This window comes from Corella eumyota, chromosome 6 (assembly GCF_963082875.1).
Source record: "Corella eumyota chromosome 6, kaCorEumy4.1, whole genome shotgun sequence".
NCBI lineage: Eukaryota > Metazoa > Chordata > Ascidiacea > Phlebobranchia > Corellidae > Corella > Corella eumyota.
Window position 1 is genome coordinate 13,582,778 of NC_137495.1, and position 67,009 is coordinate 13,649,786.

At 28.1% G+C, this 67,009-nt stretch overlaps 4 protein-coding genes across 4 annotated transcripts; all 4 read left to right on the forward strand.

Annotated features, from left to right (window-relative positions):
• The first annotated feature begins 8,608 nt into the window (after window positions 1-8,608).
• LOC145755898 (3 beta-hydroxysteroid dehydrogenase type 7-like) lies at window positions 8,609-11,870 on the forward strand. The gene is made up of 6 exons (XM_082572132.1): window positions 8,609-8,690; window positions 10,460-10,578; window positions 10,761-10,920; window positions 11,046-11,237; window positions 11,300-11,488; window positions 11,721-11,870. Exons 4-6 carry the CDS (start codon window positions 11,058-11,060, stop codon window positions 11,868-11,870), a joined length of 519 nt encoding a protein of 172 aa, XP_082428258.1. The 5' UTR covers window positions 8,609-8,690; window positions 10,460-10,578; window positions 10,761-10,920; window positions 11,046-11,057.
• Window positions 11,871-26,011: 14,141 nt separating this feature from the next.
• LOC145755382 (NACHT, LRR and PYD domains-containing protein 3-like) lies at window positions 26,012-39,082 on the forward strand. The gene is made up of 7 exons (XM_082571606.1): window positions 26,012-26,774; window positions 27,478-27,636; window positions 31,255-31,413; window positions 35,492-35,650; window positions 36,559-36,725; window positions 38,728-38,780; window positions 38,923-39,082. The coding sequence occupies exons 1-6, from the start codon at window positions 26,130-26,132 to the stop codon at window positions 38,735-38,737; spliced, it is 1,299 nt and encodes a 432-aa protein (XP_082427732.1). The 5' UTR covers window positions 26,012-26,129; the 3' UTR covers window positions 38,738-38,780; window positions 38,923-39,082.
• A 1,292-nt stretch (window positions 39,083-40,374) lies between these two features.
• On the forward strand, window positions 40,375-43,283 carry LOC145754663 (thioredoxin-like protein 4A). The gene is made up of 3 exons (XM_082570764.1): window positions 40,375-40,503; window positions 40,940-41,067; window positions 42,866-43,283. The coding sequence occupies exons 1-3, from the start codon at window positions 40,375-40,377 to the stop codon at window positions 43,017-43,019; spliced, it is 411 nt and encodes a 136-aa protein (XP_082426890.1). The 3' UTR covers window positions 43,020-43,283.
• A 223-nt stretch (window positions 43,284-43,506) lies between these two features.
• LOC145755899 (3 beta-hydroxysteroid dehydrogenase type 7-like) lies at window positions 43,507-52,407 on the forward strand. Its single transcript, XM_082572133.1, has 5 exons — window positions 43,507-43,605; window positions 44,099-44,287; window positions 44,521-44,733; window positions 44,973-45,116; window positions 52,186-52,407. Exons 1-5 carry the CDS (start codon window positions 43,507-43,509, stop codon window positions 52,405-52,407), a joined length of 867 nt encoding a protein of 288 aa, XP_082428259.1.
• Window positions 52,408-67,009: the final 14,602 nt, after the last annotated feature.

Genomic DNA, 67,009 nt, shown 5'->3' on the forward strand with positions numbered 1-67,009 from the left:
AACATTAAACTTTTAGTATTTAGTATGCCTACTTAAAGCAGGCAGCTTTATATTACTATAAAGGTAGGTTACAAAACTATTGGGGTTAAATTAACAAGAGGGGGTAAATGTATAAAATTACATCCTTGATTTTTTTTTTGTATTGATTAACACAGTCGATAGCAACAAACATTTTAGGTTTACGTAACAAGTCTTATTATTTACAATTATAACAAAGAAAACAGAAATCGATGTTAACTTTAAATTGTTTTCACATAAAAAAACTCTCATAAAATATTGATCCAAACAAAGCTTAAAATAATTTGTTTTATAAACTAAAAAATTGGGTTAAAATACTATTTACCCCTATATTATTGCTGGGGATTTTATTATTACCCCTAAATATTTTTGTACTCACTGGGTTAACTGCAAATTATTGTTATATAAATATCTGGGCTTAAATTATTTAAAGTTATTAAAACTAAATTTTAAATTTATTTAAACTAGCTTTAAATAAGAATTAAAATGTTGATAATTATTATTTTAATTCAAAATGCTCATAATTTCTATTTTATAAAGAATACATTTTTTAAAACTTTTTCTTAGGTAATTAAATTAAAGTAATCTTTAAATTAGGTAAAATATAAATTTTGTTTTAGATAAAGTTGGACTTATCACATAATGAAATTAGTGATGAAGTTGCAACATTACTGGGTGAGGTTATTGACAAGTTTGAGGAACTTAATATTAGTGAGTGTAACATCACAGAAGTTGGTGGATTGGCCATTGCTAGAGGTTGTTCAAAACTAACACATCCTGTAAGTATATTTCTTTATTGCTTGGTATTTTTAAATTTATTATTTAAACAAGCACTAGATTTAAATAACATTTAATAATAAAATTACTTTATGTAATAACAAAACTTTTTTATTTAGTTTATAGAAATATAAACACAAATTTATTTTTAATTTTATAACAAGAAGTAAAAAAGGTCACAATGCCCATTAACTTTAACAATGGGTCATTGTTAAGTTATAATATATTGTATTATATTTAAATAAAATTATTTTTTGTATTTCCTCAGGATCAAATTATTTAAAAATTAAAAGTTTTAAAGAAATATTTAAAACAAAATTTTACTTTGTTAAAATTTTACTTTGTTTTTGTTAAAACTTAAAATGAACAAAAATAATTAAATTTAACAATTAATACATTTTTTTATTGACATTAAACCAATTCAATTTTAAACATTTAAATATTTTGGCTGATTTATTAAAAAACGATTTATAAATTAACAGTAAAATTTTAATAAAAAAATAAGTGTGGAGTTATTAAAGTCGAGTTAACATAATCCTCGATTAACTTTTTATTTTTTTTGTGTTATTAAAGTCAAGTTAAACTCGGATTAACTAATCCTAGTTTAACTTGCGATATTTGATTAAAAACTCGTCTAAACCGGTTTGAAATCGCTATAGCGAATCAAAACAGCGAACAACAATTTTTGTTGATTTTCAGTGTAACCAAGGACGTTTTCTTCACTTTTTTGCACGAGATTCAAGTTTTTGTAAATAATAAGGCTAAACGTGAATTTGAAGGGTTTTAGTAATAATTTAACATTTGACTTTCTTTATTGAGTTAGACTTAGTTAAGATTAGTTACTGTTAGTTAAGAAAAAACAGGCCCTTAGCCTATTCAGGCTTAATACTACTATTATAAAAAAATAAATGCTATAGAAACTTTTAACACAAATTGTTCTTAAATATTGTCAATAGGAACAAACGATTATTAAGTAATTTTTTATTAAAATGGATACTTTGGAAATTGTTGAAATAACAAATACAAATTACGAAATTCGCAAAAACGATTAAAAGATATCACGAATCCCCTGGAAAAATATACAGAAAGAGAAATAGTCCAGCGTTACAGATTTAATAAAAATAGCATTTTACAGCTTTATAACATTATTGAAAAAGATTTAAGTTTAAAAATTAGAAGCCATGGTGTTTCAGCATTGTTGCAACTTTTGGTAATTCTTAGGTTTTATGCAACAGGGAATTTGCAATGCAGTGATGGAGACTTAGTTGGGGTACATAGATGCACGGTGTGCCTTATCGTACATCGGATTTCTAAGGGATTTTCAATTCCACTTCGAACACGTCTGGACAATTCAATAATTATAATAGTTGCGATTATGTGTCTTCATAATTTTGCACTAAAAACAAGGCAAGAAGAAACTGGCACCTTATGACGCTAAAATCCCAGTTATTGAAACACATGGAGGAGCTAGTCATTCATTGGCTGGGTGAGCTGTGCGAGACCAAATAATAAATAACTATTTTCAATAATATTTAAATTTAAGAAGAAAGTTTTATGCTAATATAGTTAGACTGCATAAAAATTTTTGTTTATGTGTTTTATAAAATCTTTTTGTAGCTAGGAATAAAATAAATAAAAAAAATTAGAACTCTTAACTACGATCAAAGCGAAGGAGAACTGTTGAAATTGGTAAAATCTTATCCAGTTATAACTTCAAAATTAACAAATTCTTCTACCACAACTGCAAAAAAAGCTTGGGTTGATTTAACAAAAAAACTTAATTTAATCGGTATATGATGCAATAGAACACCAGAAAATTTACAAAATTTATACAAAAATATTTAAAAAAAAGCCAAATCAGCTAATATAGAACAAAAAAGAGAAATTAGAAGAACAGGAGGTGGCCCACCACCTAATCCCATTAGCCCTTTTACACAGAAAGTCATTTGTGAGTAACAATTATATTTTTATGATAAACCAAATAACACACAACGATAAATTTACTGCAAACCTGCAAAACTTTGTTTTAAATAATAGCTTTAATTCCCAATGAAATCAATTCACTGCATAACAGTTTAGATGATGATGATGCCTTGCTGATTCTTTATCTTACTGGTAGCACCCCAGTCATGATCAAATTGTTACTGAATGTTCTTCAAATGGAGAAATTTTTATAGAATGTAAAGAATTACCAGGTTAAATTTTATGTTGTGAATATTATTACCAAAAAGAGTTCTAGTTTAAAAAAGGAGTTACAAATATGTAATTTTATGTTGTAAAAAAAAAAAAAATTATGTTGTAAAAAAAGTAATACCAGTCTATTCATAGATGTTGTAGTACAAGATTCACTTAAGGAAAAACAAAAAAATAGTGTCAATCAAGTACTAAGTAAGTCAATGCAAAAAAATAAATATTGTTGTCACCTTTAAGTTTAGTAATTTTTGTAATGAAGTTATTTAAATAATTTAAAAAAAAGGTCTTTAAAAAGAAAAAGCAATTCTGGTGACGTAAGGGAGGCAAAAATCTTACTACTTAGGCAGGAAATAGAAAATAAAAAAGAAATTCATATACTAACCAAAAAGTTACTAATAAAGAACCAAGAAATAAATATAAAAGAACACGATTTAAAAATGAAAGAACTTGAAATCAAAATAGAGCAAACAAAAAATTTAAAAAATTACAGAGCAGTAAAGCATGTTTAAACAACTTTTATGAAATTTAATAGTTTGCATATTTATTTATTGTATTATTTATGTTTTTAAATTTTGTTACTCAAAAAAATAGTTATCAATAAAATTTAAATAAAAGGGTTTTACCACTTTGCATGAATATAATACCAAAGCTTTTCTAGATTGAAAATATAATATCCTGTCCAAAATAGGTATTTACTAAGAGCAAAATGCTTAAAACCATCATCGCGCATTTCCTTGTTTAGCCAAGCCAGGGTGGACGGTTTTTAACTTCAACGACATAAAAGTATTCTCCAAACTTCGTGACCTGCCCATTGTTAGGGATTGACAGGATGTTTGTAATTTCTAATTTCAATAGCTTCAATAAAGGTTGAATATATTGCCAAATTTATTTGGCAAAGCCCATATAAAATTTAGGTTGTAACTGACTATACACATTTTATATGCATTTAACAGGAGACAAAAGTAGATAAAATACCTTACAATGATATGTCTGGTACATCACTGACGATTTACGGACTGACTAAAGCCATTACAACCAGTACTAACTTACTAAATATACAACTTTGCTTTGCTGTTGTATTGTTTTCAATAAGCTACCTATGAATTACTATTGACTCTGTCCAAACGATCACAACAACTTTCAGGCCAATCTAGTTTTACTATTAGACTATTGCTGTAATTTTTTTTTGATAAAGTAGCTAATTAATTTTAAGTTAATCTGAGTTTAAACTACTTTAAATCGCCGGTTAACTTTTTAGCAATTTAACTCGAGTTTATTTTGCGATTACCGTTAACTCGACTTTAATTACTCCACCCTAAGTGTGATAATAAGTAAATTTTAATTAAAGTTTAAATATTTCAGATAAATAACAAGTTAGTAAAAATTAAATATTTGGCATTTTGTGTTACTTCAAAATTTTATTTATTATTATTTTTATAAAGTGTTTTGTTAAACAGTTTTTATCTCAGTTATTTTAATTCAAGTAATCTTCAAATTTAGTAAAATATAAATTTTGTTTTAGATAAAGTTGAACTTAACAGAGAACAAAATTGGGGATGAAGCTGTAACATTACTGGGTGAGGTTATTGACAAGTTTGAGGAACTTAATATTAGTTGGTGTCGCATCACAGAAGTTGGTGGATTGGCCATTGCTAGAGCTTGTTCAAAACTAACAAATACTGTAAATATATTACTACTTTATTGCTTGGTATTTTTAAATTTATTTATTTAAACAAACACAAGATTTAAATAACATTTATTATTAAAATTACTTTATGTAATAACAAAACTTTTTTATTTAGTTTATAGAAATATAAACACAAATTTATTTTTAATTTTGTTACTAAGAAGTAAAAAAGGTCACAATGCCCATTAACTTTAACAATGGGTCATTGTTGAGTTACAACTTATTGTATCATATTTAAATAAAATTATTTTTTGTATTTCCTCAAGATCAAATTATTTTAATATTAAAACTTTTAAAGAAATATTAACAGCAAAATTTTACTTTATTAACTTTTGGAGAATTTTAAACTTAAAATAAACAAAAATAATTAAATTTAACAATTAATACATTATTTTTAGTGACATTAAACAAATTCAGTTTTAAACATTTAAATATTTTGGCTCATTTATTAAAAAACGATTTATTAATTAACAGTAAAATTTTATTAAAACAATAAGTGTGATAATAAGTAAATTGCAATTAAAGTTTAAATATTCCAAATAAATAACAAGTTAGTAAAAATTAAATATTGGTCATTTTTGTGTTACTTTAAAAGTTATTATTATTATTTTTATAAAGTATTTTGTTATACAGTTTTTATCTCAGTTATTTTAATTAAAGTAATCTTCAAATTAAGTAAAATATAAATTTTGTTTTAGATAAAGTTGGACTTATCAGGGAACGAAATTGGTGATGGAACTGCAACATTACTGGGTGAGGTTATTGACAAGTTTGAGGAACTTAATATTAGTTGGTGTCGCATCACAGAAGTTGGTGGATTGGCCATTGCTAGAGCTTGTTCAAAACTAACACATCTTGTAAGTATATTACTTTATTGCTTGGTATTTAAAGATTAATTATTTAAACAAGCACTAGATTTAAATAACATTTAATATTAAAATTTCTTTATGTAACAACAAACCTTTTTTATTTAGTTTATAAAAATATAAACACAAATTTATTTTCAATTTTATAACAAGAAGTAAAAACGGTCACAATGCCCATTAACTTTAACAATGGGTCATTGTTAAGTTACAATCTATTAATATTTTTTTTAAATTAGGTTTTGTATTTTTCGTATTTTGAAATAATTAAAAATCAATAAAATGTTTTTTTATTAAATTTCTGGTATGATTTAAGAAAATTGATAAATTTATTTTATTACTATTATTTTTAATTTATGTTAATTAGTAGTTTAATTTATTTATTCAAACTTAAAGTTTAACTTCACTTACTAAAATTAACTACAACAATTAAATTTATTGATTCAATAATTATCGGACTAATAGTTGTTTTAAATTAATTATTTGAATTAGAGTAATTTTTGAATTAAGTAAAATATAAATTTTGTTTACAATAAAGTTAAACATTTAATATTAAAATTGATTTGTTTAAACAAAACTTTAATTTTTATTAAATTTATAATTTTCTAAAGGAAGTTAACCGATCACAATGCCCATTAACTTTAACAATGCTCCATTGTTAAGTTACAATCTACTGTATTAATAGTTACTAAAATAAGTTTTAGTGTTTTTCCAGAATCAAATTATTTGAGAATTAAAAGTTACAAGTAACCTAACTACAAGAACAATTTAAATCTTTAGAAAATGTTTAAATTTAACAATTATTATTTTTTATAGTTAACTTTAACAAATTTAATTTTCAACATTTAAAATATTTCATTAAAGTTATCAAAAAGCAAATTATAATTTAACAATAAAACTTTATTTAAACTATTGGTGTGCTAATGATAAATTTTAATTAAAGTTTAAATGTTTCAGATGCAAAAGTTGATTATTAGCAACAACGATCTTGGAGATGAGTGTGCTGTTGCTTTCTTATCATGCCTTAACAACTTTCAATACTTATATGTATGGCAATGTGGTTTTACTGAGGATGGGAAAAAACTATTGAGGAAAGCAAGCAAAAAAGTTCCAAATATGGAACTGTAAGTTTTGTTTACTATAAAACATTATTTAAACACATTTACTGTACGACAAAAAATGTTTAAGACGTACATTTACATTTCGAAAAGAATAATTTTAAATTATAACAGAAATACAAACTCCTAAAGAACGATATTTTAAACCCCTTAAGCACTATATTTTAAACTCCTAAAACATGATATTTTTAACCCCTAAAACACGATATTTCAATTCGTAAAACAAGGTATTTAAAACTCCTAAAACACAATATTTTAATCGCAAAAAACACGATTATTTAAACCCTTAAAACACGATAATTTAAACCCCTAAAACAAGTTATTTTAAACAGATTCCACTTTACATTTTTAAACAAATTTTGATTGTTATGTTATAATTTTCTTCCATTAAAGCTTTTGTTTGTTTTTGTTTAGTGGTATAGTTCCCTTTTACTTTTGATGCAAGCAACGAATAATGTAAGTTTTTACTTGAGAATTATTAGTTATTTTATATGGTTAAGGTACTCGGTAAAGTTATATTTAAAAATGTTGATAATTTAACTTAATACTTAGATGTGGTTCATTTACACCCATTTATATTTAACTAGGTTGTGGTTCTGAAATCATGAAAAACTTTGTTCACTTTGGTTAAAAAGAAATAACTTTTTTGAATATTTAAAAACAAATAACCAAAAAAAAAATTATAAATATTTTTATGTTTTTGTGCTTACTTCACCATTTTTACATTCGATTTTGTGGCAATATTTTTAGTTTCAAGAATAATTTAGTTTTTTGAACTGTTTAGTTTGATGTTTGGAGACTTTATTTTTAATGTTAATTAAGGCATTTTTATTAGGAAAGTAAGCACGTGCTTTACTATTATGTATTTTTGTGTTGATTTAAGTAAGGTTTCATATGTGTTAATTTTGTTTCTTGAACTGTTTAATTATGGTAAATATCATCATTGGTCAAATATTAAACGGTCAACTTAATTTGCAACTATATGAGTTGGAAATCTCTCCTAATATAAAACTTTTGCATAAATGACAAAATTATATTATATTTTACATGTATCTTATTAACCTAAAAAAACATTTTAACTTCTTTATTGCTTTATATGTGCTACAATAGAGGCATGGCTTTAAACTTTTTCTTGTCATGTATTCAACCAGTTAAAATAAATTTTAAAGATGTATGTCAATTAGTGCAAATAATATTTTTATGAAATTTTGAATCTTTTCTATTATTTGGACCCAGGACATTATTTGACTTGTCACCACTGTTGTTTGTTAATTATTGTGTAGTTATTGTAGATGTGCTTTTAAGTGCTTGTATGTTATGTAAATATTAATTCTTCACCGCTTGCCAAACAATTTGTAAATGCGATTAAAATTCCTAGTTATTCAACAATATTGTGTTTTAATTGTAACATTACTTATAGGATTATGTTTAAATATCCAGCAATGTTAAATATTATTTCAAGTACTTTACTGGAACAATTGCAATCTTAACAATTCTTCCTTTCCCACAAAAAGCCTATACTTGGACAAATAACTTTTTAGTAAATTTAAGAAAAGTTGCCTATAAACAACTTGTCTCCTAGTAAGTGTATAGGGTCATCTTTAAAACAAAAAATTTACTGTTTTTTTAACAATCTTTTAAATTACCTTTACAAGCCTACAGCTACACACTTTCTTATTTATAATATTGATTTCTTCAAATCATTTAAGGATAAACTTTTACGCATTAACGGATGTTTTAACAAATTCAATAAACACAAAACAGCGTAAACTTTTGCTCGTACAAAATTTTCGATTTTTAGTTTTGCGAAAATTTTCACGAAATTGCACAAAATAATAAAACCAGTTTAAAAAGTTGTATTTAAATTACATATTTGGTAGTGGTTGGTGTGATTAAAAGGTAACAATGTCGTACATGCTTCCCCATTTTACAAACGGCTGGCAAGTCGATCAATCGATCTTAAACGAGCAAGAAAAAGTTGTCGTGATTCGGTTCGGTCACGATTGGGACCCGGCCTGCATGAAAATGGACGAGGTATTTAATGATTTTTAATATAAATAAGTTCAATAGTGTTTAAGTTGGTAACGGGGTCGAATTTTAATATTTTCACGTATTAAGAAACGATATTTTAGAAAAAATTTTAGGTAAACTAGGCATAAGTTTAATATTTTTTGCTGAAAATAGATTTGTGTTATTTTATTAGACTTTTTAAAAATATGTTTTCAACGTTTAAAGGAAGTTTAATTAAAATTAATTTATTAAAGAGAATTAAGTTTCTATAGAATAATATTCTGTGTAGTGTTAAGGTGCCATAATTTTAAAAAAAGAAAATGTTTTATTGATAAAATTAAGTTTTTTTTGATCATTCTGCGAAATATATAATTTCGACGTTTATACCACACAAATATTTTACTGTAATATCCTATTTTTTAATAATTTAACAATTTTTACTGTTTAGACCTTGTATAGTATAACTGACAAAGTGAAGAACTTTGCTGTTGTTTACTTGGTTGCAGTTATAATTCATATAACATCCCAAACTGGCAAAGTAAACTCAAGACTGGGATAGGGTAACTGTTGTTACTCTATGTTTAACTCATGAAGTCAACATTTATACATTAAGGAATAAATTAATACATGAAAAAATGTTCATTCAAGTTAAAATAAGTATTAAAACTAGATTTATTTGATAAATAAAATATGGTTGGAAATTATTTGATTATTTTTAAAATTAATATTTATTGTAAATAAATTTATAGACAAACATTACCTATTTAAAAAGATTAACTGAACTAATTAATCAAATATTACGTATACCTTTTTTAATTATTACACTAAAAAATTAAAAATTTTTCTTTGTTCTGTGCTTAAATAACAATCTTTAGTGTTTATGGAATAAACAAGCATTTAAATATGATAAATAAACGTAAATTATTTTTCTTATATGGTTTTTAACTACTTATATTATAAAATAAATACATCATACCAAATTTTTAATGCTTAATATCAAACTTTAATTTTTAATGAACAAACCAGCATTTAAATATAACAAACAAACTAGAATTATTTTTTAATTCATTTTCGAAATATAAATATTATAAGATATAACCGACCAAACTTTAAAAACCTAATAACAATCTTTAAATTTAAATAAACAAACACCCATTAATTAGTAATTAGTGACAAAAATTAGAATTTTAATTCATTTTTGAGTTACCAATAAAATGATATACATTTAACAAAAATTTAAAAAATTAACAACAACCTTTGAGTTTTAATAAACAAACACTTATTAATTGATAATTAGTAATAAAAATTAAAATATTAATTCATTTTTAAGTTAGTAATATCATGATATACAATTGACCAAGATTTAAAAAATTAACAACAACCTTTAAATTTTAATAAACAAACACCTATTAGTTGGTAATTACTAATAAAAATTAAAATATTAATTCATTTTTGAGTTAGTAATATCATAATATACAATTGACCAAGAATAAAAAAAATTAATAACAACCTTTAAATTTTAATAAACAAACACCTATTAATTAGTAATTAGTGATAATTAAATTTCGTAATTAGGAGGTTTGCGATTCGTTGGGATAATAACAAACATACTAAAAATTTAGACATTTTAGTTTTGAAGAACAAAAGTTATCGTCTTTCAAAATTCTGACTACAAAGAATAAAAACAATAATAAATACATTGACAATAACAATATGTTTCGAAATCTAAGATTTCGAACCATAATTAGGTTTAAAATATTAACAAATTATAAACTGAATAAAAATGTTTTCAGAAACAAGCACATAATGATCGATTTTGGTACGGGAAACAACAACAAGATTAACTTGCCGATGGAGGATAAACAAGAAATGATCGACATTCCAGAGACAATATTTAGGGGGCAACAACGAGGTTTGTTTTCAGTTTAAAAAAATAAAGTTTATTCAAACCACATAAACTTTAATAATTTAATTTTATGTGTGGTATTAAGTATTTATTTATATTCGGTATTTTCTATCAAAATTATTTTTTTTATATAAATTAGAAAAATTTTTTAATTTTTTTTTTAAATCTCATTTTATTAATTTTCTCAGATGCCACATGAAAGTTTAATGGATTAAGTATGATGTCACAGATCAGAGAAGTCTCAAGTCCTTTGTCAAAAGTTATGGAAAATTACAAGATTTAGTCCTTTGTCGATTACAAGGAATTAGTCCTTTGTCAAAAGTTATGGAAAATAAATGTTGGAGATAGGTATTGTGATGTCATAAGTAACGTCGTTGTTATATTAGTATTCGACAACATAGTTTATTTATTCTAGAACTTAAATGGTGTAGATTACTACTGGTCATTATTTAAATTATTATGACGTCATATAGGAAATAGGAACAATGATCATGCTAAAGGCATGTTGTGCAAAAAATGGACCAAATCGAATCATGGAACCACTAGTGGGCGGTAGTGAAGACATTATTTACTGTTACTCTTCTGTGATGTCATACGGAAGGACAAAGACGGACGCGGAGGAGCTCGTACTGGAGTGGAATAGAAAAAATATGAAAAATGGAGAGGTGATGTCATTATGATTGTCTGCTTTTGTTCTTTTTATTAATGACGGCATAATATTTTGTAGAAACTGGTCACGTGTGCACTTAGAGGTTCTGGTGTTTATGGCGAGAATGACAACGTCACCAAATCGATTCTTTTGCGCCATCTTACGACTAAAGTGATCAAGTCTCCGATTCCACCAGAGGCGCTACAAACTCGAATGTACGTTGGAAATGTGGCTTGGTGTCACATGATTGCAGCCACAAAAATGCAGGTAAACAAAACTTAGTTGTTTACTGCTTTATTATTGGGTTAGTGTGCAAAAGGTCTCTGGTTCGAGCACCACCACAGCCGTATATAGCTCCGGTTGTAACTAATATGTCTCAGCATGATCTTACTGAAAGATTAGTTCTTAAGTTTTGTGAAAAATATTGGTTTATATTTTGGTTATATTAAAAAATTCCAATAATTTAACTTGTACTCTGACTATAACTTATATTGTACAGGAGTCCCCTTCTTTGGTTGGGGGAAACGCCTACTTTCTATGTGACGACACCCCAGAATTATCCTCGCTGAGATTAAACTTGAAATTCTACAGCATATGGATTTCCCTCATTTCAACGTTGGTTGTTTGGTGTTGTCAGGTGCTGGGTTGATTTGGGGTCAAAAAAGAGGTAAATATTTAAGTTTATTGAGTAGTTTTTAGCTGGGTTACTGTCATAAAGGTTTTACTTTAAACATACCTGCAAAAACGCCATTTTACCATAAACATCGACCTTATCTCTTTGAAATAAACCTCATACCCTTTTTGAATAATACTTTGGTAACGAGAATTAGAATGTTATGTTATTGCAATTGTTAAACATTTGTTTCATGTATAATACTTTTAATGACAACTACTTTGTAATTTTCAGCCCAATATTACACCAAACATGGCCAAGTTGTCCTGCACAAGATTTACCGTCTCCAATCAAAAGTTTGTGGAACATTTTGGCTACAAACCAAAGTATAGTTGGCCTGAATCGTTGAATATAATAAAGGAATATGTAAACAAGATTGTAAATGAAGTAGAAAATAATAACTTGAAAAAAATAGATTAATTTATATATATGTGATTTAATTTTGTTGGTATGTTTGTATTAGAATTTTTGTTGTGAAATAAAATAAAGACAACGTGCAATAAACTTTTTTAGTGGAGGATAAATTATAGAAATATGTTTTGCCAGTTATGACGTCGGTCGTAAATACGTCATCCACTCTCTGTATATAAACAGCTGACGCACGTGCCGCGTTATTTAAAGTTGGAGGTTTTGTTTCGAAGCTTGTTTGTGTGTAAGTTCGTGGTTAGTGGCTTTACTTCAGTAAATTGAAATTCAATTTCTGTTTAAGAAGCATTCATCTTTAATAGCAGATTAGAAAACGTAGAATTGTTAATTTTATTAAGCCAAATTTGCTAAAGATTTATTGAATTAGAATATTTTAGCGTTTTAGAACGTTAAATTTTTATTTTTTTTTGTATATATCTTTATTCTCGATGTCGGAAAGTCGAATGCGCGACTTAAATATAGAGTAACATCAGTTACTCCGACCCAGTCTTGAGTTGCCTGTGGCAGTTTGGGATATTATATAGGTTATAATTACCCGATAATTATACTGCTGATCCAGTCTGGAAAGTAGGGCAACGTGCACGCACAAGATTTTTTCGTTAAAAAAAATGCACGCCTGAAATTGGCGTTTTGCACGCCTGGCATTAAAGCTTAATTTAAAATTATAGGTAAATACGCTAACATAAATTTTAGTACGCGTGCACGCTTGCACGCACAAGATCTCGTCGAAAACTGCCCTACTTTCCAGACTGTCTGCTGATTAATGGCTGGCTCAACAGGAGTTCATACCGTTTATAGCGCCTTACTCAAGGGTCCTACAGCATGAGATCAGTGGGGACTGAACTCACGACCAAATGTGTGGTGTAGCAAGTGTTCTTACCACTACACCACGCCGCTGAATTTTTATGCGTTTAACATTTTTTTTTCTAAATGATGATTTAGTTTGTGATATTTTAATTAAATTTTTTTATTTAGCACAAAGTTAAGTGTGTAAAACTATTATTATTATATGTTAATTTAATGTGAATAATTTCCGAATTGGTTTCAAAAATCTTAGTTTACTGTGGGTTGGGAGAAAAGAAGTTTTGGACTGGAAGAAAATTATTTTCATAAAGTTTCTAGAGAGACATATGCTGTATATTTGTCGAAACTGAATACTTTGCATGGTGGTGGGAAAGATATTCTTTGCTGAAATTTCAAGTAAAATGACATTATTTAAATATGTTTTTTAATTATTTCCTGTTTAAATTGTCAATATATACTTTCTAGAATTGGTAAAAAACTAGGTTCAAAGTAGTTTAAAGGTAAGTAAAAGTGAAGCAAGTAAAACTAGTTTATTTTATGCAAATCTAGTGCGAGTTACTTCTAAATTCAGTTTTACAAAACTTAGTTGATTAGTTTGTAAAAAAAACAGTTTTACTAGTTACCACACAGGACCACACAGGATCACACAGGATCACACATGGCCGGACAAGATCACACAGGATGCGTAAACTGTTTATTTGTGATACTGTCATTTGATTAAAAACAAAATACCTATGATGGGATACTTTCCTATTAACCCCAGCCCTTACCTTCTTCTTGGAAATACCTTTAGTTGCCCTAAAGACAAAAGGCAATTTTTTTGTTTTATTTTTTTTCTTGTGTAGTAAATGTATTGACTTGTATGGCCTGAGTGGTCATGTCCTGCGAGGCCCTAAAAGGTAATTAGTAGGACAGGTGTATGGCTGACAAATTCATTGGTTCTTGTGGTGTTAGGAATATTCTTGGCTGAAATTTCAAGTTAATAAACATACAATAAATATTAAAAAAAAGAGTTTGTTAACTATTAAGTTATAAACTTATAATTTCTGAAACTAGTTGATTTTAAGTTAGTGCTTTAAGTAGCAAAGAAGGGTGATATTTTGATTTGCTGTATTTTTTGTTAACTTCCTATTATTTTAAACTAAATTCGTTTTTAAATTTGACCAATATTAAAGGCCGCTGTTGATGTTACGATGTACTGATGTTAAAATTGGTAATTTTTAAAATCAAGTCCTACTCTTGTCGCATAAAAGTCTATGAATTTAATTAAATTATTTTATTAGTTTTTAGATGCGAATTAATACAATTTACACAGACAAACATTACATAATGGGGCTTTATACAAATGTTTGATTTTTAAGAAAACTGTGGTTAATAGTGTGCATATTTAAATTACTATAGCAAAGGTTTGCTGTAATCACGCAATGCAGCAATTTTATAATAATCAACAAAATAAGTAAACATGAAAATTAAGAGTGGACACTAGTTATTGAATATTAATATAGTTTTGCACTTTAGTATAAAATCAATAGATTTAGGTGGAATTTTGTAAATATTGCTTTAAATAATAGCTTTCACATGACTTAACATAAAAACTTATTTTTTGCTAAACTTATATTATTTAACAATTTAAAACTAATATTGTGATTTAAAACTAATATTGTGATCAAACCTTTTAATTTTAGTAAAACCAGACACTTGACACTCTTCAGGCTATTCTTAAAATCTTAACTTATTACAAAAAATTATAGTGGGGCAAGTTTGGGTTGTCTGGTATAATGTGTCCCCAAATTTGGGACAAAGGTAAACCAAAAAAGGTTATACATGGTTTTTATAATACATACATGCTCTGTGCTTAAGTACTTTAAATAAAATTCTTGTTATTTATATATAATACCGGGCATATTTTTTGGCAGGCAGTTTGTAATTTTTAAATAAAGTTTGTTTGGAGTTATTTATTGTTTTTGGTTATCTGCTATATGTAGATTATTACAATTTCACTTTAACATTAGTTGTGTGACTACAAAAACCGCCATCCCATTTAATTTCAGCAAAACACAAAATTGTTTATTTTATTGAGCAAAATTTGCTTAATTTTATTGGATTAAATAATTCTAGTATCTTGATACAGTTAAATGTGTTGGGGAAAATATTTTTACTTTGAGTTGTTTGTTAATTCCTAAATATATTAACCAAATTTGTGCATCATCTATGACTAACTTACTGTTTATTTTTATTGTAAAGATTGAGTAATTTCTATAAAGGAAGCAAAACAATAGAGCAACTACTTATAAAGGATTTCCTTTTGCTGCAACAGGATATTTTCAACGGCTTGAATACTCGAGCTATAGCATATTAAAAGTATTGGGGTCTGACTAATTGTTTATTGTGCTGTATTAATTTGTTTTTTTTATTAATTTTTTTACTGAACAACTATTTAATTATTATTTATTAAATTTTGTTAAGAAATCTGTTAGCCTTATAATACCGGACACCACAAAAAATTCAGAGGTTTTTCGCGCATTAATGACAGTGAATAATAAGATATATAATCAATATTACATCAATGCGACGGGATAAAATGACAAAATCAATTTAATGATTTAAAACATGCCAAAAAGATTAATATTAACATAAAGATTTTAAGTATGTTATGGCATGGTCACCTAACCCAGAAATATAACTTATGTGTTTACTTTTGAAGGTCAAGGTCATCTGCTTAAAATAAACTTTTAAACATCATCTTATTATTTATTGATACAATTTTCTGTTTTTTTTAAATTTGTAGGAAGTTTTTATCATGGAGGAAACTGAATCAAATGATCCAGAGTTGCCAAACAATAATGATCCAGAGTTGCCAAACAATAATAACCCAGAGTTGCCAAACAACAATAACCCAGATTTTCCAGACAATAATGATCCAGAATCAAATTTAAATACTCGGGTATTTTATTTACTTTAAACTTTCTAGATAAAGGTTTATAATTAAACTTTCCCCAAACCATCTAACAGTACAAGGTTACTAAATATATTTAAAAAAGGGTTAAAGGGAGAACAAATTTTAAACTTTTTGTCAGTTATAAGAATATTAATCCTTTAATTTTGATATTTTAGGGGGATTGGATAAGGTTGTGTTACTATAGTGATTTTACATTTATTAAAATTAACATAAATTTTACAGAACTTGCAAGCAAGACCAGTTAGTTTAAATATTTATGGCGGCGATTTTGCTGAAATTTCAGGGAATTTGCCTCCAAGTAAGTTGTTTATTAATTTTATATGATTGGGTTTGCCTGACAATAGAAACCAGGGCCGACATTACGAAACTTGTTAAGTTAACGATCTTGTTACTTATATATCATTAGCAAGCGAAAATGTAGTTAGAGAGAAAATGGGTATTACGAAACAAAAAATATCAAATTTCACGAACGAGATCGGACAAAATTTAGCGAGTAGAATTTACTATTCATTAACTTAGCAAGAAGTATTTTGTCTTGGTTATCACTTTACATCTAAGATATATTTTTAAGTTCATAAATATACTGTAACTTATTAATATAAATTGTTACATATACAATTGGTGTAATAAATGCTTAACATATAATGCCATGAAACCTTAAACTGAACAATCTGCCAAACTCAATTTAATTTAGCATTTAAACATAAAGGATTCGAAGGAAAACACTATTTTGAAATAGATGATATAACCAAACTGTTTAATCTTTAGTCATGGTTTTCTTGTGCCGGTTAAAGTTTTTTTTTAAGTATATATATAAAATAACTATATTTTGTTTTGTAAATAAATGTTTTTTTTAAACATTTACCATATTATCAAATTACCATACAAATGGACTATTGCTGGGCTATCCACTATAGCCTTAACTTTTCATTATAATATGACAATATAAAAGCACCCCTGTGGATAAAATTTTAACATCACCGCTCTGATGTAACCCCGAGATATCCAGTAAAAATGTAAGAATTGTCCCTTTGCGTAGCACAAAATCCTTTTTTTGTACTTTTTTATTTTTAATGAACTAGGTGGTTTTGTAATTAGTTAACGAGCAAGATAACTCGTTAAATTTTGAAGCATTAGCAAGATCGTTAAATTTAACTTAACGAGTTTCATAATGCTGCTCTAGGCCAAGTCTTAGTTTATTTATAGACTTAACAAAACATTATTTTATGTAATATATTAGCCATGCAAATTTTATTATTAATATTAAATTAATTTTATTATAGATGCTGTGGTACATTTACATATCCCACAAGTCAACGTAATTCGTGATTTCCATCAAAACGAGATCACTCAAAACATCACTCACCATGAAAACATCACTCACCATAAGCAATATGGTGGAGCATACATGCCTGGGGCTTCATTATACGATTCTACATTTCCTAAAACAGGTATTTTTAAGTTATTTTCACAATACATAATTATATTCTGAAAATTGCATTTTTGATCTGATAGGAGAGTTAAAAAAACTGTGCTAGTAAATTATTAACCTTATATTGTTAAATTATGTTTGATTTTTATAAATTTATTCAATAATCAAAATTAAAAGATTATGGCTTATATAATAATGATGTACAAAATACTACATTAAATATGTAAATGGGGTTGAGCATAATAGTCTAAGCAAATATAAAACAATTTAAATATAAACGAGGTGTTAACTGCCTTTTAAATATTGCATGGAACTAGTTAAATTATTTACCTAACTCAAGAAATTTAAGTTGTTTGTGATACAAAATTAAATAATACTTACAATCAGGACTTTTATAATGTACAGTTAGAGTCAGTTTATTTCATTTACGATTTCGGGCTTTATTTTGAATCGGCAGCATGGTGTACCTAAACCATATTAGGTCCTGAATTCGAATCCCGATGCTCTCATGCTGTAGCTCTGTTGAGTTAAAAGCTATAAATGGTATGAACTTCTGCTGAGCCAGCACTTAATCAGCAGCTAAATATCGGGCAACCATAATCTATAATATTTCAAACTCGCGCATTCGACCTTTCCACGTTAAAAATAAAGATATTTACAACGAAAAATTTGTAATTGATTTTTACTTTCAACACAACATTAGGAGTTTGCCAACTATTTTTTATAATTTAAAGTTTTTTGTTGTTTTTTGTTATTTCATAGCAAGTATAAAAGTTAGCTCTAATTAACTTGTGTATCTACATCAAAGGTTCCACTTCAAATGAAAATGAACGGCCAAGAACTTCTGGCTTAAATCAGGTTTTAACTTTAAAACTATTCGATATTTACTCAAATAAAAGTTAAACACTGATATAAATTGGGTCATAAGATCTTGTTCAACAATAAATATGACTGGTAATCATTGGAAATGTTTGAAGCTACCAAAGTTTTATTGTTTTTAAAGGAACAACCTGAAGAATTACAAATCCCAGATCCACATAAGGTTGATCCAGAATCAAGAAGAAGACAATTTGAAGGTAAATTTAAATCCTGTTTATAATATTGAAGTGTTTCTAATATTTTTTAAAGATCCTTGCTTGTCTATAATCTGTCTATGATAATATAAATATATCATCTGGACAATAACATTATATAATTCTAAACACTGATTTAGTTTTGGTATAGTAACTGTAGAATTAGGCTGTAAAGTCAACTTTTAACAATGATTAAAATGTTTAATTGTCACTAATCTTATTATTAACATAAAAAATGTCGGTTGTTGTAAAATATTTATTACCATTCGAAACTAACTTCTCAGGTTTTAATGTAATTGTAGGTGGGCACAGCTAACCTAAAAAGTAACTTTGTTAAATGGTTATTTGTTACACATTATATTAACTTGTTATCACTGCTTAGTTATTGATAACTATTACCGTTAAAATTTAATTAAAACAAACAAGAAACAATCCTATTTTTAAAAATACAATAATTTAGACCATAGTTGATATTTTACCTAAACAAACAAAATTGGCAGTTACATACACTGTTACATCATTTAAAAAATGGCACTGTTTAAACCCGATAAATGACGATATTTTTCATATATTCTACCCCTTCTTAGCATGGTTTACTAGTAAAAAAATTAGATTAATGAACTTATATTAAAAAAAGCGTAATGCAACGGAGATTAATAAGTTTAATATCGATTTTCAAAGTTAACTTTGTTAATTAACGATTAACAGATTATTGGGATCTTTAAGTGTAATAAATGTATTATATTCATGCAATATAATACCACCTGTAAGAAAAATTGTTTTAATCCAATATTATTTACTTTAAAAGGTTCTACTTCTAATGAAAATGTACAACCGAGATCCTCCGCTTCAAATCAGGTTTTAACTTTAAAGTTTTCAATAAATATAAGCATGCTTAAACTAAATAACAAAGTTTAAATGTTGTTTATAATAAATAATAAGATTATGGACTTAGTTTGAATAATAAATATGACTGGTAATCATCAAAAAAGTTTTTGTAGTTACTTAACCAAAGTTTTACTGTTTATAAAGGAACAACCTGAAGAATCACAAACTCCAGATCCACATGAGGTTGTTCCAGAACCAAGAAGAAGACAAAATAAAGGTGAATTTAAATCTTGTTTATAATATGGAAGTGTTTTGGTTTATGTTTATTTTTGATATAAGTAGACTGATTTCACAGTCTAATCTTGCATCGAATGTAAATGTCTCTATTAAGTTTGGTAATTTTAATCTGCTTATGTATTTTAGTAATAGCAAAAGTGACTAAGTTTGTCACCAACAAAATAACACTTTAAGATAGATGCAGATGGAATTAAACCTTAAACCTTGTGCGGTAATACCTAATGATATAACCACTGGTTATATCACTACATAAAGTCCTGTGTTTGATTTTTACTGTTTTTGATATTCAACAACGGTCTATAATTACATATTCCATGTTCGACATTTAGAACTTTCTTTATAAAACTTTTTTTATTTAAAGTATGAATTTATGGAAAAACGACATTAAAATTCATCACCTTAAAAATATAATTTTAATAACGTAGTTAAACAACACAACCTAAGCTTGCCAACACAGTATGCACACCACTAAAAAACTTGCAAACTCAAAAATAACAACACTTGGCAGTTCTCTACTTTTTTACTTTTATCAGAATATATATAACACAAAGCATCAACAAATATTCTTTTACTAGTAAAAATAAAATGTTTTCAATTGTAATTATTAAAGGGACCAAATAACGAAAAACCACAACCTCCTATAACCCAATGTGTTTGCCACTATTAAGAAAGTTAAAAATTATTCAAATAGTGTAAAAAAACAGTCAATCACACCAGCTACAAATTTAAAATATTATTATTTAAGTTTCTTATTCAAATAGAAATATAACATAAATAAATGACATTCACATTAAACTTAATAATTATTATCCAATCTAAAGTTATGCCCATTTAACTTTGAACCACATTACTCTAAAGCCCATAAATATGATAATTTAAAATAATGATAAAAACTGTTTTAAGGCAAAAATGACTGAGTATAAACTTAAATTTGCTTATGATTGATTTTAACATTGGCCAAAGGTCCCTTGTTACAGAAAACAAGTGAATAATATGACATATACAACTTATGCATGCTATGTTAAATATATCGTTAAATATATTTTAAGTAATTAACACTTTGGTCATTAAATCACAAGCAATCAAGGCATCAGCGTTTAGTTTGTTTAATTTCCTTTGTTGTAGTTTGAGTTACTTAAAAATTAACGCCATATTAATTTAAGCATTTAAATTATAGGTTCCACTTTTAGTGAAAATGTACAGCCGAGATCCTCTGCTTCAAAGCAGGTTCTAACTTTAAAGTTATTAATAAAATGTTGTTATATTTATGTTAAAGGATGGTGTTTAAAGATTGTTTAAATATTTAAACTTTGAATTTGTAAAGTTAAATATTTTTAAATAGTTAAGTTTAATAATAAATTAAATTAACTTTTAAATCATTTTTGTTTTAAAGGAATATTCTGGAAAATCACGAATCCCGGCGAAAACTTACAAAAAAGAGTTTCCAGTATCAAGAAGAAGGCAGAATGAGCGTAAGTTTAAGCAATTATCCAAACAAATTTATTTTTATTGTATGACCTTATACTTTGGCATTTTTCATCTTTAATATGACATAGCACTGTATTTTAATTAAATTTTATTTACATTAAAGGTTCTACTTCAAATGAAAATGTACAGCTGAGATCATCTGCTTCAAATCAGGTTTTAACTTTAAAATTGTTCTTAAGATTTTGGGATATTTACTCTAAAGAATAAAAATTAAACACTGATATTGATTGGGTCATAAGACCTTGTTTAACAATTGATATGACTGGTAATCATTAGAAATGTTAGTAGTTACCAAAGTTTAAATGTTTTTAAAGGAGCAACCTGAAGAATCACAAACTTTAAATCCACATGAGGTTGATCCAGAACCAAGAAGAAGACAAAATGAAGGTAAGTTTAAATTTTGTTTATAATATGGAAGTGTTTTTGGTATATGTTTATCTTTGTTATAAGTAGACTGACATCACAGTCTAATCTTGCATCGGATGTAAATGTCTTTATTAAGTTTGGTAATTTTAATCTGCTTATGTATTAGGTAAAAGCAAAAGTGACTAAGTTTGTCATCAACAAAATAACACTTTAAGATAGATGCAGCTGGTATTAAACCTTAAACCTTGTGCGGTAATACCTAATAATATAACCACTGGTATCACTACATAAAGTCCTGTGTTTGATTGTTACTGTTTCCATGTCGAAGTGTTATTGAATAAAATGCTACAAGCAATTCTTTTCTATATTCAAAATTAAGTTTTTTTGCTTATATTTTACAAAAACAATCTTATTCAAATAGAATCAAAAAACAAAAATATATTGAAATAAAACTTAACATAACACTTAAGATCTCATTACAACTGCGCCACTTACATAAAAGTGACGAAACTTAAAATAAAGATAACAAACAAGTAAAGGTGGAAACATGTGATCGCTGTAATAGATAACAACGGTCTATATTTGTTACAATACTTTTTTCTGCTAAACTAAAAAATTAATTAGCTGTTTATTATAACGCAATATTATCTGGTCGCTAAATTTAGTGGAAGTAATATACAATAATAAAAGGGGTTAAGTAAAGAGGATTGAAAATTCTTCTTACCTTGGCTTAAAACAATTTATATTTAATCTTAAATATAATAAATCTAGTAATTGTTGTTACGTAATACCAGCATTTTTACAGGTTTTACTTCAAATGAAAATTTACAGGCCTTTGCTTCAAATCAGGTTTTAACTTTTTATCAATACAATGTTTAAATATTTACATTAACAAATAAAGTAAAAATATTAAATTAGATTTTTTTAATTGAAGGGACAACTTTTTTTTTAATTTAAATGGTTATCATTAAACCTTTAGGCATTTATTATTGAAACTAAGTTGTAAAATTAAATTTTTTTTTATAATAAGTTTTGTTTAAAGGAACAACCTGAAGAATCAAAAACTTTAGTTAAACTTCCACTTGAGGTTGATCCAGAACCAAAAAGTCAGAATGAGGGTAAATTTAACAAAATATAATCATGTTATTATATGAAAGTGTTTTAATATTTACCTATTTGCATAATAGGGAGGCTGATTTTTTGAAAAAAATATTTTAAATATTTACTGACAAAAGTAACTATATAATTAGGCTGTAAATATAAAACTTTCCATATAAGAATAAATTTAGAATTACTTGTACTTTACAGTATTTAAAAAAACTCTCAGACTTTTCAGTTTTATATTTTATATTTTTGTACTGTAATCCTAGCAGTAAAAATTACTGTATTTTAACACAATATTATTTACAGATATTTTTTCTAATTTTTTTACCTTTAAACAAGTTAGAAGTATAGCCTGACTTAAAATAAGTCGGGCGATCATATGACTTTTTTTATTATAAATGCTTAGTCAACTGTTATGGTTCTTATTGAATATTGCATTCTTAATTTATTGTGTTTTACTTAATCTCAGATATTTGTTTGTTATGCAAAGTTTAATGCTGCATTATCAATGTTAAAATACTTTAAAAAGTTACCTTTTTGTTAATTTTTATGCTCTCTGGATTTAACTGCCAGTTGAATATAACATCATAAATTTAGTTTTTTTTTTGCTAACTTTCTTTATACTTTTTATTTTTTTTTTAAATGTAACAAAAAAAGTTTAAAAATTGAAATCATACTCTACATTAACATAAGTGTTTACATTAAAGGTTCTACTTTAACTGACAGTGTACCACCGAGATCCTCTGCCTCGAATCAGGTTTAATTTTAAAGTTGTTAATAAATTTAAGCTTGTTCAAATTGAAAAACACAGTTTTAATATTTGTTTAAAGAAATTTGTCTAATAAAAGCAATCTAAACTTAAATATTTGTTTTAAAGAAACATGCTGATAATTCACTAACTGCAGCGAAAACTTACAAAAAGGAGTTTCCAGTACTAAGAAGAAGGCAAAATGAAAGTAAGTTTAAGTAACTTTTACAAACAAAAATGTGGTGGTGTTTGTCTTTGTTTACCTTTTAGTATAGTAACCCTCTTGTTGCATTTTTGTCAAAGCAACTTTTGTTACTTGACTTTAGTTTAATTTCCTTTTTTTATTTTAGTAAAATTTATTTCGCTGATTTTTTTAAAAAGATTATGTAGTTGCAGGTTTCTTTTTTAATTATGTTTAAATTTTTCCAACTTGTATGTGAATAACATTTTTTTTAACATTGGTCAAATAGTTTTCGAGATATCAGAATTTGCATTAGAATATTGTCAATTGAGAAATTTCCTGCGCTTGCGAGTCACGTGACGCACGACATTAATGCTGGCAGACATAGAGAAATATTCTTATTTTACTTTTTTTTGACCCTTTGTTGCATTTTTTGAAATTTTTTTGCGGAAAACAAACTTCGCATGAAATACAAAAATTTAGCAATACTATGTAAGACATTTCTTACTTTTAAAGTATTTTAATTAGGTAGGCTGTATTTGAAAAATTCTAACAAGTTAAGGGTATGTTGTTAGTTTTAAAAATTTACCAGTCAGAAACGGTTACAAATAACTTACAAAAATACACATAAACTAAGTGTTATTGAAGCAAAGTTTACCATTAAAACGCGAGCGTAGGGATTTTCTCTATATACAATATTTACCTTTAAATCTCAATATCCTAAAAACAAACTTTATTAACATTGAAGGTACCAGTTTGAATGAAAATGTACAGCTGAGATCCTCTGCTTCAAATCAGGTTTTAACTTTAAATTTGTCAAAAAAATATATTTACAAAGTTGTGTCATATTTACATTAGAGACACAGTTTAAATATAATTAATTAACTAATTAAAGTTATAAGAGATGTTTCAAAAATTATTTAAGCTCTATTGCAAGAATTTTAAAGTTTTTGAAATAAATGTTTACTTATTTTTAAACATTTTGAAAATTAAATTTATGTTTTCAGCTAACTCCTAAAAAATCCAAATCTTTTGTCAAACGTTTTCGAAAATTTTTTTCAAAACTAACAGAAAAAGGTAAAAGAAAAAAAAATTTCTTTAAATTTATATGTTATTATTTAATTTGAGGTTTTAATTTTGATAACTTTGTGACAAAACTGAGTAATTTTTATCAGTACAGTTAATATAGAATCTTGGGCAGATTTTTATTTTGTGATGGGCCTTAACAAAGAAGTTCACTACTCTATAATATATACATAATATGAATATTTCATATGAATATATTACATTTAATACTTTATCGTTTTAGATAATTCTTTATGTAAACAACTTTCCATTAAGTGTTTTGAGCAAGCTAGAAGTTTTGCCCATGAATTTTGCTCTCCTGTCCAGTTAGACAAACAATTAGAATTTGTTGAGTTAGAACTTGCTGAATATTCTTCCATTGATGTTAAAGATTTAGATTCAGTTGATCACTTTCATACCAGAAAAGAACAATTTGAAAGAATGTCCGAGTTAACTGAACCTGACTATCACCCTGGCACAAAGATTAAGGTGAATGAGGTATTTGAATTAGCAAAAAGAAATGCTAAAGCAGCTGAATGGAAATTCAACAAAGAGCCAGGAAATGAAACTGAACGACTTGAATTAGACAAGAAAAAAAGAGACTTTATTAAAATACATTCTAAAATCGTGGCTCTTGTTGGGCACGCAGGGACTGGCAAATCAACTTTTGTTAAAATTCTGATTCAGGAAATTTTTTCTAATAATAACAAGTTTCTTCAGAAAATAAAATTTATATTCTGCATTATTTTGCGATCAGTTGATTTTCGTAGAGAAATGTCAATTTTTAGGTTTCTTGTTGCAAATTCATCTATAGATTGGAATCAACCAAAATCTACTGATGTAGAATTATTTAATTGCATTAAAAACAGTTCTGACACTATCCTCATCTTTGATGGACTCGATGAAGCTGATAGTACTACCTTAGGGAAAGCACCCAAAAACTTGGTATCTACAAATGGCTCTGCTGAAGATTTTCTAAAAAACATTTTTAATGGAAAGTTATTTCCCAATGCTTATAAGTTTATCACTTCTCGACCAAGGCAAATGTATGAGTGGGATCCTTCTTGCAGACCTATCTTAGTGTTAAAACTACTTGGTTTCAATAAGGAAGCACAAGAAAATATTTGCAGGCAAATATGTGGGGAAAATTTACCTAAAGTCTTAACCTTCTTACATGATCATCCAGATATTAATGCTTACAATTATGTTCCTGTCAACTGCATTCTATCCATGCACTGCATCAATCAAGCAATTTTGTCTGGCTCTGAAGTTAATCTAAAAACTATCACAAGTGTTATGCTTACTTCTTTAAAGCATTATATGAGGTCAGATCATTTTCTTTACAACACAGACATTCTTGAGAATGAATTTAAAGGTCTAGCTTTTCTTGCATGGAATGGGTTTGAGCAGAAAAAAATTATTTTTGATCAAAAAGACATTAAAAAGGCTGGAATTACAAAAGAAATGCTTAAAACTTTTCTTGACACTTTTGTTTATGATTCGTCAAACATGAAAGTCAAGATTTTAGAAGGAGACAAACGTAGCAACTTCAGTCATCTCACCTGGCAAGAACTGTTTGCTGCTATGTATCTGTTCTTATGGGCAAGTCTGGATGAATTTCAAGAATGTGTTTCACAGTTTTCTTCTAGTCAATGGAAAGTAGTCACAAAATTTCTGTTTGGGTTTTACAGTTCCAAGGATTTGTCTGAATTTCAATCTGTTTCTTCAACAGCTTTTGATGAGAAACAAGCTGTTCTGAAAACATATGCTCAAGATTTATGTAAAAAGATTAGGACTTTTTTAATAAGTTTTGACTACAACTGTTCTACCCCAAAAAACAACCCAGAAATGAAAGCCACTGCAACCCTGGTTGAACTCAGCAATTATTTGTATGAATCCAACGATGATGACCTCAACCAATCTGTTCTAAGTCTTCTACCTGATCATTTGAAACTTGAGTTTGAGGAAACGTTGTTGCCGAGTGACTACATCCATCTTGGCTACTTGTTTGAACAATTGACCAAACCTCTTTCTTTAAAGATGACGTTAAGACGAGGAGTAGATGACCACTCTCAACTGCCTAGTATCTTTAAAGGTTTAAAAGTGAAGGTAAGCAAAAACATTATTGTTATTTTGAATATGATGCCCAGGTTAAATTTAAACAGGAAATTTATTTACTAAAGTAGATAAAATCACCAAAATTTATAGATTTGTATTCAATATTATTTTAATAATTCTGTAGTTATAATAAAACTTTTTGTTTTAAATTAGTAATTTGCAATTTTGTAAAAAGTAAAATTATAACAATGCTCATATTGTTTAACAATGGTCCATTGTTGAGACACAATTCCCCATTTTGTACTTTCCCCAAATTACTTTATTCAATAAATAAAAGACTCAACATTATTTACCTGAATACAAAATAAATTAATAATAAATAAATGTATTTACATTCTTATGTATAAGCATTTTAGGTTTACATAACAAGTCTTATTATTCACAATTATAACAAAGAAAAAACAAATCGATGTTAACTTTAAATTTGTTTCACATAAAAAACTCTCATAAAATATTGATCTAAACAAAGCTTAATTGTTTATAAATATCAAGTTTAAATTACTTAAAGTTATCAAAACTAAATTTTAAATTTATTTAAACTAGCTTTAAAGAAGAATTAAAATGTTGGTAATCATTATTTAAATTCAAATGCTCATAATTAATATTTTATAAAGAATACATTTTTTAAAACTTTTTCTTAGGTAATTAAATTAAAGTAATCTTTAAATTAAGTAAAATATAAATTTTGTTTTAGATAAAGTTGAACTTATCATATAACGAAATTGGAGATGAAACTGCAACATTACTGGGTGAGGTTATTGACAAGTTTGAGGAACTTAATATTAATTGGTGTAACATCACAGAAGTTGGTGGATTGGCTATTGCTAGAGGTTGTTCAAAACTAACAAATACTGTGAGTATATTACTTTATTGCTTGGTATTTTTGAAGTTATTTATTTAAACAAGCACTAGATTTAAATAACATTTAATATTAAAATTACTTTATGTAACAACAAAACTTTTTTATTTAGTTTATAAAAATATAAACACAAATTTATTTTTAATTTTATAATAAGACGAAAAAAAGGTTACAATGCCCATTAACTTTAACAATGGTCCATTATTAAGTTACAGTCTATTGTATTATATTTAAATAAAAATATTTTTTGTATTTTTTTAGGAAAAAATTGTTTATTAACTTTTGGAGAATTTTAAACTTAAAATAAACAAAAATAATTAAATTTAACAATTAATACATTATTTTTAGTGACATTAAACAAATTTAGTTTTAAACATTTAAATATTTTGGCTCATTTATTAAAAAACGATTTATAAATTCACAGTAAAATTTTATTAAAACAATAAGGGTGGAGTTATTAAAGTCGAGTTAACTTAATCTCCGGTTAACTTTTTATTTTTTTGTGTTATTAAAGTCGACTTAAACTTGGATTAACTAATCCTAGTTTAACTTGCGATATTTGTCGTAAAACTAGTTTAAACCGGTTTGAAGTTGTATATCGAATCAAAACAGCGAACAACAATTTTTGTTGATTTTCGCTGTAACCAAGGACGCTTTGTTCACTTTTTTGCACAAGATTTAAGTTTTTGTAAATAATAAGGCCAAACGTGATTTTGAAGGGTTTTAGTAATAATTTAACATTTAACTTTCTTTATTAAGTTAGACTTAGTTAAGATTAGTTACTGTTAGTAAACAAAAAACAGACCTTTAGCCTATTCAGGTTTAAGATTACTATTATAAAAAAAATGAATGCTATAGAAACTTTTTTTACAATTTGTTCTTAAATATTGTCAATAGGAATAAACGATTGTTAAGTGACTTTTTATTAAAATGGAAACTTTGGAAATTGTTGAAATAACAAATACAAGTAACGAAATTCCAAAAAACGATTAAAAGATATCACAAATCCCCTGGAAAAATATACAGAAAGAGAAATAGTCCAGCGTTACAGATTTAATAAAAGTAGCAGTTGGCCAGGATCGACTTATGACTCCCGAATTTTTGAAAATTCCAGAATTTGTGACCATTTTGAAGATTGATTTGTGTCTGGTCTGTTGTTAGGTGACAATGGTTACCCCTGTAAAAAATATTTAATGACTCCTTTACTTCATTCCTTCACATTACCACAAAAAAGTACAATAAAGCTCACATAAAAACAAGATCAAGAATTGAACAGTCTTTTGGCATTTTAAAACAAAGCTTTCAGGCCTTTACAATTCCACTTCGGACACATCTGGACAATTTAATAATTATAATAGTTGCAATTATGTGTCTTCATAATTTTGCACTAAAAACAAGGCAAGAAGAAACTGGCACCTTACGACGCTGAAATTCCAGTAATTGAAACAAATGGAGAAGCTGGTCATTCATTGGCTGGGTGAGCTGTGCGAGACCAAATAATAAATAACTATTTTCAGTAACATTTAAATTTAAGAAGAAAGTTTTACGCTAATATAGTTAGACTGCATAAAAATTTTTGTTTGTGTTTTTTGTAATCTTTTTGTAGCTAGGAAAAAAAATTAGAACTCTTAACTACGATCAAAGCGAAGGAGAAGTACTGTTGGAATTGGTAAAATCTTAGCCAGTTATAACTTCAAAATTAACAAATTCTTCTACCACAACTGCAAAAAAAAGCTTGGGTTGATTTAACTAAAAGATTTAATTTAATCAATATATGATGCAATAGAACACCAGAAAATTTACAAAATTTATACAAAAATATTTAAAAAAAGCCAAATCAGCTAATACAGAACAAAAAAGAGAAATTAGAAAAACAGGAGGTGGCCACCACCTAATCCCATTAGCTCTTTTACACAGAAAGTCATTTGTGAGTAACAATTATATTTTATGATAAACCAAATAATACACAACTGTAGTAATCAAAGTTAAACGATTTTACAATATCGTGCTTTTTATTTTGTAACTTAAAGTAATGATAACAAAATGGAAGGAAGTGCACCAAAAGGTTACATAAAAAAGGAAAAAGGCAAAACGCACCGATATGCGTGCGCACTAAAACACACAAGCTTCGATAACAATAATGTTTACGCCACACAACGATAAATTTACTACAAACCTGCAAAACTTTGTTTTAAATATAGCTCTAATTTCCAATGAATTCAATTCACTGCATAACAGTTTTGATGATGATGCCTTGCCGATTCTTGATCTTACTGGTAGCACCCCAGTCATGATCAAATTGTTACTGAATGTTCTTTAAATAGAGAAATTTTTATAGCATGTAAAGAATTACCAGGTTAAATTTTATGTTGTGAATATTATTACCAATGAAGAGTTTTAGTTTAAAAAAGGAGTTACAAATATGTAATTTTAAATTATGTTGTAAAAAAGTAATACCAGTCTGTTCATAGATGTTGTAGTAGAAGTGTTTTATTGTAATATTTATGTTTTTAAATTTTGTTACTCAAAAAAATAGTTATTTATAAAATTTAAATAAAGGGGTTTACTTACTACTTTGCATGAATATAATACCAAAGCTTTTCTAGATTGAAAATATGATACCCTGTCCAAAATAGGTATTTACCAAAGCAAAATGCTTAAAACCATCATCGCGCATTTCCTTGTTTAGCCAAACCAGGGTGGACGGTTTTTAACTTCAACGACATAAAAGTATTTTCTAAACTTTGTAACCTGCCCATTGTTAGGGATTGACAGGATGTTTGTAATTTCTAATTTCAATAACTACAATAAAGGTTAAATATATTGCCCTTGTGACAACTTAATAAAATACTACTTAAATAGTTAATTATAAATCTTTTAACTAAATTTATTTGGCAGAGCCCATATAATACTTAGGTTGTAACTGACTATACACATTTTATATGCATTTAACAGGAGACAAAAATGAGTACAATACCTTACAATGATATGTCCGGTACATCACTGATGATTTACGGACTGACTAAAGTCATTACAACCAGTACTAACTTACTAATTATACAACTTTGCTTTGCTGTTGTATTGTTTTCCATAAACTACCTATGAATTACCTATTGACTCTGTCCAAACGATCACAACAACTTTTAGGCCAATCTAGTTTTACTATTGGACTATTGCCGTAATTTTCTAAACTACAAACTCAAAATGAAACATTGCTGTTCTAGCAAAGAATGCATTGCACGTGTTAACAAGTTTCTGAACCAATGAACCTAAAAACTAATGAAACATGAAACAACTAAAAATTTATTTTTGATAAAGTAGTTAATTAATTTTAAGTTTATCCGAGTTTAAACCACCTCAATTGGCGGGTTAACTTTTTAGCGATTTAACTTGACTTTAATCACTCCACCCTAAGTGTGATAATAAGTAAATTTTAAGTTTAAATATTTCAGATAAATAACAAGTTATTAAAAAATAAATATTGTTCATTTTTGTGTTACTTCAAAATTTTAGTTATTATTATTTTTATAAAGTGTTTTGTTAACTATTTTTTATCTCATATATTTTAATTCAAGTAACTTCAAATTAAGTAAAATATAAATTTTGTTTTAGATAAAGTTGAACTTATCAAGGAACTATGTTAGTGATGAAGCTGCAGCATTACTGAGTGAGGTTATTGACAAGTTTGAGGAACTTAATATTTGGAAGTGTAACATCACAGAAGTTGGTGGATTGGCCATTGCTAGAGGATGTTCAAAACTAACGAATACTGTGAGTATATTACTTTATTGCTTGGTATTTAAAGATTAATTATTTAAACAAGCACAATATTTAAATAACATTTATTATTAAAATTACTTTATGTAATAACAAAACTTTTTTATTTAGTTTATAAAAATATAAACACAAATTTTTTTTCAATTTTATAATAAGAAGTAAAAACGGTGACAATGCCCATTAACTTTAACAATGGGTCATTATTAAGTTACAGTCTATTGTATTATATTTAAATAAAATTATTTTTTGTATTTTTTTAGGAAAAAATTGCTTTATTAACTTTTGGAGAATTTTAAACTTAAAATAAACAAAAATAATTAAATTTAACAATTAATACATTATTTTTAGTGACATTAAACAAATTCAGTTTTAAACATTTAAATATTTTGGCTCATATATTAAAAAAACGATTTATAAATTAACAGTAATATTTTATTAAAACAATAAGTGTGGAGTTATTAAAGTCAAATTAACTTAATCCTCAGTTAACTTTTTATTTTTTAGTTGTTATTAAAGACGAGTTAAACTTGGGATTAACTTATCCTAGTTTTACTTGCGATTTTTGTTTAAAAACTGGTTTAAACCGGTTTGAAATCGCTATAGCGAATCAAAACAGCAAACAACAATTTTTGTTGATTTTCGCTGTAACCAAGGACGCTTTGTTCACTTTTTTGCACAAGATTTAAGTTTTTGTAAATAATAACGCTAAACGTGAATTTGAAGGGTTTTAGTAATAATTTAACATTTAACTTTCTTTATTAAGTTAGACTTAGTTAAGATTAGTTACTGTTAGTAAACAAAAAACAGAACTTCAGCCTATTCAGGCTTAAGATTACTATCATAAAAAAATGAATGCTATAGAAACTTTTTTTACAATTTGTTCTTAAATATTGTCAATAGGAATAAACGATTGTTAAGTAATTTTTTATTAAAATGGATACTTTGGAAATCATTGAAATAACAAATACAAATTACGAAATTCCCCAAAAACGATTAAAAGATATCACAAATCCCTGGAAAAATATACAGAAACAGAAATAGTCCAGCGTTACAGATATAATAAAAATAGCATTTTACAGCTTTATAACATTATTGAAAAAGATTTAGGTTTAAAGATTAGAAGCCATAGTGTTTCAGTATTGTTGCAGCTTTTGGTAACCCTTAGGTTTTATGCAACAGAAAATTTACAACGCAGTGATGGAAACTTAGTTGGGGTACATAAATGCACGGTTTGCCTTATTGTACATCGGATTTTTAAGTGTATAGCTTGGCGCAAACACTTATTTGTAACATTTTCTAGTGGATTGGCTCTGCAAACATGCATGGATGATTTTGGGCAAGTTTCAGGGTTTCCCAACGTAGTTGGAGCAATAGATGGCACACATATCCTTACTGTTTCACCTGGTGATGATTCTCCTAAGGTGTTCAGAAACAGAAAAGGATTTTTTTCAGTTAATGTTCAGGCCATCTGTGATGCTCACCGAGTATTTACCAACATTGTTATGCGTTGGCCAGGATCGACTTATGACTCCAAAATTTTTGAAAATTTAAGAATTCGTGACCATTTTGAAGATTGATTTGTGTCTGGTCTGTTGTTAGGTGACAATGGTTACCCTCTGTAAGAAATATTTAATGACTCCTTTACTTCATCCCTTAACATTACCACGAAAAAGTATAATAAAGCTCACATAAAAACAAGAACAAGAATTGAACAGTCTTTTGGCATTTTAAAACAAAGGTTTTAGGCCTTTACAATTCCACTTCGGACCTGTCTGGACAATTCAATAATTATAATATATGCAATTATGTGTCTTCATAATTTTGCACTAAAAACAAGGCAAGAAGAAACTGGCACCTTACGATGCTGAAATCTCAGTAATTGAAACAAATGGAGAAGCTGGTCATTCATTAGCTGGGTGAGCTGTGCGAGACCAAATAACAAATAACTATTTTCAGTAATATTTAAATTTAAGAAGAAATTTTTATGTTAATATAGTTAAACTGCATAAAAATTTTTGTTTATGTGTTTTATGTAATCTTTTTGTAGCTAGGAATAAAATGAATAAAAAAAATTAGAACTCTTAACTACGATCAAAGCGAAGGAGAACTGTTGGAATTGGTAAAATCTTATCCAGTTATAACTTCAAAATTAACAAATTCTTCTACCACAACTGCAAAAAAAAATGTTTGGGTTGATTTAACTAAAAAATTTAATTTAATTAATATATGATGCAATAGAACACCAGAAAATTTACAAAATTTATACAAAAATATTAAAAAGAAAGCCAAATCAGCTAATACAGAACAAAAAAAAATAAGAAAAACATGAGGTGGCCTACCACCTAATCCCATTAGCCCTTTTACACAGAAAGTCATTTGTGAGTAACAATTATATTTTTAGGATAAACCAAATAATACACAACGATAAATTTACTACAAACCTGCAAAACTTTGTTCTAAATAATAGCTTTAATTTCCAATAAAATCAATTCTCTGCATAACAGATTTGATGATGATGCCTTGCTGATTCTTGATCTTACTGGTAGCACCCCAGTCATGATCAAATTGTTACTGAATGTTCTTTACATGGAGAAATTTTTATAGAATGTAAAGAATGACCAGGTTAAATTTCATGTTGTGAATATTATTACCAATAAAGAGATCTAGTTTTGAAAAAGAAGTCTTTAAAAAGAAAAAGCGATTCTGGTGAGGTAAGGGAGGCAAAAATGTTACTACTTAGGCAGGAAATAGAAAATAAAAAAGAAATTCATATACAAACCAAAAAGTTACTAATAAAGAACCAAGAAATAAAAATAAAAGAACATGATTTAAAAATGAAAGAACTTGAAATAAAAATAGAGCAAACAAAAAATGAAAAAAATTACAGAGCAGCATGTTTAAACAACTTTTATGAAATTTAATAGTTTGCATATTTATTTATTGTATTATTTATGTTTTTATATTTTGTTACTCAAAAAAATAGTTATCAATAAAATTTAAATAAAAGGGTTTACTTTCCAATTCGCATGAATATAATACCAAAGCTTTACTAGATTAAAAATATGATACCCTGTCCAAAATAGGTATTTACCAAAGCAAAATGCTTAAAACCATCATTGTGCATTTCCTTGTTTAGCCAAGCCAGGGTGGACGGTTTTTAACTTCAACGACATAAAAGTATTCTCTAAACTTTGTGACCTGCCCATTGTTAGGGATTGACAGGATGTTTGTAATTTCTAATTTCAATAGCTACAATAAAGGTTAAATATATTGCCCCTGTGACAACTTAATAAATTACTACTTAAATAGTTAATTATAAATCTTTTAACCAAATTTATTTGGCAGAGCCCATATAATACTTAGGTTGTAATTGACTATACACATTTTATATGCATTTAACAGGAGACAAAAATAGGTAAAATACCTTACAATGATATGTCCGGTACATCACTGACGATTTACGGACTGACAAACTGACTAAAGCCATTACAACCAGTACTAACTTACTAATTATACAACTTTGCTTTGCTGTTGTATTGTTTTCCATAAGCTACCCATTAATTACCTATTGGCTCTGTCCAAACGATCACAACAACTTTTAGGCCAAACTATTTTTACTATTAGACTATTGCCTTAATTTTCTAAACTACAAACTCAAAATGAAACATTGCTGTTCCAGCAAAGAATGCATTGCACGTGTTAACAAGTTACTAAACCAATTAACCTAAAAACTAATGAAACACGAAACAACTAAAAATTTATTTTTGATAAAGTAGTTAATTAATTTTAAATTTATCCGAGTTTAAACCACCTCAATTGGCGGGTTAACTTTTTAGCAATTTAACTTGACTTTAATCACTCCACCCTAAGTGTGATAATAAGTAAATTTTAATTAAAGTTTAAATATTTCAGATAAATAATAAGTTATTAAAAATTAAATATTGGGCATTTTTGTGTTACTTCAAAATTTTATTTATTATTATTTTTATAAAGTGTTTTGTTAAACAGTTTTTATCCCAGTTATTTTAATTTAATTAATTTTTAATTAAAGTAAAAATAAATTTTGTTTTAGATAAAGTTGAAATTATCAAGGAACAAAATTGGTGATGAAGCTGTAACATTACTGGGTGAGGTTATTGACAAGTTTGAGGGACTTGATATTAGAAATTGTCGCATCACAGAAGTTGGTGGATTGGCCATTGCTAGAGGTTGTTCAAAACTAACATCCCCTGTGAGTATATTACTTTATTGCTTGGTATTTAAAGATTAATTATTTAAACAAGCACTAGATTTAAATAACATTTATTATTAAAATTACTTTATGTAATAACAAAACTTTTTTATTTAGTTGATAAAAATATAAACACAAACTTATTTTCAATTTTATAACAAGAAGTGAAAAGGTCACAATGCCCATTAACTTTAACAATGGGTCATTGTTAAGTTACAATTTATTGTATTATATTTAAATAAAATTATTTTTTGTATTTTTCCTATTTTGAAATAATTAAAAATCAATAAAATGTTTTATTATTAAATTTCTGGTATAATTTAAGAATATTGATGAATTTATTTTATTAATATAATCTTGAATGTATGTTAATTAGTAGTTTAATTTATTTTAATTAAACTTAAAGTTTAACTTCACTTACTAAAAATAACTACAAGAATAAAATTTACTAATTCAATAATTATCGGACTAATAGTTGTTTTAAATTAATTATTTGAAATAGAATAATTTTTAAATTAAGTTTTTTTTTAAGATAAAATTAAACATTTAATATTAAAATTGATTTGTTTAAACAAAACTTTAATTTTTATTAAATTTATAATTTTGTAAAAAAAGTTAAACAGTCACAATGCACATTAACTTTAACAATGCTCCATTGTTAAGTTACAATCCATTGTATTAATATTTACTAAAATAAGTTTTAGTATTTTTCCAGAATCAAATTATTTGAAAATTAAAAGTTTTAAAAATTAATAAATGCAACATGTAACCTAACCACAAGAACAATTTAAATCTTTAGAACAACAATGTTTAAATTTAACAATCATAACATATTTAAAGTTAAAAAAGCAAATTATAATTTAACAATAAAAAAATAACAGAATTTAATTAAAGTTTAAATGTTTTAGATGAAAAGGTTGGATATTAGCTACAACAATCTTGGAGATGAGTGTGCTGTTCCTTTCTCATCATGCCTCCACAACTTTCAATACTTAGATGCAAGTTATTGTGATTTTACTGAGGATGGGAAAAAACTATTGAGGAAAGCAAGCAAAAAAGTTCCAAATATGGAACTGTAAGTTTTGTTTAATATACAACATTATTTAAACATATTTACTATAGGACAAACATATTTAATATATTTAAATCCCTTACAAGAATAAACTAAAGCTAACTTTTGATAAAAGAGGTTTTTGACACTTTTAAGACTACCTTTATTTTTGTAGATTAATTATTAAATTTTTTGTTTTGTAACATTCTATTTTTCAAATTTTATTTTTTTAGATTGTTAATAATTTTTAAGACGTACATTTACATTTTACTAGGCAAAAAGAATAACTTTAAAATTTAGACACAAAAAAAAACCCTAAAGAACGTTATTTTAAATCTCTACAACACAATATTTTAAATCCCCAAAACACAATATTTTAAACCCCCAAAACACAATATTTTAAACCCCCAAAACACGATATTTTAAACCCCCAAAACACAATATTTTAAACCCCCAAAACACGATATTTTAAACCTCTAAAACACAATATTTTAAACCCCCAAAACACGATATTTTAAACTCCTAAAACACTATATTTTAAACTCCTAAAACACGATATTTTAAACCCCCAAAACACGATATTTTAAACCTCTAAAACACAAATTTTAAATACCCAAAAAACGTTATTTTAAACCCCCAAAACACGATATTTTAAACCCTCAAAACACGATATTTTTCAAACCTCTAAAACACGATATTTTTCAAACCTCTAAAACACAATATTTTAAACCCCTTAAACACAATATTTTAAACTTCCAAAACACAATATTTTAAACCATAAAACACAATATTTTAAACCCCTAAAACACGATATTTTAAACCCCCAAAACACGATATTTTAAACCCCCAAAACACGATTTTTTTCAAACCTCTAAAACACAATATTTTAAACCCCTTAAACAAAATATTTTAAACCCCCAAAACACGATATTTTAAACCCCCAAAACACGATATTTTTCAAACCTCCAAAACACGATATTTTAAACCCCCAAAACACGATATTTTTCAAACCTCTAAAACTCGATATTTTAAACCCCCAAAACACGATATTTTAAACTTCTAAAACATGATATTTTAAACCCCTAAAACGCAATATTTTAAACCCCTAAAACATAATATTTTAAACCTCTAAAACACAATATTTTAAACCTCTAAAACACGATATTTTAAACCCCTAAAACATAATATTTGAAACCCCCAAAACACGATATTTTAAACTTCTAAAACATGATATTTTAAACCCCTAAAACACAATATTTTAAACCCCCAAAACACAATATTTTAAACCCCTAAAACACAATATTTCAAACCTTCAAAACACAATATTTTAAACCCCCAAAACACAATATTTTAAATCTCTAAAACACAATATTTTAAACCTCTAAAAAACGATATTTTAAACCCCCAAAACACAATATTTTAAACCTCTAAAACACAATATTTCAAACCTTCAAAACACAATATTTTAAACCCCTAAAACACGATATTTCAAACCTTCAAAACACAATATTTTAAACCCCTAAAACACAATATTTTAAACCTCTAAAACCTGTTATTTTAAACCCCGAAAACACAATATTTTAAACCCCCAAAACACGATATTTTAAACCCCTAAAACACGATATTTTAAACCCCTAAAACACAATATTTTAAACCTCTAAAACACGATATTTTAAACCCCTAAAACACGATATTTTAAACTTCTAAAACACGATATTTTAAACCCCTAAAACATAATATTTTAAACCCCCAAAACACGATATTTTAAACTTCTAAAACATGATATTTTAAACCTCTAAAACACAATATTTTAAACCCCCAAAACACGATATTTTTCAAACCTCTAAAACACGATATTTTAAACCCCCAAAACACGATATTTTAAACCCCCAAAACACAATATTTTAAACCTATTTATATTTTTTTTTCAACCTCTAAAACATGATATTAAATCCAGTCTACGATAAAAATGTATTTTATTGTTAAATTTTTACTTTTCTTTTATCTGTCAAATTGTTTTATTTAGGTATTTATAATCAACCACTTTCCAATTATAAAGTAACTGAAGCAACAAATAATGTAAGTTTGAACCTTACTATAAATATTAGTGATTTTATAAGGTTTTTAAGTATTTGTTAAAGATATATTTGAAAATGTTGACAATTTTACTCAATAATTAAATTAGATTTTATCAAAATTACACCCACTTGTATTTAACTAGGTTGTGGCCCTGAAATCATGAAAGCTTTGTTCATTTTGTTTGAAAAAAAAACATTCTGTGCAAAAAAGTAAATTGTAAGAAAATGGAGAAGTTAGAAAAATTATTTTTAAAGTTATTTTCATTCATTATTTGGTTCTTTAATATTTCTGTGTTGTATACAACGTGCTCTTTATTGTATAAGTGCTAATTTCAGTTTTTATTAACTCATTTTACAGTTTTATTTTCAATTATTAATTTTCATTCAATATTTGGTCTTTAGTATTTTTGTGTTGTAAACAATGTGCTCATTTAAGTGCTAATTTTTACTATATTTGATTTTGTGGAAATATTAAGAATAATTTACTTCTATTAAACTGTTTGTTTATTTAAGTTTAAGATTAATTCCATTGTTAAAAAATGCATTTTAATGAGGAAGTGTGCATGTGCTTTACTAATATGTAGTTTTGTGTAGTTTTTAGTAAGAATCTTTAGGTTTTAATGTTGTTATTTTCTATATATATTAAATGTTGGCAGAGAACCTCTCTTAATATAAAACTTTTGCATAAATGACAATATTAAACATTATTTTACTTGTATCTTATTAACCTATAAAAACATTTTAACTTCTTTATTGCTTTATATGTGCTACAATAAAGGCATATAGGGCATGGTTTTAAATTTTCTCTTGTCATATATTTAACCAGTTAAAATAAATTTTAAAGATGTATGTCAATTAGTACTAATAATATTTTAATGAAATTTGGAATCTTTTCTATTATTTGGACCCAGGACATTATTTGACTTGCCACCACTGTTGTATGTTAACCTAAATTTTATGTAGTTATTGTAGATGTGTTTAAAGTGCTTGTATATTATGCAAATATTAATTCTTCACCGCTTGCCAAACACTTTGTAGAAGCGATTAAAATTCCTAGTTTTTCAGCAATATTGTGTTTTATTTGTAACAATACTTATAAGATCATGTTTAAATATCCAGCAATGTTAAATATTATTTAAAGTACTTTACTGGAACATGTACAATCTTAACAATTCTTTCTTTCCCACAAAAAGACCTAAGCAGACTTAAGCCCAAACTTGGACAAATAAATTAAATTTAAGAAAAGTTGCCCATAAACAACTTGTCTCCTAGTAAATGTATAGGGTCATCTTTAAAACAAAAAATTTACTGTTTTCTTAACAATCCTTTAAATTACATTTACAAGCCTACACCTACACACTTATTTTTTATAATATTTATCTCTTAAGATTTTTTGAGGATAAACGTTTACGCAACAACAGATGTTTTAACAAATTGGATACACACAAAACAGCGTAAACTTTTGCTCGTACAAAATTTTGGGATTTTTAGTTTTGCGAAAAATTTTACGAAATTGCACGAAATAATAAAACCAGTTTAAAAAGTTGTATTTAAATGATATATTTGGTAGTGGTTGGTGTAGTTGAAAGGTAACCATGTCGTACATGCTTCCCCATCTTACAAACGGCTGGCAAGTCGATCAATCGATCTTAAACGAGCAAGAAAAAGTTGTCGTGATTCGGTTCGGTCACGATTGGGACCCGGCCTGCATGAAAATGGACGAGGTATTTAATGATTTTAAATATAAATAAGTTCAATAATGTTTAAGTTTTGTTACGGCGTCAAAATTTAATATTTTCACGTATTAAGAAAAGATATTTTAAACAAAATTTTAGGTAAACTAGGCATAAGTTTAATATTTTTGCTGAAAAAGTGGATTTGTGTTATTTTCTTTACTAGACTTATTTTCTGCGTTTAAAGAAAGTTTAATTAATATAAATTTATTAAAGAAAATTAAGTTTCTATAGAATAATATGCTGTGTAGTGTTAAGGTCCCATAATTTTAAAACAAAACTAAAAAAGAAAATCTTTTATTGATAAAATTAAGTTTTTTTTGATCATTCTACGAAATATTTAATTTTGACATTTATACAACACAAATATTTTGCTTTAGAATTCTGTATGTGACATTTTAATAAATCAACAATTTTTAATGTTTAGACCTTGTATAGTATAGCTGACAAAGTGAAGAACTTTGCTGTTGTTTACTTGGTTGACATTATTGAGGTGCCAGACTTCAACAAAATGTACGAATTATACGACCCTTGCACAACTATGTTCTTCTACAGGTTGTTATTTACAGAATTTAATTTTGATGGTTTTGTTTTAGTATTGGGTATATTGTTAAGCATTGGGTATATTGTTAAGTATTAGGATGACTAACTTCTGGTTTGGGGTTCAATTCCCATTGGTTCAGTGAACCGACAACATGGGTAGTGGTCAAAACACTTGGCTTCCCTACATGAGGTCCTAGGTTCAATTCATACTGCTCTCACGCTGTGGCGCCCCTGAGTAAGGAGCTATAAATGATATAAACTTCTGCTGAACCAACGAAATTTAATCAAAGCACATAAACTTTAATAATTTAACTTTATGCAAAGTATTTATATTCAGTATTTTCTACTAAAATTTGTAATTATCTTTTTTTTTGTATAAATATTAGAAAATTTTTTAAATCTTATTTTGTTTATTTTTTTAGATGCCAACATGAAAGTTGAATGGATTAAGTGTGGTGTCATGGATCATAGTAGTCTCATCTCTGCCGTACAAGGATGTTATGTGGTTTTGCATAAGGCCAGTGTTGTCACTTACAAGGAATTAGTTCCTTGCCAAAAATTATGGAAAATAAATGTTGGAGGTAGGCATTGTGATGTCATAAGTGATGGGATTGTTATAACAGAATCTGACAACATTTGTTTTAGAACTTAAATGGTGCAGATTTTTGTTGTTAAATATATTATGATGTCATATAGGTCAGGAACAATGAATGTGTTAAAGGCTTATTGTGCAAAGAATCTCGGTTATTGTCTCTACACGAGCTCAATCGAGGATTTCGGACCGAACCATGGAACCACTAGTGGGTGCTAGTGAAGACACTATTTACTGTTACTCTTCTGTGACGTCATACGGGAGGATAAAGAAGGACACGGAGGAGCTCGTACTGGAGTGGAACGAAAAAAAAGATGAAAAATGGAAACATTTTAGGTAAAGTCACGTTTTTATATTTGTTTTTTTTTCACATTTTTATCCTCGATGTGGAAAAGTCGTATAAGCGACCCAAACATAGAGTAACAAAATTTACCAACCCAGTCTCGAGTTGCCTGTAGCAGTTTGAGATATTATAAATAATAGTTGTCCAGTATTTAGGTTGCTGATTAAGTGCTGGCACAGCATGAGTTCATACCATTTATAGCACCTTACTCAAGGGCGGTAGGGATTGAATCCACAACCGCATGGTAATGTAGCAAGTGTTCTTACTACTTTTTTTTTATTATTGACGTCATAATGTTTTGTAGAAACTGGTCACATGCGCACTTAGAGGTTCTGGTATTTATGGCAAGAATGACAAAGTCACCAAATCGATTCTTTTGCGCCATCTTGCGACTAAAGTGATCAAATCTCTCACTCCACCAGAGGCACTACAAACTCGAATGTACATTGAAAACGTGGCTTGGTGTCACATGATCGCGGCCACGAAAATTCAGGTAAGGTGCTATAAACAATATGAACTCCTGCTGAGCCAGCACTTAATCAGCAGCATAATTATCAGGCAATTATATTCTATAATATCTCAAACTGCCACAGGCAACTCGAGACTGGGTCGGAGTAACAGATGTTACTCTATGTTTAAGTCGTGCTTTAGACTTTCCCACATCGAGGATAAAGATATATACAAAAAAAAAATATCCCGAACTACCAAAGGCAACTAAAGACTGGGTCGGGGTAACTGATGTTGCTCATAGTTTAGGTCATGAAGTCAATCTTCCCATATCAAGAACGAATAAATACATGGAAGTTTAACAAATCAAATATTAAAATTAGGTTTAAAATATTTACAAATTATTAACTGAATAAAATTGTTTTCAGGAACAAGCACATAATGATCGATCTTGGGACGGCAAACAACAACAAGATTAACTGGCCGTTGGAGGATAAACAAGAAATGATTGACATTCTAGAGACAATATTTAGGAGGGCAAGAAAGGGGACGGGGTTGGTGGTTTCCCCAAAGGATTACTAAACAAAATATCAATATTAACGAGTAGGAGTATTCTAAAATTTATTGGTTTGTTGTCAGTTTAAAAAAATGAAGTTTATTTAAAACACAAAATTTTAATAATTTAATTTTATGCGTGGTATCAAGTATTTATATTCAATATTTTCTTTATAAAATTTTAATTTTTTTTTCAATTTCTATTTGATTTATTTTTTTAGATGCCAACATGAAAGTTGAATGGATTAAGTGTGACGTCATAGATTGTAGTAGTCTCATGTCAGTCGTACAAGGATGTTATGTGGTTTTGCATATGGCCAGTGTCATCGATTACAAGGAATTAGTTCCTTGCCAAAAATTATGGAAAATAAATGTTGGAGGTAGGTATTGTGATGTCATAAATTACGTCGTTGTTATATTAGAATTCGACAACATAGTTTATTTATTCTAGAACTTAAATGGTGCAGATTACTACAGCCTATTCTTTAATATATTATGACGTCATATAGGAACAATGAACGTGCTGGAGGCTTGTTGTGCAAACAATGTCGGTTATTGTCTCTACACGAGCTCAATCGAGGCTTTCGGACCGAATCGAACCATGGAACCACTAGTGGGTGCTAGTGAAAACACTATTTACTGTTACTCTTCTGTGACATTATACAGAAGTACAAAGAAACCGCGAAGGAGCTTGTGCTGGAGTGGAACGAAAAAAAAGATGAAAAATGGAAACATTTTAGGTAAAGTCACATTATTTTTATTTTTTTTTTATGTCTTTATCCTCGATGCGGGAAAGTCGAACAAGTGTTCCAAACATAGATTAACAATAGTTAGTTCAACCTAGTCTCAAGTTGCCTGTGGTAGTTTGAGATATTATAAATAATAATTGTCCGATAATTATGCTGCTGATTAAGTGCTGGCTCAACAGAAATTTATATTGTTTATAACACCTTACTCAAGGGCGCTACAGCATGAGAGTAAGGGGGATTGAATCCACGACCTTATGGTGGTGTACCAAGTGTTCTACTACACCACGCTGTCGGTCTACTCGGCATATAATTGTCTGCTTTTGTTCTTTTTATTATTGACAGCATAATATTTTGTAGAAACTGGTCACATGTGCACTTAGAGGTTCTCATATTTATGGCGAAGATGACAACTTTACCAAATCGATTCTTTTGCGCCATCTTGCAACTAAAGTAATCAAGTCTCTTATTCCACCAGAGGCGCTACAAACTCGAATGTACGTTGGAAACGTGACTTGGTGTCACATGATCGCGGCCACAAAAATGCAGGTAAACAAAACTTAGTTGTTCACTGCTTTAATATTGGGTTGGTGTGCAAAAGGTTTCTGGTTCGAGCACCACCACAGCCGTATATAGCTCCGGTTGTAACTAATATGTCTCAGCATGATCTTACTGAAAGATTAGGTTTTAAGTTTAGTGAAAAATATTGGTTTATATTTTGGTTATGTTTATTAATTTTAAAGAAATAAACTTGTACTCTGACTATAACTTATATTGTACAGGAGTCCCCTTCTTTGTTTGGGGGAAACACCTACTTTCTGTGTGACGACACCTCTGAATTATCTTACCTGAGATTGAACTTGAAATTCTACGAGCATTTGGGTTTCAACATCCACAAGAGGGAGCCAGTGTTACCGTTTTGGTTGTTTATCCTCAATTCAACGTTGGTTGTATGGTGTTGTCAGGTGCTGGGTTGGTTTGGGATCAAAAAAGATGTAATTATTTAGTTTATTGAGTAGATTTTAGCTGGGTTACTGTCATAAAGGTTTTACTGAAAAACATCGACATAAATTTTGGTTAAATTTCGTGGTCTAAAACTTATCTCTTTGAAATAAACCCCATACCTATTTGAATAATACTTTGGTAACGAGGGTCAGTATGTTAAATTATTGCAAGTGTTAAACGTTTATTTCATGTATAATACTTTTAATGACAACTATTTTATGGTTTTTAGCCCAATATTACCCCAAACATGGCCAAGTCGTCCTGCACAAGATTCACCGTCTCCAATCAGAAGTTTGTGGAACATTTTGGCTACAAACCAAAATTTAGTTGGCCTGAATCGTTGAATATAATGAAGGAATATGTGAACAAGATTGTAAATGAAGTAGAAAATAATAACTTGAAAAAAATAGATTAATTTATATATATGTGATTCAATTTTGTTGGTATGTTTGTATTAGAATTTTTGTTGTGAAATAAAATAAAGACAACGTGCAATAAACTTTTTTAGTCGAGGATAAATTATAAAATATGTTTTGCCAGTTATGACGTCGGTCGTAAATACGTCATCCACTCTCTGTATATAAACAGCTGACGCACGTGCCGCGTTATTTAAAGTTGGAGGTTTTGTTTCGAAGGTTGTTTTTTTTTTTTTTTTTTTTTGTATATATCTTTATCCTCGATGTGGGAAAGTCGAATGCGCGACTTAAACATAGAGTAACATAAGTTACTCCGACCCAGTCTCGAGTTGCCTGTGGCAGTTTGGGATATTATAGAGACTATAATTGCCCGGTAATTATGCTGCTGATTAAGTGCTGGCTCAGCAAGAGTTTATACCGTTTATAGCGCCTTACTCAAGGGCGCTACAGCATGAGATCAGTGGGGATTGAACCCACGACCTCATGTGTGGTGTAGCAAGTGTTCTTACCGCTACACCACGCTGCCGGCTTGTTCTTGTGTACTTGTGTAAGTTCGTGGCTAGTAACTTTACTTTAGTGAAATTTAAAGCAGCCATCTTTAATAGCAGATTAGAAAACACAGAATTGCTAACTTTACTAAAGATTTATTGATTTAGAAAATTTTGGCATTTTTTAAAAATTAATATTCGTTTAACTCATTTTTTTAATAAATGGTTAAATTTGTTGTATTTTATTTAATTTTTATGTTTTAGCATAAAGTGAAAAGTGTACGGTATTTTATGTGCAAATCTAATGTGAGTAATTTTTGGATTCAGTTTTCCAAACTTGAATTGTGGGTCAGCTGTGTAGGGACTGAGGTCAAGAAAAATCTAATCATAAAAAGTATCGACTCCTAAGGGTGCTCTTATCCAAATAATATGGCAATAACGTATAAAGTATAAGTCTCTAATGTCTAAAATAGGGTTTAAGACCCGTTAGAAATGGTCAAAAATAGCAAACCGAATCTACAGACAACATCTATTTATTAATCAAGCACGTTCATCATATAATTATCCCGAAAGTTACATTACACATATACAAAACGGTATTACACGTACACACTACAAAAATCTGGTTTCTAGGTTACATACATAGCGATAAACATAATTACGAGTACATTACACACAAAAAAAACGTCTTTCGTATATCGACTACATCCTTTATAATGGTATTTAACTGTTAACTAATTCTAAATTAAAACTTGGCAAAGTAAAAATAGGTGTGTGTTTTAGGAACCAAAAAAATATACTACCGTTAGGAAATAAAATCGCGCAGAAAAAAAACAAAAACGGAGAACTGTTAATCCACATTTTTACATCAAAAGGGTTACACTATTAACCCTTATTCTATGAAATCTATAGAATAATACAGTACGACTGAACAGGAAATTAGGCACAGCTTCCACTGGCTCTACATAACAAATAGCGACAATGTTTTACAGGGGCACGCGAAAAATATACAATTGGACCATGTTCAATATAATAACGAATAAATTTAGAGCGTCTAACTGCCTTATGGGCGTTAGACTTGTCCTTGAATAAAGGGGTTAATTTGTTTGTCCCCTTTATAACCTGTATATATTTAAATATACATAAATACAGTCTCTATGAGTTTTTTCATATCAATAAGTCTTTTGTACGGTGTTTAAACCGCACGGGATGGTAGCGAGTTTGCACTGTTTCGGTTCGCCGAACGAAAGTTATTATTGTACCTGCGAGAAGGGGTTTCTTACGTATTTCTTTTGTTTACCTCATCGAAATCAGCTGATTTTAGTTGGAAACTTTTTGTTTTGGGTACCCCAGTGGCCAACATGTGTGTGATTGTCCAAAGCCAAACAGGTTTTCTTGTCGTTCGTCGCGAACCAGCATCAAGTCTGGTTTGAGGCTAGGAAAGCCTTGGCATTGGAATTGATGGAGATGCTAAGCGCTTTCCTACAGTTGGAAGAATATTATTTGTGTGGAGTTTTTAAACATTCGAATTTTTATTGCTTCTTGATGGTATATTTCAAGTGAAATAAAATAAACATTTATAAAAATATGTTGCTAATTATTAAATTTAAAAAAAGTATTTCGCAAACCTCAAAAAATTGTAATGCAAGACACTTCGGCCCAGACAGCTCGAACCGTAAATTTTAGTCTAAAGCAGCGGAGCAGAAGCCCGTCAAAAAAAATATTTTTCGCGTAGTAACAGACGATATTGTAGACGATTTTTTTTAACTAAAAGATGCAAAAAAACAATTTCCTTAAACAAAATTTGTTTAAAAATATGTTGTTATTTAGTTACCGTGTTAATTTACACTCAAAAGCTTTTAATAAAATGTATAGAGTTAGGCAACAATGCGAAACTTGAGTTGTCGTCCAATTTCGGTGTTAAATTTAAAATTTTAGGCGCTTTTAAGCGACACTCGCAATTTCTCGCACTTTCGGGCAACATCAAAGCATTTTTGCCGAAAACGTTGCTATGAGCAGGTGTTATAACGCGAAATTCTTTAAATTAAGTCAAAAGGTCGTTTAGTACATCCTGACTTAATCTCACTGATTCAGGATAGTTAACAAAAACCCGCCAATTTAAATAATATTTTTACAAGTTTTAAGGGATATATTTAAATAGTAAACATGCAAAAAAAAACAATTTATATTTGCAAATTATTTAGTGAAAACATTTTTATAATATAATTGATTTTAATTAAATATTGTTTTAAATAACAACATTTAAAAAATGATCAAAACTTGCATTGCTTTTGTAACTTTAAAGTGCGCTACTTTAAATCGTTTTTTTTTAATAATTTTGTGTTATTAATTAAAAAAGTTCACATAGGAAATAAATAACAATAATTTTTTGCTAATTTTGTAGCAATAAATAGTTATATGATGATTTAATTTCTTTAAATATTGGTCTTAAAACACGAAATACGAGACCCGCTGTTTCTCTTTTTTTTATCGCTTGAAAGCGTTTGACATTTTCTTGTTTTAGTTTATACTTTGATATAACTTGACACGGGCAAATAACTAATAACATATTTATACACATTATTAAGTATATAAAGTATGAATTAATGTTTTATTTCCTTTCAATATTGTTCAGAAAAACGGCTTTGTTTCACAAAATACGTGATATTTTAACGCATTTTTTGTTGCCAAAAACCACTTGCTTTTAACCTCATTTTTTTATAGGATTTAGTTTGTGTAAATAAAAAATGACACAATAAATGAAAGACAACATATTTTTGCACATTATTCATTTAAAAATTTATTGATTTCATGCTTATTTTATTTCAAATACAATAGACAACTGTTCATGAATACGCGAGAACAAAATATTTCGGTAATTAAACTGCAAACGCCCCGCTTTTTAAAAAAAATTTTCGGGCTGATCAAAATGTCTGGTTACCAACAATTTTATTTACACTCATTTGCTTGTAAGTGGCCAAGATTGGAGAGTTTTTAATATTTTTGTTGCATTTTTTTTGGTAAAATGCTGTTGGAAATATTTGTATGTTAAAATTTCAAAATTACATAAATTATTTAAAAGTATTTTGTTAAAGATTATGGGTTAATCTTTACTTAAGTTTATGTTGATCCATACTTAAAACTACAGGAATTTTTGCCTTGTAGACAATCTTGTAGACCGCTATATTAATAGGTAATTCGTACTCGGAGCTTTTACATAAATTGTGACTACTGGTGGTCGCTAGCTACTATGTGCACTGACGTCGATCCTGGGGGTGCAGGAGGTCCATGCACCCCCATTTATAATTTTAATAAGTGTTGACTGTTGAATATATGTGTCACCACTAGGTTATTTGCAAATGTTTCATTTTTTGCGTATAATTGATAGTTATATAAGCGATTTTTTTTGATATGTTGCCAAAAAGTGGCATATTCTGCTTGCCACGTTGTAGATTGTCTAAAACTGGCATTATTGCAAAACAAATACCGATTGTCCAGTGCCTTATTTTACGTAATAATTGTACTTCAGTTGGTTAAAGACCAATGTTGTCTGCTATCTTTGCGAATATTAAATTTAAGACTGTTAAGAGTTAAGTTTAATGAGCACTTTAAAACGGATTTTTTTAGCGAAGATTTTACTATTTTTTGGCACCCCTAAATTGATTGATATTTTTTTGGATTGACGCCCACGACTATGTGTATATATTTCTCTTTAAACAAATAGATATTAGATGTATGCAAAACTTAATATATTTAAAAACACAGCTTTTAAACATTTGTAGTAATGGAGAAAAAAATTTATATACAACAAAAATTGCGTTTCTGATAAATTTTTATCAGTTGTTTTTTAAGTTACTGTTGTCGGCGTCGCACTGTACATAAAGTATAAGTGGTAGCTTTGATGTTATAGCAATGTTTATTAGTTGATTTATTCTTTTAAAGTCTTTGTAACTAGAGCAAGCATAGTGGTTGGCCTTTATAATTTATAATAAGGGTAACGTCTGTATTTTGTTACTTTACTAAGGAGAAGTGACATAACTATCTAACTATATTTCTGCTTATGGGAAAAAATAGTTCCTTGCTATAAAAGAATATATTTAAGAAAAAGCGTAACTTAAATTTAACATGGTTTTGTTTTAAACTTAATGCTGTAACTTAACAGTAAAACTTTTTTAAACAATTTAATGACATAAAGCTAATAACACAATATGATTTCAATTACAATATAAATTTAACTGTTTTTTTGTAAATTATAAAATGATTTTTAAATGATCAGATTGTAAGTTCGTCTAAGTTTTGTTGGTTATTTATTTCATGTTTAAATTACAAAAGTTTGTTGAAGCTTGTAAAAGGCTTAATATAAAGTCATTTTAGTTGGCATAGCTAAATGTGTTTTTAAAATATTGCTAAAAAATTTCTCTCATGTCTGGCTTAGTATAAACCACCCCTAATCTAGGGAAAAAAATATCTATACAAAAGGTTTATAAAAATAGCTTAAATATTTCTACACAAATGGCTTGAATAGTGCAGACATGCTTTGTGTAGTTGTGTTAAAATTGTAGTAATTTATTCTTCAAGTTTGGCTTATTTACTAAAGCCGGCAGTATAAACCAAGTTTTAATCTGGCACCAAAAGTAATTTTAACAAGAGGGTTGGAATGGCTAAAATTATACTACAAGCTTCAAGTTTGGGTAGTTTTTATAATATTGTAGTCATTTACTCTTCATGCCTGACTTATTTACTTAAGCCAGCAGTAAATACAAAGTTTAAGAGAGTTTTATTTGAAGTAATTTATATTTTTGTTATTATTTACGTTTTTTTTTAAATTCACATATAAGTTTTATTCGTATTTCGAACTGGCCTTTTAATATCACTTATGTTTTGCCTACGTTACTGTTTGACTTTAAAAAAACAGCTATACCAACTAATTGCAGCATAGAAAACACAAGGTTGTTATTTTTTGATTTTAATATTATTTTCTGTATGCCATCTTGTATAAGAGCAGTGGCTTTGAATAAAAGTTTTTGTTGTATAAAATAACATCCTTGTTTTGGGTATATAGTGGCGATATTTCTTTTTTTGTACATATCTTTATCCTCGATGTGGGAAGGTCAAATGCATGACCATTTGTTAACTCGATCTAACCTCAACTTGCCTGTGGCAGTTTGGAATAATATAGATTTATAATTGCCCGATAATTATGCTGGTGATTAACAGATTAAGTGCTGGCTCAGCAGAAGTTCATACAGTTTATAGCGTTGAACTAGATAATGCAATAAATAGTAAAAAGTGGTTATAGATTTTCTTATTGTAAAAATATGGATTAGTCTTTGCCTATCATTAACTTAAGCTGTTGAAACAAAGTTATGTGGACCTGTTTATATAACTTTAATTATACATACACGCTTTGTAGCATTTTAGTTAAATTTTATAAAAAAAATCAAGTGTAAATATTAAAAAATATAACAATTTATGTTGTCTACTTAAAACTCTAACACAGTAAAATAAATTGTTTTTTTATTTTTTTATGCTTAAATTTAAATTGGCAATCTGAAATTATTAGTTATATAAAGAAATTTTTAAATTTGTTGTTACTTGTAGGCCCATTAACCAAAAAGTAATTAACTTTAAAATATGTTTATTGGTACATTCAATAATCAAGTAGTGAGCTTGGTGGCTGGTATCTATTTGTAATATTAACTTAATTGTTAAAGGTTTATAAATGCTAAGGATTGTGTTTGTCTTTTAAAAAAAAACAGAAATTAGTTTGCTGGCAATAATTAATAGTTTTTTTTGTTACAAAATTTTTTTTTCATTTTTGTGCTAGTAAAAAGAGTGCAGGTATTTGTGAGATTAACGTATTTTGATATTTTATTTTTATTTAGGTTTCAGCACCAATCACTTTTCTGTGTTAACAAATATTTTCTGTGACTACGTGACTTTAGAAAACAGCCACATCATCTAAATCGCAGCATAGACAACACAAGGTTAGTATTTTTTATTGTTGTTAATGGTTTTGTCTTTGTTTTAGTAAAACAGTAGCGTTAAAAAAAATGGAAAATATTTTTTTTTGTCCATAGCAATTTATTTTTTAGAGGAAGATTAGACCCCAACTTTAAATTAAACAAAAACTTGTAACTTTAGAAATAGACAAAACCAAATTCTTATTTTGTGCAATAGAAGATTATTACTAAAGCATTATATTAAAAGACTATTATTAAGGCATTATATATTAACAATTTTCAAAACCCGAATATAAAATTGCAACTACTAAAATATTTAAATTTTGCTGGAACTATGTGAGTTAAAAGCATTAAATGTATTTGTAACACTTTGTAAAAAATAAATACAAAAAATAATTTTGTAATCATTTATTTTTGTATTTTAGTTTTGTTCTATTTGCACTAATTAGTGAAAAATTTTAAATTAGTTAACCAAAACATAAATTTTGTGTTTTATTTTTAAGATAATCTGCTTAAAAGATTTCTAAACACTATCTTGTTATTGAATGAATTTTTGTGCTTTCTAACCTTCAAAGTTGTTCGAAGTTTTTATTATGGAGGAAACTGAATCAGATGATCCAGTGTTGCCAAACAATAATGATCCAGAGTTGCCAGCCAATAATAACCCAGAGTTGCCAAACAATAGTGATCTAGAGTTGCCAGACAATAATGATCCAGAGTTGCCAGACAATAATGATTCAGAGTTGCCAAACAATAGTGATCTAGAGTTGTCAGACAATAATGATCTAGAGTTGTAAGACAATAATGATCCAGAGTTGCCAGACAATAATGATCCAGAGTTGCCAGACAATAATGATTCAGAGTTGCCAGACAATAATGATTCAGAGTTGCCAAACAATAGTGATCTAGAGTTGCCAGACAATAATGATCCAGAGTTGCCAGACAATAATGATCCAGAGTTGCCAGACAATAATGATCCAGAGTTGCCAGACAATAATAACCCAGAGTTGCCAAACAATAGTGATCTAGAGTTGCCAGACAATAATGATCCAGAGTTGCCAGACAATAATGATTCAGAGTTGCCAAACAATAGTGATCTAGAGTTGCCAGACAATAATGATCTAGAGTTGTAAGACAATAATGATCCAGAGTTGCCAGACAATAATGATTCAGAGTTGCCAAACAATAGTGATCTAGAGTTGCCAGACAATAATGATCCAGAGTTGCCAGACAATAATGATCCAGAGTTGCCAGACAATAATGATCTAGAGTTGTAAGACAATAATGATCCAGAGTTGCCAGACAATAATGATCCAGAGTTTCCAGACAATAATGATTCAGAGTTGCCAGACAATAATGATCCAGAATCGAATTTAAATACTCAGGTATTTTATTTGTTTAAACCTAGATAAAGGTTTATATTTAAAATTTCCCTAAACCATCTAATAGTACAAAGTTACTAAATATATTTAAAAAAGGGTTAAAGGGGAACAAATTTAAAACTTTATGACTGTTATAATAACATTAATCCTTAAATTTTATTATTTTAAGTGTTTGGATAAGGTTGTGTTACTATAGTGATGTTACATTTATTAAAATTTAAATTAAAATAAATTTTGCAGCCCTTGCAAGCAGGACCAGTTAGTTTAAATATTTCTGGCGGCGATTTTGCTAAAATTTCAAGGAATTTGCCTCCAAGTAAGTTGTTTATTAATTTTATATGATTGGGTTTGCCTGACAATAGAAACTAGGGCCAACATTACGAAACTTGTTAAGTTAAAGGTTCCACTTCAAATGAAAATAAACAGAAAAAATCCTCTGCTTTAAATCAGGTTTGAATTTTAAAGTTATTAATAAAATGTTGGGGTCACGTATGTTGTCCAGTTCTAGACAAAACATAATTACACTACGGCTCTCCTAAATTCTCTTATCTGATTTACGATGCTGGAGAATTCTTACGTATGGACAATGGTTCGTCAGAATTCTTTGCTATGGTTAACGGAATGTTGTTTTCTCTTTGTTTGCTACTAATTAGCAACAAGCATACTGCCTGATTTTAGACCTAATCGAACTTACAACTGTTTAATTAAACTATATTACCCTAAAATGTAGTTATTTATGGTGGATGTATATTATTATTGCATTTAATGTTAAATAGTTACACTTTTACAAGTAGAAAGAACACATGGAAATTCAACACAAAACATAATTTTACTTCGGCCCTCCTAAATTCTTTCCTACTGATTACGGTTTGAGAGAATCCTCTTTTATGGTAAACGGCACTTTGTTTTGTCTAGAGCTGAACAACATACGTGATCCAAATGTTGTTATATTTATACTAAAGGACCCAGTTTAAAAACTGCTATTGATTGGGTCATAAGACCTTGTTCTACAATTAATATGATTGGTAATCATTAGAAATGATTGTAGTTTTTTAAACCAAGTTCTTATTCTTTTTTAGGAACAACCTAAAGAATCACAAACTTTAGATCCATGTGAGGTTTATCCAGAACCAAGAAGAAGACAAAATAAAGGTAAGTTTTATTCTTGTTTATTTTATGGAAGTGTTTGTAATATTTTTTTAAGATCCATGCTTGTCTATGATCTGTCTATGATAATATAAATATATCATCTGGTCAATAACATTATATAATTTTAAACACTGATTTAGTTTGGGTAACGTAACTGTAGAATTAGGCTGTAAAGTCAACTTTTAATAATAATTAAATTGTTTAATTGTCACTAATCTTATTATTAACATAAAAAATGTCGGTTGTTGTAAAATATTTATTACCATTCAAAACTAACTTTTCAGGTTTTAATGTAATTATAGGTGAGCACAGCTAACCTAAAAAGTAACTTTGTTAAATGGTTATTTGTTACACAACATATTAACTTGTTATCACTGCTTAGTTATTGATAACCATAACCTTAAAATTTAATTAAAACAAACAAAAAACAATCCTATTTTTAAAAATACAACAATTTAGACCATAGTTGATATTTTAACTAAACAAATGTAAGTTTAAAAATATTTAAAGCTGGCATGGCATTCAGAAAACGGCAGCCAGTTGGCAGTTACATACACCGGTAGATCGTTTAAAAAATGGCACTATTTAAACCCGATAAACGACGATATTTTTTATATATTCTACCCCTTCTTAGCATGGTTTACTAGTAAAAAAATTAGATTAATGAACTTATATTAAAAAAGCGTAATGCAACGGAGATTAATAAGTTTAATATCGATTTTCAAAGTTAACTTTGTTAATAAACGATTAACAGATTATTGGGATCTTTAAGTATAATAAATGTATTATATTATTGCAATATAATACCACCTGTAAGAAACACTATTTTAATCCAATATTATTTACTTTTAAAGGTTCTACTTCTAATGAAAATGTACAACCGAGATCCTTAGCTTCAAATCAGGTTTTAACTTTAAAGTTGTCAATAAATATAAACATGTTTAAACTAAATAACAGTATTTAAATATTGTTTATAATTATTAATAAAATTTTGGACTTAGTTTGAATAATAAATATAACTGGTAATTATAAAAAAATCTTTGTAGTTACCTAACCACAATTTTACTGTTTATAAAGGAACAACCTGAAGAATCACAAACTCCAGATCCACATGAGGTTGTTCCAGAACCAAGAAGAAGACAAAATGAAGGTAAATTTAAATCTTGTTTATAATATGGAAGTGTTTTGGTATATGTTTATCTTTGACATAACTAGACTGACTCCACAGTCTAATCTTGCATCGAATGTAAATGTCTTCATTAAGTTTGGTAATTTTAATCTGCTTATGTATTTAGTAAAAGCAAAAGTGACTAAATTTGTCACTATCAAAATAGCACTATATATGTGAAAGGCTAGTTTGTTTGATGATATTATAATATATATAACATCTTAAGTTTGTTTTAAAATAAAATGATTTTTTTAAACAGTATAGAAAAATTAAATACCCTTTCAAGAGACTTCAAAAAAGCTGGCCTTAGTACTGCTGTTTTTATCATTTCCAAAGCCGGGCTTTGTGAGTTTACCCACTCTTTATTTTTTTGTTCAAAAGTAATCAATGGTGGGTGCTCACAGGCATGGATTTTTTCCTAAGATATCCAACTATGTTTATTTTGGATGTGATACACCTAAGAACACCACTTTTCTTTTAATAAGATTGCATCTTTATTACATGTATAAACTGAATACCATAGGTGATTTATAATTGCTTTTGTCCACTTAATAACCATAGGATTTTTAGATTTCAGTAGTCGCTTTTTTAAATTTTTTGCAATATGCCATAGGTCAAACTGATGGTTTATATGGGGAAACTCAACTCTGAGCATTTTTTGTATTCCAGGATACATATCAGTAGCAATGCAATTAATTTGTAAACAAGATTCCTAGTACAAAAAAAGTTAAATTAATATTTGTACTAGTAAAGGGGCAATATGTTTACTTACTTTGAGATAATTTAGTGCTTGCTTTAATCCTTCGATCTCAAGTCAATAACTATTTTTTACCTCTGCCACATGAATAGTTTTTTGTACCAATATTAAACGGGTTTCTTGATCAAGAAGGGTGTATGTCCCAAATGTAGCACTATGGCCCGGGCTATCAAATCTGCAATCTCCCGACACTACCCTCACTTTAGAAGCTATCATTGCCAAAAGGTCCATATTGTGCTTTGTCCACATTTGTTTAACAACAGGTATAATGTATAATCGCTGTAGATTGTAGCAGTTTGTTATAGACTCACATTGAATTTTTAGAGCTTGGCAAATGTTCATAAATGCAGAATAGCTGTTTCCAAGCAAAGATGAAGGTATAAGTAAATTACAAGAAAAACGTTTATTTGTAAGAGGTTGTGATCGCCATTTGTATAAATGTCTATCAACGCATTCGGTTATTACTGTCACAGCAAACCCACTATTTGTTACTTTCGGAATGTTATGTAGAGCTTTACCACAACCTTGAAAGTGGCAGGTTCTGAAAAGATCTAAAAGCAGTTGCAAATATACAAGCACCTTCACGCTAGAAAAAACATTTACAGTCTTACTCCATTCCCAAGATCCAGCTGAAGATGTGGTAGATGCTAATGCTTCTGACGGTATGTAATCACTGTGATCTGATGGGGAGGAATCATTTTGACTACTGCTTGAGGGCGAAGGAACCAGGATTTCCATCTGAATATTTTCTTCAAACTGTTTTTTATTCTTTTGAAACCTTAGGTTGAGTATAAGATTGATGGTCTGTGTTTATTGCTGTTTCAACACATGTAACCAAATCAGTATTTGTTGAAGCATGAGTTTGAGGAATAGTGGGTATTTGCCCAGTTGATAAAGTTTGTGTTGATGCATTACTAAAGGCAGGAGTTGATATTTCCTCATCCTCCTAAAATTTCAAAAAAAAATTTACCTTCTTGGCTAGTTAAAAAAATACGGAAAAAGGAATTTCTACGAGTTGAGTTAAAGTACCTGTGGCGCATCAAAAATATCTGAATAGTGTAAAGTTGACTTCTTTAATTTCTAAAAACAAAATTTTACATAAATTTTTATGTAATTGCCGATAAATGAATACATTTAAAAAAGGATTGGTATTTAATTAAAAAAGTTCCTACTGTTGATTTCGTTTGCCTCGATTTATAACGTGTACTTCGAGAAGATTTCCCAAGCTCTTTAGAAGTTGACGGTCGATCAGATATTTTATAGTTGTATGAAGAAAAATTAAATATTAAGGGTACAGAACCAGGCTTTAACCTATTTGTATATTGAATGACAGCCTTGCCTTCTGAGTTAAATTTTAGTTTTGACACATAATCTCTTGCAAAAAATGCTCACTGCAAATCAAAGAATTTTCGTCAAGGGTTTTTGATCTTTTCATTTTGTGCAGCCAAGCCTTTAACAAAGGTTTATTGTTTTGTGGAAATCTATGAAAATGGACAGGTTGTTCAAGATTTTTGGTATTATAAAAGGAGTTTGAACATCCTGGAGCCTCACAGAAATTGCCATTTTTTTTTAATTTGGCTTTCTTAGCTAAAATTTCGCCACTAAATTCCTTTTTTTTACAATATAAATCTAATTAAGTAAACAAAATAATATTGTGAGATCAATGTTATAGTTTAAATTGATACATATCAGGTTTGGTATATATTCAAATAACCACCATAATTGAAAATTATACAAATATGAAATTAAGCCTACAAAATGAATATCAGGCCATTTGCCTATCAGCCTATGCAGCTAAGATTATATGGGCTATTTTTTAAATATGCATAGTAATCTATGTTACATTGCAATCTGGACTTTATCATATTACTTAAATTTTAACCTTCTACACTGTTTCACTATGCAGTAAGTTAATCTAGAGATATTGCTGACAGTCTGAAACCAAAATTAACGTTTTAACAGTCTCACAGCAGGGGTTAGAAAAACTGCTTTTTATTAAAAGAGACCAATTATAAATACATTACAAAAACTATTAGTTTCTTTACATTAAACTAAACTGTAAAGTTAGTTTATCATATTGGTTTCCGCAACTGTAAATGGACACTATATCGCTGTTTCACCACCTGACTACTAGCTTAAAAACAGGCAGACGGGTGATATTTGCCATGAAATTAAAAGCTAACATTCGCCTAAAGTTAAACTTTTGGTTCCAATACTATACCAGTATTAGTAACAGGTATATAAGATAACATTTTTCACGTTTCTACCCAAAAAAATTAAGTTAAACTTGACATTTCACTAATTCAAAATTTATAGCCATAAGAAACAACGATAATGAAAATCGTCTTCCCTTACGATGACGTCACAACGGTAAACACTTTTTTTTGTGAAAAAGGTAACCCCCTATAACTTTTAAACCAGAACCCCTAAAAAATCTGATTTTTGAAATTAAATTTAAAAAAATATACTTATTTTTATAAAATAGGCCTAGTTTTGCCTTTAGTTCCCCTTTAAGATGTGCATTAGCCCCCGCACCTTTCTTTCATACAGCTGCTCAAACGATAAAACCCGGTAAACTCTTGCAGCACCTCCTGAAATGCGAAAGGTATCAGGTAAAATTTAACGATGCCATTTGTTTGACTTCTACAACAAAGTCGCTTTAGCATGGACTTTACCGAACCATTAAATCTCTCCACAAGGTTATGGCTCATGGAATGATAAGGATTCTGTTTCTTCATGCATTTCGAAAAAACTTTGGTTTCCCATGTCACTTAATAACTCTTTAGGTATGTCAAGTCTACACTACGTATTTACTAAAGCTTCAGCAACTCTTTTTGTGGATTTTAATCAACAACTCTCCTGAGTACCATGTTGCGTAAAATGTACTTGTGTTCCTTGTAACTAGACGGGTGTATCAGCCCTATTAAGTCTAGTGTTGCAAGTTTAAACAGGATTTCAAATAAAGAAACACTTGCTGCCACAAATTGTTTTTTACTCTAAGGTTTAAAACCCCTTTTCAAGTTTTTTGGTTTAAACTGCTCCGAACTCTTATTGGTTTTGGGTTTTGCTTGTCGCACTTTTTTCTGATCTCTATCTTCAGTTAAGTTGTTTTGCTTTAGAAGCACACTCTTCAAATGCTTATAATTTACAGCACCTTGGGCCATAAAGAAAAACAATGAAAGAACAAGAATAATACTGGTTATTATATATGGTTGCTAGTCAAACCATACTCGGGTTTATGCGACCTAGCAATTCATACTCGAAACAACAAGAATTTTAAAATATTTTTTGCGGGAGTTTTTCACCTTGCAAATTGTCTCGCAGGCTGCTGTATCAACGAGCGATTCTACTTAAGTTATTTGTGAATATCTTGTGTCACTAAATATTATCTATGCCTATTTTTAAACCAATAAATATTGGATATATGCAATATTAAATGTGTTATATGTAGTGATAAATTATTGTGTTGTTGACATCTTTTTTTATCAGTTGACTTATTTTTTAAAGTTATTGTTACACAGCAATTAACTTTTATGGTTGCCAGCTTACGCTATTTGTTACATAGTAATAGTGACATAATTACCTCCCTGCTATGCTGACAAAAAAATCAGCACTACTAAAAAAAGAGTAATGCATTTAAGAAAAAATCGGCTTCGTGTATTTATCATCGGTTTGTTTGTGTATGGTAGTGGTCCAAACACTTTCTTACCATACACCAGATCCTGGGTTCGATTCCCAGTGATCTCATGCTGTAGCGCTCTTAACCAAAAAAAAGTAAATGTAAATATTTATGATTGCTTTTATGACATTTATTACCTGTTATATAATTTCATTATAGCAATATTAGTTAGGTTTTACAATTTATTATTTAAAAAAATATTAAAAAAATTATTTTTGCATTAATATATGTGCTGTTGGCAATAAATATTTTATTAAATATAAAAAACAAATAATAATTTGAGACTTTATTATTTTAGATAATTATTTATGTGAACAACTTTCCGTAAAATGTTTTAAGCAAGCTAAAAGTTTTGCCAATGAATTCTGCTCTCCTATTCAGTTGAACAAACAATTAGAATTTGTTGAGTTAGAACTTGCTCAATATTCTTCCACTGATGTTAAAGATTTAGATTCAGTTGATCACTTTCCTACCAGAAAAGAACAATTTAAAAGAATGTCCAAGTTAACTCAACCTGGCTATCACCCTGGCACAAAGATTAAGGTGAATGAGGTATTTGAATTAGCAAAAAGAAATGCTGAAGCAGCAGCTGAACAAAAATTCAATAAAACGACAAAAAATGAAGCTAAACGACTTGAATTAGACAAGAAAAAAAGAGACTTTATTAAAATACATTCCAAAGTTGTGGCTCTTGTTGGGCACGCAGGGACTGGTAAATCAACTTTTATTAAAATTCTGATTCAGGAAATTTTTTCTGAAAATAGCGACTTTCTTCAGAATATAAAATTTATATTCTGCATTATTTTGCGATCAGTTGATTTTTGTAGGGAAATGTCAATTTTCAGGTTTCTTGTTGCAAATTCATCTATAGATTGGAATCAACCAGAGTCTACTGATGTAGAATCATTTAATTGCATTAAAAACAGTTCTGACACTATCCTCATCTTTGATGGACTGGATGAGGCTGATAGTACTACACCCAAAAACTTGGTATCTACAAATGGCTATGCTGAAGATTTTCTAAAAAACATTTTTAATGGAAAGTTATTTCCTAATGCTTATAAGTTTATCACTTCTCGACCAAGGCAAATGTATGAGTGGCATCCTTCTTGCAGACCTATCTTAGTGTTAAAACTACTTGGTTTCAATAAGGAAGCACAAGAAAACATTTGCGTGCAAATATGTGGGGAAAATTCACCTAAAGTCTTAACCTACTTACAAGATCATCCGGATATTGATGCTTACAATTATGTTCCTGTCAACTGTATCCTATCCATGCACTGCATTAATCAAGCAATTTTGTCTGGCTCTGTAGTTAATCTAAAAACTATGACAAATGTTATGCTTACTTCTTTAAAGCATTATATGAGATCGGATCATTTTCCTGACAACACAGACATTCTTGAGAACGAATTTAAAGGTCTAGCTTTTCTTGCATGGAATGGGTTTAAAAAGAAAAAAATTTGTTTTAATCAAAAAGACATTAAAAAAGCTGGAATTACAAAAGAAATGCTTAAAACCTTTCTTGACACTTTTGTTTATGATTCTTCAAACATGAAAGTCAAGATATTAGAAGGAGACAAACGAAGCAACTTTAGCCATCTCACCTGGCAAGAACTGTTTGCTGCCATGTATTTATTCTTATGGGCAAGTCTGGATAAATTTCAAAAATGTGTTTCTAAGTTTTCCACTAGTCGATGGGAAGTAGTCACAAAATTTCTGTTTGGGTTTTACAGTTCCAAGGATTTGTCTGAATTTCAATCTGGTTCTTCAACAGCTTATGATAAGAAACGAGCTGTTCTAGAAACATATGCTAAAGATTTGTGTAAAAATGTTGATTCTTCATCAACTATTATTGAACTCAGCAGTTATTTGTATGAATCCAACGATGATGACCTCAACCAGTCTGTTTTAAGTCTTCTACCTGATCATTTAGACCTTAAGTTTAAGAAATCTTTGTTGCCGAGTGACTACATCCATCTTGGCTACTTGTTTAAACAATTGACCAAACCTCTTTCTTTAAAGATAAAGTTAAGACGAGGAGTAGGTGACCATTCTCAACTGCCTAGTATCTGTAAAGGTTTAGTAAAGGTAAGCAAAAACATTATTGTTATTTTGAATATGATGCCCAAGTTAAATTTACACAGGAAATTTATTTACTAAAGTAGATAAAATCATCAAAATTTATAGATTTGTATTCAATATTATTTTAATAATTCTGTAATTATAATAAAACTTTTTGTTTGAATAAGTAATTTGCAATTTTGTAAAAAGTAAAATGATAACAATGCTCATATTGTTTAACAATGGTCCATTGTTAAGATACAATCCCCCATTTTGTACTTTCCCTAAATTACATTATTCAATAAATAAAAGTTTTAATAAATTTTTGAAAGCAAAACTTAACATTCTTTACCTGAATACAAAATAAATTAATAATAAATAAAAATAATGTAAAAACTCAAACTTTTAGTATTTAGTATGACTACTTAAAGGGGGCAGCTTTATATTACTATAAAGGTAGGTTACAAAACTACACAAGCATTTTAGGTTTACGTAACAAGTCTTATTATTTACAATTATAACAAAGAAAACAGAAATCGATGTTAACTTTAAATTTGTTTCACATAAAAAAAACTCTCATAAAATATTGATCCAAACAAAGCTTAAAATAATTTGTTTTATAAACTAAAAAATTGGGTTAAAATAATATTTACCTCAATATTATTGCTGGGGATTTTATTATTACCCCTAAATATTTTTGTACTCACTGGGTTAGTTGCAAAGTATTATTATATAAATATCTGGGCTTAAATTACTTAAAGTTATCAAAACTAAATTTTAAATTTATTTAAACTAGCTTTAAAGAAGAATTAAAATGTTGGTAGTTATTATTTAAATTCAAAATGCTCATAATTACTATTTTATAAAGAATATATTTTTTAAAACTTTTTTAGGTAATTAAATTAAAGTAATCTTCAAATTAAATAAAATATAAATTATGTTTTAGATAAAGTTGGACTTATCAGGGAACTATGTTGATGATGGAACTGCAACATTACTGGGTGAGGTTATTGACAAGTTTGAGGAACTTAATATTAGTTATTGTCGCATCACAGAAGTTGGTGGATTGGCCATTGCTAGAGGTTGTTCAAAACTAACACATCCTGTAAATACATTACTTTATTGCTTGGTATTTAAAGATTAATTATTTAAACAAGCACTAGATTTAAATAACATTTATTATTAAAATTACTTTATGTAACAACAAAACTTTTTTATTTAGTTTATAAAAATATAAACACAAATTTATTTTCAATTTTAGTAGCAAGAAGTAGAAAAGTCACAATGCCCATTAACTTTAACAATGGGTCATTATTAAGTTACAATTTATTGTATTATATTTAAATAAAATTATTTTTTGTATTTCCTCAAGATCAAATTATTTAAAAATTAAAAGTTTTAAAGAAATATTTAAAACAAAATTACCTCGTTAACTTTTGGAGAATTTTAAACTTAAAATAAACAAAAATATTTAAATTTAACAATTAATACATTATTTTAGTGACATTAAACAAATTCAGTTTTAAACATTTAAATATTTTGGCTCATTTATTAAAAAACGATTTATAAATTAACAGTAAAATTTTATTAAAACAATAAGGGTGGAGTTATTAAAGTTGAGTTAACTTAATCCCCGGTTGACTTTTTATTTTTTTTGTGTTATTAAAATCGAGTTAAACTTGGATTAACTAATCCTAGTTTAACTTGCGATATTTGTCGAAAAACTGATTTAAACCGGTTTGAAATCGCTATAGCGAATCAAAACAGCAAACAACAATTTTTGTTGATTTTCGCTGTAACCAAGGACGTTTTGTTCACTTTTTTGCACGAGATTCAAGTTTTTGTAAATAATAAGGCTAAACGTGATTTTGAAGGGTTTTAGTAATAATTTAACATTTAAATTTCTTTATTAAGTTAGACTTAGTTAAGATTAGTTACTGTTAGTAAACAAAGAACAGACCTTTAGCCTATTCAGGCTTAAGATTACTATTATAAAAAAAATGAATGCTATAGAAACTTTTTTTACAAATTGTTTTTAAATATTGTCAATAGGAATAAACGATTGTTAAGTAATTTTTTATTAAAATGGATACTTTGGAAATCATTGAAATAACAAATACAACTTACGAAATTCCCAAAAACGATTAAAAGATATCACAAATTTCCTGGAAAAATATACAGAAAGAGAAATAGTCCAGCGTTACAGATTTATTAAAAATAGCATTTTACAGCTTTATAACATTACTGAAAAAGATTGAAGTTTAAAAATTAGAAGCCATGGTGTTTCAGCATTGTTGCAGCTTTTGGTAACCCTTAGGTATTATGCAACAGGGAATTTGCAACACAGTGATGGAGACTTAGTTAGGGTACATAGATGCACGGTATGCCTTATTGTACATCGGATTTCCAAGTGTATAGCTTCGCGCAAACACTTATTTGTAACATTTCCTCATGGATTGGCTCTGCAAACATGCATAGATGATTTCGGGCAAGTTTCAGGGTTTCCCAACGTAGTTGGAGCAATAGATGGCACACATATTTCTATTGTTTCACCTGGTGGAGATTCTCCTAAGGTGTTCAGAAACAGAAAAGGATTTTTTTTGTCTGGTCTGTTGTTAGGTGACAATGGTTACCCCTGTAAAAATATTTAATGACTCCATTACTTCATCCCTTCACATTACCACAAAAATATACAATAAAGCTCACATAAAAACAAGATCAAGAATTGAACAGTCTTTTGGCATTTTAAAACAAAGGTTTCAGGTCCTTACAATTCTACTTTGGACACATCTGGACAATTTAATAATTATAATAGTTGCAATTATGTGTCTGCATAATTTTGCACTAAAAACAAGGCAAGAGAAACTGGCACCTTATGATGCTGAAATCCCAGTAATTAAAACACATGGAGAAGCTGGTCATTTATTGGCTGGTCAAGCTGTGCGAGACCAAATAACAAATAACTATTTTCAGTAATATTTAAATTTAAGAAGAAATTTTTACGTTAATATAGTTAGACTGCATAAAAATTTTTGTTTATGTGTTTTATGTAATCTTTTTGTAGCTAGGAATAAAATGAATAAAAAAAATTAGAACTCTTAACTACGATCAAAGCGAAGGAGAAGTATTGTTGGAATTGGTAAAACCTTATCCAGTTATAACTTCAAAATTAACAAATTCTTCTACCACAACTGCAAAAAAAATGTTTGGGTTGATTTAACAAAAAAATTTAATTTAATCAATATACGATGCAATAATACACCAGAAAAAATTTACAAAATTTATACAAAAATATTAAAAAGAGGCCAAATCAGCTAATACAGAACAAAAAAGAGAAATTAGAAAAACAGGAGGTGGCCACCACCTAATCCCATTAGCTCTTTTACACAGAAAGTCATTTGTGAGTAACAATTATATTTTTATGATAAACCAAATAACACACAACGATAAATTTACTACAAACCTGCAAAACTTTCGTTTTAAATAATAGCTTTAATTCCCAATGAAATCAATTCACTGCATAACAGTTTTGATGATGATGCCTTGCTGATTCTTGATCTTACTGGTAGCACTCCAGTCATGATCAAATTGTTACTGAATGTTCTTCAAATAGAGAAATTTTTATAGAATGTAAAGAATAACCAGGTTAAATTTTATGTTGTGAATATTATTACCAATGAAGAGTTCTAGTTTAAAAAAGGAGTCACAAATATGTAATTTTAAATTATGTTGTAAAAAAGTAATACCAGTCTGTTCATAGATGTTGTAGTACAAGAGACACCTGAGGAAAAACAAAAAAAATAGTGTCAATCAAGTACTAAGTAAGTCAATGAAAAAAATAAATATTGTTGTCACCTTTAAGTTTATTAATTTTTGTAATGAAATTATTTAAACAATTTTAAAGAAAAAAAAGTCTTTAGGAAGAAAAAGCGATTCTGGTGAGGTAAGGGAGGCAAAAATGTACTAACCAAAAAGTTACTAATAAAGGACCAAGAAATAAAAATAAAAGAATATGATTTAAAAATGAAAGAACTTGAAATAAAAATAGAGCCAACCAAAAATTTAAAAAATTACCGAGCATCATGTTTAAACAACTTTTATGAAATTTAATAGTTTGCATATTTATTTATTGTATTATTTATGTTTTTATATTTTGTTACCTAAAAAAAATAGTTATCTATAAAATTTAAATAAAAGGGTTTACTTTCCACTTCGCATGAATATAAGAACAAAACTTTTCTAGATTGAAAATATGATACCCTGTCCAAAATAGGTATTTACCGAGAGCAAAATGCTTAAAACCATCATCGTGATTTCCTTGTTTAGACAAGTCAGGGTGGACGATTTTTAACTTCAACGACATAAAAGTATTCTCTAAACTTTGTGACCTGCCCATTGTTAGGGATTGACAGGATGTTTGTAATTTCTAATTTAAATAGCTACAATAAAGGTTAAATATATTGCCCTTGTGACAACTCAATAAAAACTACTTAAATAGTTAATCTTTTAACCAAATGTATTTGGCAGAGCCCATATAAAACTTAGGTTGTAATTGACTATACACATTATAAATGCACTTAACAGGAGACAAAAATAGGTAAAATACCTTACAATGAATGATATGTCTGGTACATCACTGACGATTTACGGACTGACTAAAGCCATTACAACCAGTACTAACTTACTAATTATACAACTTTGCTTTGCTGTTGTATTGTTTTCCATAAGCTACCCATGAATTACCTATTGACTCTGTCCAAACAATCACAACAACTTTTAGGCCAATCTAGTTTTACTATTAGACTATTGCCGTAATTTTTTTTTGATAAAGTAGCTAATTAATTTTAAGTTAATCTGAGTTTAAACTACCTTAATTCGCAAGTTAATTTTTAGCAATTTAACTCGATTTTAATTCGCGATTACCGTTAACTCGACTTTAATTAATCCACCCTAAGTGTGATAATAAGTAAATTTTAAGTTTAAATATTTCAGATAAATCATAAGTTATTAAAAATTAAAATTGTTCATTTTTGTGTGATTTCAAAATTTTATTTATTATTATTTTGATAAAGTGTTTTGTTAAACTGTTTTTTATCCTAGTTATTTTAATTTAATTAACTTTTAAATTAAGTAAAATATAAATTTTGTTTTAGATAAAGTTGAACTTATCAGAGAACGAAATTAGTGATGAAGCTGTAAA

What these genes read in the sequence shown, in the direction of transcription:
- LOC145754663 (XM_082570764.1), top strand. Translation starts at nt 40,375, where the DNA reads ATGTCGTACATGCTTCCCCATCTTACAAACGGCTGGCAAGTCGATCAA. An exon ending in CCTGCATGAAAATGGACGAG is followed by an intron (nt 40,504 to 40,939) that starts GTATTTAATGAT and finishes TTTAATGTTTAG; the next exon opens with ACCTTGTATAGTATAGCTGA. An exon ending in ACAACTATGTTCTTCTACAG is followed by an intron (nt 41,068 to 42,865) that starts GTTGTTATTTAC and finishes AATTGTTTTCAG; the next exon opens with GAACAAGCACATAATGATCG.
- LOC145755898 (XM_082572132.1), top strand. Translation starts at nt 11,058, where the DNA reads ATGATCATGCTAAAGGCATGTTGTGCAAAAAATGGACCAAATCGAATC. An exon ending in AAAATATGAAAAATGGAGAG is followed by an intron (nt 11,238 to 11,299) that starts GTGATGTCATTA and finishes AATATTTTGTAG; the next exon opens with AAACTGGTCACGTGTGCACT. An exon ending in TTGCAGCCACAAAAATGCAG is followed by an intron (nt 11,489 to 11,720) that starts GTAAACAAAACT and finishes TATATTGTACAG; the next exon opens with GAGTCCCCTTCTTTGGTTGG.
- LOC145755899 (XM_082572133.1), top strand. Translation starts at nt 43,507, where the DNA reads ATGAACGTGCTGGAGGCTTGTTGTGCAAACAATGTCGGTTATTGTCTC. An exon ending in GGTTTGGGATCAAAAAAGAT is followed by an intron (nt 44,734 to 44,972) that starts GTAATTATTTAG and finishes TATGGTTTTTAG; the next exon opens with CCCAATATTACCCCAAACAT. An exon ending in AGGAATATGTGAACAAGATT is followed by an intron (nt 45,117 to 52,185) that starts GTAAATGAAGTA and finishes TAACCTTCAAAG; the next exon opens with TTGTTCGAAGTTTTTATTAT.
- LOC145755382 (XM_082571606.1), top strand. Translation starts at nt 26,130, where the DNA reads ATGCTTAAAACTTTTCTTGACACTTTTGTTTATGATTCGTCAAACATG. An exon ending in GTTCAAAACTAACAAATACT is followed by an intron (nt 27,637 to 31,254) that starts GTGAGTATATTA and finishes ATTTTGTTTTAG; the next exon opens with ATAAAGTTGAACTTATCAAG. An exon ending in GTTCAAAACTAACGAATACT is followed by an intron (nt 31,414 to 35,491) that starts GTGAGTATATTA and finishes ATTTTGTTTTAG; the next exon opens with ATAAAGTTGAAATTATCAAG.